At 56.8% G+C, this 52690-nt stretch overlaps 3 protein-coding genes across 3 annotated transcripts; 1 reads left to right on the forward strand and 2 right to left on the reverse strand.

Moving 5' to 3' along the window:
- Window positions 1–5548: 5548 nt before the first annotated feature.
- Window positions 5549–10474, reverse strand: MED20 (mediator complex subunit 20). The gene is made up of 4 exons (XM_084301781.1): window positions 10376–10474; window positions 9770–9924; window positions 7961–8214; window positions 5549–6231 (listed from the first exon to the last, which is right to left on the reverse strand). The coding sequence occupies exons 1-4, from the start codon at window positions 10387–10389 to the stop codon at window positions 6016–6018; spliced, it is 639 nt and encodes a 212-aa protein (XP_084157907.1). The 5' UTR covers window positions 10390–10474; the 3' UTR covers window positions 5549–6015.
- BYSL (bystin like) lies at window positions 10467–13673 on the forward strand. Its single transcript, XM_084301780.1, has 7 exons — window positions 10467–10864; window positions 10961–11123; window positions 11405–11543; window positions 11748–11881; window positions 12121–12281; window positions 12773–12875; window positions 13091–13673. The coding sequence occupies exons 1-7, from the start codon at window positions 10591–10593 to the stop codon at window positions 13437–13439; spliced, it is 1323 nt and encodes a 440-aa protein (XP_084157906.1). The 5' UTR covers window positions 10467–10590; the 3' UTR covers window positions 13440–13673.
- Window positions 13674–14811: 1138 nt separating this feature from the next.
- CCND3 (cyclin D3) lies at window positions 14812–28519 on the reverse strand (the record flags this gene model as incomplete). The annotated part of the gene is made up of 5 exons (XM_084302064.1): window positions 14812–16913; window positions 19302–19444; window positions 19903–20062; window positions 26450–26665; window positions 28322–28519. The coding sequence occupies 5 exons, from the start codon at window positions 28517–28519 to the stop codon at window positions 16752–16754; spliced, it is 879 nt and encodes a 292-aa protein (XP_084158190.1). The 3' UTR covers window positions 14812–16751.
- Window positions 28520–52690: the final 24171 nt, after the last annotated feature.

Raw genomic sequence — 52690 nt, forward strand, 5'->3', positions numbered from 1 at the left:
ACCAAATGCTTTTGTTTCCCCCAGCCATCCCCAACCCGTGCTCATCCCTCTCCAGCCACCCCTGTGGCCGCTTTGCCTCCGTTCCTCCAGGAGCCCCTCGGGGCTCGCAGCCGCCACCAGCCCCTTTCCCCCTCCACACACCCCCTTTTAGGGCCCAGCCTCACCCCTTTTAATCCCATCACCCCTTTTTTTAATCCCGTCACCCCTTTTTTTTAATCCCATCCCTATTTTTTCGGCTCGGCCCGAGAGCGGCTGCCACTACCTGGGGTGCAGTCAGGGCTCCACGAGCGTCTCCTCCGTAAAAAAGAAGCAAATCCCGCAAGATTTGACACCAAAAAAGAGCCCGCAGGAGCGCTCGTTGCAAATCCGAGCCCTGAAGGAATTTTTCGGCTCGTCCCAAAATAATGGGGCGCCCTCCTGGGGTCTCTCCCCCCACCCGAGGTGTAGCCGGGGATGTTCACCCTCGGGTGGGCTCGTCCCGGGCACCCCACAGCTCCTCTACTTAAGGGGGGGGGTCTGCGGCTGCCCCCCGGCCCCAAACCGCATGAAATGGCCCCAAATCGCGTGAAATAGCCCCAAACCGTGATAAAATGGGGCTCTGGGAGCTGTGGGGTCACAGCAGGGGATCGCTCTTACCTCTGCTCTTTCTCCCTGTGGGGGGGCACGAGCAGGGTCTGAGTGAGGGGGGGGGGGGGGGGCACAGAAAATCGCAGTTTTTCAGCTAAACACCCATTCTTGCCCATTTTCCCTATTCCCCCCCGACTCCTGGCTTCCCAAGGGACTCTTCAAGCCCCCCCCAGCCCCTTTTTTCTCCTCCCTGTCCCCAAACTTCTCTCAACCCGCAGACAAAGACGGCGGCGCTGCCCCCCCCAGAAGGATGGGGGACCCCCCCCCAAAATATTCGGGTGTCCCCATGCGGGGGGGGGGGGGCACAGGCACCCCCTCACCCCCTTCTCCACACATTTCCCCCCCCAGCTCCCCCCACAACACCCCCAGGACCCCCCCCCCACGTTGCCCCCTCCATTTCAAGACCCCCCCCACTGAAAGAGGGGGGGGCCAGGAGCCCCTCACAGCTGCTCCCCCTAAAAAAGACCCTCCCCAAAAAGCCCCCCCAACCAAAAAAAGCCCCCCCCATACGCCCCCTCCCCTCCAACACCCCCCCCCATCAGAAGGGGAGGGGTCCACGAGCCCCCCTCACCCCCCTCCCCTCACAGCTCCCCCCCCCACCCCAAAATCCCCCCCAAAACCCCCTTAAAATGCCCCCAAACCCCCCCAAAATCCCCCCACCCCCCTTTCAAGACCCCCCCATTACAAAGGGGGGGCTCAGGACCCCCTCTACTCCCCCCCCACCCCTCCCTGGACCCGGCCCAAGCCCCCCAGGGGGGGACCTTTCCCCCTCCCACCCCCCCAAAAAGGGGGGGTCTCGCCCCCCCCCCCTTTATTTACCGCCATCATCAGCACGCGCGAGCTGTCACCCAGCGCGAGACACCCCGACCGCCGCAGGCCACGCCCCCTCCCCGCCCATTGGCCGCCCGCCCCGCCCGCCCCGCCCCGCCCCGCGCCGCCATTGGCCGGCGGGCACGCCACACAGCGCGCTCTGCCTCTCTCTCCCTCCTCCCTCCTTCCCTTCCCTATTCACCACCGCCGCGTACGCCGCTTCCGTAAGAACCTTAGCGCCGTGGGGAGGGCTAACGGCGCGGCCGGACGCTGTTTGCGTAGCCCGCGCGGGGTGTTGTGGCGGAGCTTACGCGGTTTGCGTAGCCGCTAGGGAGAGCCCTTCAATGGCTTACGGCGGCGTAGCGGGAGGGCAGCGTTAGGGGGCGGGGAGCGCCTAGGCCCGGCCCCGGGCGGTGACGTAGCGGGCTTTGTGAATCGCGGGCTGCAGTTTGGTTGAGGCGCGCGAGGGTAAATAAGGATGTGCCGCAGACAAAGGGGCTCTTAAAGGGGCAGCGCGGTGTGTGTGTGTGGGGGGGTGCTTGGGGTAATAACCCTGAGGTGATTTGGGGGGGACAAGCGGGTGTCCCCTGACGAGCTCCAGGGGTTGCCATGGCTCCTGAGGTGATTGGGGGGGCACAAGGGGGTGCCCCCCAGTGGGGTCCAGGGGCTGACAGAGCCCTGAGGTGATGGGGGGCTCTGGGGGGTCTTCCCCCTCAGGGCCAGGGAGTGAGGCAGCACAGAAGGACCCCAGAAAGCACTGTTGTCACCCAGAAAGCACTGTTGTCACACTAAAGCACTGTTGTCACACACACTTGTCCCACAGACCCCGTTGTCCCACATGTTGTCCCAACAAGCCACGCTGGCCCTACCCTGAGGTCACCCAGAGGTCCCAAAAACGCGCACTCTGTCCCCAAAGGAACGGTGACCTGGTTTATCAGGGCCACCAGCACTGAAGCCAGGAGCACAAACTGTCCCCAGCAGGAGACGGCCACACTTTGGTGTCACCCACGGGCACAACTCACTTTTTTTTGCAGCCTGCAGGAGGTCACCCCAAGGGTCTGAGGGCAGCACGGAGCTGGGGCAAGGCTGCAGGCGAGGGGTAGTGAAGGTGGCCCTGAGGGTAGGAACCCGCAGGTCAGCGGTGTCACAGTGCCCACCATTGTCCCAGGGAACGCCTGAGGCATGTCACAAGAAATGCGTGCAGCAGCTGCTGCAACAGGCTTTTGGCTGCAAGAACACCTAACCCCTGCCAAGGCATGGCAACAGGAGGACGCTGCTTCTTCTTGTGTGCTAAGATCAGGATGACAGTCCAGAAAAAAATGAAACGCAATTAATTCCTTTGCACGGAGACAAAGCGTTCTCCCCAAACCCAGTCCAATCCCAGTTGGTGTTGAGGCAAAGCACTGCAATTTACGGCGACAGGTGGGAGCCTGCTGGCTTCTGCCGTGGCACAAGGACGCTCCACAGCCTCCTCGTGAGCTCCTTCACCAGGCAGCCTTCCCACAAGTTCCACTTCCTCAGAGCTTTGTCATCCTTCCTCAACACCTTCCCTTTCTGAGCAGTGCCTGCTCTGCTTTGAGCCGTACCTGCGAAGAAATCCACAGTCACGCACTTCTGAGCAACGGCTCTCCGCTGGAACGAGCCCTTATTCTGCAATGCCTGCTAAGAATTAAAACTGAAGATTAATGAGGCCTTTATGTCCTCGCTCCCTTTGTAAAGCCTAGCAGGGTGCAGCTGCTATGGAAGTACTTCCTCGTAAAAAATGCCACAGCATGAAACAAAGCAAAACCCTACATACCCCCAGTGCAGCACTGCGGCTTGGGCTCTGCCTCTACCACTGGAGCGCCAGTGACCCCAGGAACATCACTGAGCTCACTGAGCTTTCCCCCTCCTGGCAAAGCAGAGGCTGTGTGGACGCAAGGGTGAGACCCACATCCCCAGGATCCCTGATCCCCTCCAGGTCAGGCTTCAATTGACTAAAAGCAACAGCACTGGCTGTGATTTCGAGAGGTGCAGAAGCAGAAAAAAAAAAAAAAAAGGATCCACGAGGCTACGGGAATAGAGCTTGGCAGCCTCTCCCTCCAGATTTTACATTCACTGAGAAAACACTGGGGAGCAGCAGGAAAACAACCTTCCAGACCATGCCTTGACAGGCAAAATTAGGGTGGTTTTCAATTACACTGGCTCAATCCATTAATGTAACACAATTGAAAGCCCCCTGAAGACTTGTTAAGATGCAGACTAGCGTGTTCGAAGCCACGTTAACCTGCCATATTGATGCAGGGGGGGCAGAACGAGGAGGATTACTGCAGCTAATAAGATTGAGGGGGGGGGGGAAACACAGTTATTTTGTCCGTCGAGAAAGTAAAAAGCCCCAGAGTAAAGGCAGCCCCTCGTGTGGGGCAGCTGATCCCCTTGTTTAGAGAATGCAGCTCCAGCAACGGGCGTTTTTGCTAAGCCATAACGGGCTAAATCCTCGCCGTCCTCACACGCGTGGAAACCTGCTGACGTCAATGGCTGTAATGGTGTAATTGAAGGCAGAATGTAGCTCAAGGGGTCCGGTTTTATTACCCTAGGAACAGTACAATGTATTAATAAGAGCAGAAGTCCCCAGAGATTCCAGCACACGTTTTATATTTTTAAGACCATCTTTTGGGAATTAGGAAAGCATTAGCAATGTTCAGCGTGACTAATCCGGTCATTAAAAGGAATTTTTTTTTTTAACCTTAAGATTTAAAAAGGGACAGAGGACTGAAATAACTATCTGTAAAAAAAAAAAAAAAATACCATTTTGTTTTCCCAACTGCACTTAGCTACATGGAACGACAGCAGGGCAGGTTCTGTAACCATCCCTTGAAAATTAATAAATTAACAGTCCCGCTGAAGTCAGCGCACAAGTCAGGAACCTGAGCAAACACTCAGAACATTCAGCACCTTGGAATTTCTCGGGTGCTGATGGTGCTTTGTGCCATTTATTTCGGCTTATCAGCCAGATCTTTCTGAACCCAGGGCTGATTAAATTTATTAAACGCCTACAGCACTCTAAGAGTTAATTAGGTTTACAGGTATAAGCGATAATCAAAAAGAAGCCATTTCTAAATAATTAGTTCTCCACCAGCCAGCAAATCAAGTAACGAAACAGCTTCTTTATTGCCTACTGCTTCAGAAGGGAAAAATCTATTTAGGACAAATCTGTTTCCGTTTTACTTGCTCTTCAGGCCCACGTATTGGCAAGAAACCAACAAATATTTTTTTGAGCGAAAGATGCCCGCTGCTTCTTCACCAGGAACCTCCTGTCCCCCTTCTAACACAATCCTTGTACCTTCCCTACACCTTCTCTTCCTACCCAGGACGTGGGCTGCAGAGCTGGAACCCCGCTAAGCACAGCCTTACCCAGGAACCACGAAGGAAGTTCAGCACAAAGGTTGGTTGCTGAATGAGGGTGTTTCTGCTGATTCTGGGACCGAGCAGGGGGGAGAGAGGGAAAAATTACCGCTACAAGCCAGACAGATGCTGAATATGTAAAACCAGGGGGACAGATAGCTCAAAAGGGATCTAATTTCTCTGGTTTTCCTGCTGTAAAAATAAATCACCACTGAAAAATATTCAAGTGATATCGTGTAGTTAAGCCTCACAATAAATTTTTGGCTCTTATTCCCCAAATCCTTCCTTACTCCAGTAAATCTGCTGAAGTCACCAGGATTTCTCAAGTGAGAAATGGTGTGCAGGGACGGGACATTCATTACAGAGCTTTCAAACAATGAGATAAAGCAGTTGGTATTCTTCTTCAGTGCGTGAGAGGGTTCCTGCCAGACTTATTTATTTATTTAGCACCAGGCTTCATTGGTAGCATCGGAGAGGTGGAAGATTTTAATACTCCCATCAGATATAAAAGATGAAGGCGAGCTAAGAACATACCCGTAATAGGAAGGCAAGAATTCCTGTAGATTTTGCCACAGGGAAATTAGTTTGCTTCAGGGGTATAAAGCTCTCAAACCAAATCAAAGATAAAACTCTGCTAAAGAATAGTCTCCATGCAACGGAAAATTTCAAAAGCTGTAAATAAACAACACAAAGCAGCACAGCGCTTGCTGGGCAGACAGACTCCATCTCCTCACAAAAATACAGCTTTTTATTTTGAAGAAAAAAGCATGACACTTTCATGTGGATATCTTAAGAAAATAGTAATAAAGAAAACATCCTCTCTCTCATGTAGCCGCTTGCATTCAAGGAAATTCTGCCCTTGCATGCATTTGGCTGGAATTTCTCCTTTCCCTCCCTCTGCGGACAATCTGTAATCCCCTGCATGAAACACGGTGCTGAGAACCATCGCAGCCATAGGCCTGAGCACACACACTCCCCCCAAAAATACAAAGGCCAACAAGAAATACGCACAGCATTCAAAACCTTTGCCGTGAAACGGGGCAAAGAGATTTAGAAGGAAAAAAAAAAAAAAAAACAAAAAACCTTGGGTTGGCTCCAGTGCCGCTTTTTGGAGGGCCTCCTGATCCACATGGCAGGCAGGAAAGAGGATGCGGTCGCTCTGCACAGAGCCCCAGGGAGTCCTTTCATGTCCTTTCATCTGATTCCTGCTACAGGCACCTGCTGCTGCTTGCGGATCTTGTTGAACAGCTCCATGTACTGCACCACGGTGTCCGCCGGGCTGTAGATGCTGTCGTGCTTGGTGCCAAAGACGGACGGGACGCCAGGAGTGTGGTTCCCCATGAAGCTCTGCATGAACTCCATCAGCAGGTTCCAGCAGTCGTTGGCTATCACACAGGGGCAGTACTCCACCTGCCAACACAAACCACAGCCCTGAAGCGCACAGCAGGGGCAAAAACCACACAGGAGACAGCACAAATTCCTCTCTGCCTCCCTGTAGTGAGTTTTGAGACATATCTAGTCAAGGGTTTGAAGTCAGAGACCAGCTTCTCAGTGCTGTGGCTGCAGAGGGATACACACCAATTTCTTTTCCTCTAAGAAGAGAACATTTAGCAAATCCAAGCAGGATGGACAAACATAAACGAACAGGATACGCCAGGAACACGCAAACAATCCCTTCAAAAGGGAAGAAAAGGAAAAATACACCCTGCAAGTTCATTGCTCTTACTAAATCCCCAGTGGTGGAAGTCTTGGGACGTTGGTTCACATGTTGCATTAACTTCACCCCATCCAAAAGCAAACTTCCTTCCCACGAGCTGCTAAGCCGACAGCTCGTTTGGCTGTGACATCTCTCAGGTGTGCACTGACAAAGCACTGGGATTTAAGGGCTTGCAGTCCCAGATCAGGGGTATGTCCTAATGCAAACCCTGAGAAGAAACTGCTAAACCAAAACAGAAGCAACCGGGCCAGCTGGCAAATCTGGTCCTGAACTCAAGTTTCGGGTAGAACAAGCTTCTGTTTAACCCCAGGTCAACAGCAGTGCTGGTGCCACTGCAACATCTGTGTTTATTCCAGCAGAGAAGAACCGAGTCATTTCTCAATCCCATCCCTGCTGGCTAGGAACACCTGCCTGGGTAGATGCGGTGTGATTATTAATTATATGGCAGATAACAGCACGTGTGTGTTTAGAAAAACAACAGCTCGGATTCTGAAAGACCTTTAAACATCTCGTTCTCAGCCGTCTCAAAGACTGCCAGGCACCAACGTACGCAGATGTCTGGGCTCTGACCTCCTCCGCTTTGCCCTTCCCCTGCCTGAGATGTTTTAAAGCCCAGCTGAGGCTTGTCCACAGCCTGTGAGCCTTTGACTCACACCTCCACTCAGCCAAACACCTCCCCGAATGCCTTCCTAGATCCTCCCGCGACCTGCAGCAGCTCCCTTTCGATTTCCAGGCTCGCTGCAGCCCAGCTCCCACCCGCCGGCAGCTGGCACGCTGCTCGGATGCTCTCGAGCCTCATCAGCAGCCCCAGCGCTGCACGGAGGGAGCGGAAGCCGTTTGATGCCAGCCTCTGAGCCCTCGTAGCGCCCCGCGGTGCAGCAATCCAGGTCAGCACCCCACGGGGCAGGACTGTTTCAACACCGAGCTCGATGCTGAGAAGGGAGCAGCCTCGCACCGCGGAGCAGAACCCAGAGCCCTGCTCGCCCCCAGGGCTGCTTGGCCCAGCCGCTGTCTGCTTGGGATCGGGAAAGGAAGCCAAACCCAAATCAGCATGAAATGAGCAGCTGAAGAGGCTGCTTTCCACACCCCGGTGTGTTTGTCAACCTGAAGTGCTCTGCCCGCGTCAGGTCTTTAAGCAGCGTTTTAGTTTGATGGCATCCCTTCAGGGTTGTGTTTATCGACACTTCAATGACAGGCTTTACCGTAGGCACAGCTGAGCCCTAAAGTACCTGCCTGAATTAAACCTCGTTGTGAACAGGAGATAAATGCTCTGCCTGCCACACACACGAACACATCGACTACAAACTAGGAGCACAACTGATGCACACAAGCAACGGGGACTCAGGATTTCTAGCCAAGTCTCCAGCGTGAGATTTCCCTACCCAAAGCTGTATTTTGTACCCTTCAGAGAGGATTTCTTACCTCCACGGATATCCCACGGGCGCTGGGACCCATCGTAACCGTGCCCACCTTCACCAGGAAGTCACAGTACTGGTAGCGGGTGCCCCGGCTCTCTATCTTGTTCGCCTTGGCATTTTGGAAAAAACCTTTCAGCTTCACCATCAGGGTGTCAAAGTAGGTATCCGCGATGAGGCAGGGGCCGTTTTCAAAGAGGGCGAAGCAGCTGAGGGGGTATTCGGAGTTGTGCATCACGTACATCAGCTTGCCTGTCTGCCCTGAAAGAAGAGCGCCGGTGTTTGGGCTGTGAAACCAGCAGCCCCGTGCTTGTATGGGGTTTAAAGCAAGAAACATCTGGTTTCCCTTTGTCCTCCTTGCTGCCTTAATTCCAAATGTGTCTTCACACACACTTTACATCGTCCAGCGGCTCAATGAAAAGATTGTGTTTGCTTTTTAAGATTCAAGTGGGAAAAAACAACCTTCTGCAGCCACCCCTTGGCCAAGGGGAGCACAGCACAACTCAAAGACCGGCGGGTGACCTGGATCCCCAGAGGACGGGGGTTCAGCAAAGAGCACCCCCTGATCCCGAGCAGAGGGCTGGGCACCCAGACCTCAGCCCCGCAGTAACCGAGGGCTGGGCCCTGGCTCACTCTGGAATGTGGGGAAAAAAAGGACTTGCCTGACTCGTACTGTGCTGTAAAAGTGGGAGCTGATTCTCGTTTATCTGCCTGGGTTAAAAAAAAACTTTCCAGACGTGGCTGTGCAAGCTCTGGCTGCAGGGAAAGCGACAAAAAGCCGCTCTCGTGGCTGCAAATGGATCTGGGTGCAGGCACGCTGCGAGAGGCTGCCAGGGCTCAGTGCTGACCTCTGCAGCTGCAGAGCCACCGGAGAGACGCTCCCGAAGCGTTTTTAAAACTCAGGTGAAAACCCAAGCGTGCAGGAGGGACAGAGGGGGACACAACGGTCCCGAGGCGAGCAGGCCAGGCTTTGCTTGGAGCTGCCATTTCAGGGCCTGCCATGTCAAGAGGGAACGGGGGGTCTTCTGAGCACAGCCCTGGACGCAAGCGGGTCACATCATGCCTCCTGTTCCCCTACAGCTGCTCCCCACTGCCCTGGGAGCTCTGCCCCACATCCTGCAGCTTGCAGACCCTCAGAAGAAGGGCACAGCAGCGGGCAGATGCTGCCAGCACCCTCCGCAGCACAAAAGGCAGCCAGCAGAACTACGCAGCTGGAAGCAGCACCTTAAGGAGCTTTGGGGAAAAACCACGCTGACAGCAACGAGACCTGGCTGGGGTGCAAACGTTCGAGCGGGGAGCCTGAGGACAGGGCTCACCGCTCAGCGCAGCCACCCCTGGGAATGGAGGCAACGTGAAAGGGATAGAGCAGAGGTGAGAGGGCAGAGCAGCACCTTCAAACTGGCACACGGCACCCGCACGACCTGCAGGGATGTCTCAGCTCCCCGGGGAGGCTGCATGCGAGGGCGCACGGAACCGCAGCACGCGTTTTCCACGTAGAAAAAATCTCTTTTAGAGAAAATCTCTTGCAGGCAGCGAGCGAGCCAGCTGCTCCTTCCCCACGAGAGCTCAGCGTAACGAGTAAAACAATCGTGGCTGGCAGAAAAAGCTGCCGCTGCGTCCAAAACCTGCAGCAGAGCTCCAGATGCAGCCAGGATTTCAGCAGCACACCGCGTGCGAGCTTCAAGGGAAGACCACGGAGCGCTGCGGGGAGAAGCGAAGCCTCCGAGGTGCCGCTGGATGCCCAGAAAAGCCCCCTGCCCTTTTGGGGTGACCCAGCTGGGGGCTCCCAGCCCCTCCCGGTGCCCCCCCCGTGCACCTTGGTTGCTCATGGTGGAGGCGGCGGTGTGGTAGGTCTCGCAGTCGACGCAGAAGGTGCCCTGCTTCTCGGCCCCCAGCAGCTCCAGCTTCCGCGTCAGCATCTCCACCGTCTGCTGCACGCTCTTGCCCTCGGCCACGGGCACCTGCGTCACGCTGGGTGCGTGGGGGGGGGGGGGGATAAAAAAAGGCTTAGAGACCCTCACAGCGTCTGGGTGGTGGGGACACAGGTGGGCTAAGGAGGGGGGGACACGGGTGGGAGCAAGGAGGGGACACCCGTGGGTGCAAGAGGGGCTGAGCATGGGGGCGGGGGGGACGCGGGTGGGCTCAAGGGGGGACATGGATGGGTTCAAGGGGGTCATGCATGGCCTCAAGGGGGGAAAACAGGGGTGGGTTCAAGGGGGTGACACGCGTGGGTTCACACACACACGGGGGCTCCCCCAGACTGTGCTGGATGCGCAGCGCACCCCCAGCACCCCCCAGCTCCGGAGCCCCCCCGCAGCCCTCTCCACGACCCCCCCCCGACACCTCCCCCGCGTGACGGCCCCACGGGGTCGGGAAGGAGCAGGGGGGAGGCTGAGGACCCCCCAGGACCCCCTCCCCTCACCAGGTGACCCCCATCCCTCCCGGTCCTCCGCGGCGCAGGAGGAAGCGGCGGCGGCGGAAGGGGCCGGGCGCGGCGGAAGGGGCCGGGCGCGGAGCCGCTTGGAGAGGGCGGGGGGGGGACCTCGCGTGGGGCTGTCTCGCGTGGAGCACGCGGGGCCGAGGGGTCCGGGACCGATCTCAGCGGCAACACCGAAGTCCCCCGGAGCTTCCCCCACCATGCCCAAAGTGCGGCGGTCCCGGGGTTCGGCGGCCGGAGCCGATCGCGCGGTGCCGCTGCCCGAGCAGCTCCTGCAGGACGCGGCCCCCCGGGTACGGGCACGGCGCGGCCGGGCCGAGGAGGAGGAGGAGGAGGATGAAGGCTGCCGAGGCTACGTGGATGCCCGGCTCTCCCGGCGCATCCTGCAGCAAGCGAGGAGGCAGCAGGAGGAGCTGGAGGCAGAGCACGGCCCCGGAGCGCCCGCAGCCCCCCGGCACAGGAGCAGGGCGCTGGGTGAGACCCCCCCCACCTCCGTGCCCCCCCTCTGTATCCCCCCCGGGATCCGAGCTCGGGGATCTGGGCTCACAGCAAAGGGTTTGGTCCCCGCAGGTCCGGCGCTGAGCGGCTCTGGGTCCGAGGAGGAAGAGGAGGAGGAGGAGGATGAAGAGTGGCCCTCGCTGCAGCAGGCGGCGGCGCGGGGCGGGGAGGTGGTGGTGGACCCCGAGGATGAGAAGGCCATCGAGATGTTCATGAACAAGAACCCGCCGCTGAGGTGGGACGGGGGCCGAGGGGATGGGGATGGAGGAGCCAAAGGGGACGGGGCTGGAGGAGCCAAGGGGATGGGGATCAAGGAGCTGGGGATGGAGGGGCCAAGGGGACAAGGACTGAGGAGCCACGGGGGACGGGGATGGAGGGGCCAAGGGGACAGGGATGGAGGGACCAAGTGGATGGGGATGGCAAGGATGGGGATGGAGGGCTCACGGGGCTCCAGGCAGTGCCCGCTGTTCCCCAGCACCGTGCCCCCTGCCCATTCCCCCCCTGCTCTCGCCCCAGGCGCACGCTGGCCGACATCATCATGGAGAAGATCACGGAGAAGCAGACGGAGGTGGAGACGGCGCTCTCGGAGATATCGGGCTGCCCCATGCCCCAGCTCGACCCCCGCGTCCTGGAGGTCTACAAGGGTGTCAGAGAGGTAAAGGCCAAAGAGCTCTGCCCCGTGGCTGCCACGCCAGCAGGCAGCATTGAGCAGGGACCCAGGACAGTCCTTTCCTAGTGAAGACGTGAAGGGAAGGGGTGGCTTTCTTATGCTCATAAGACAAATCCTACCAAGTCCCACGCCGTGCTGTCAGTGCCTGTATGTCGCTGCCACGGCTGCATCCATTTCTTTTTTTTTAAGGTGCTGTCCAAGTACAGGAGTGGGAAACTCCCCAAGGCATTTAAAATCATTCCTGCCTTGTCCAACTGGGAGCAGATCCTCTACATTACAGATCCAGAGACGTGGACAGCGGCTGCCATGTACCAAGCCACCAGGTAAGATCGTCTCTGGGAGCTGCTGACCTTGGTTTTTTGCTTTGTAAGTGGAACAAGACACACAAAATACCAACCTGTGTCCTGCTCTTGCCTCCCTCCTCCTGTGGAGTGGAGGGAGTTGCAGGGGATCCCAGTGCCCCGTCTGAGATGTCCTATAAGAGTTTCCTGCAGTCACCTGCTCCCAGGACCTGGTTCCCGAGCCTCAGCTCACCCCTCGCCTTGTGCTTTGCGTTTCCCAGGATATTTTCATCCAACCTAAAAGAGAGGATGGCCCAGAGGTTCTACAACCTGGTGCTGTTGCCACGGGTCAGGGATGACATCGTCGAGTACAAGCGCCTCAACTTTCACCTCTACATGGCTTTGAAGAAGGCTCTGTTCAAGCCGGGAGCCTGGTTCAAAGGTAGGGACTCCCTGCAGGGCTGCACTTCGTATGAGGGAGCCTTTTGGTGTCTGCAGCAGCTGGGAAGCTCAGCAGGGCCCCGTGTTGCACACCACTGCCTTTACAGATTGCTCCTGTCATGGCTGTGGGGGCTCAGTGGGAAGGTAGAGGGTGGAGAAGACATCAGGGAGATGCAGGGAGCCCCTTTGGGGGGCAAGGCAGCTTCCAAACCCCCCTGGGGCGCTGTAGGGCTGCACAGATCCTGCCAGATACGTGGGATCTGTGAGGCTGTGAGCTGTCTCAGGCCTGCTCTCTGCCTTGTCCAGCAACCTGCGGGTGTTTGGAGCTGGGTGCATGGCAGAGAGATGCCGCAGCCCCTGTAACAGCTGGTGGAGGAGCTGTTATTCTGTAGGGTCAGGTGTGCTGGGAGACAGAAGGGGCTGAACCTCGTGTCCATCAGCTGCCCTTGCTGTGGTTAGGGCCGGCGGTGCCTCACTTTTCCCTCTCTGCAGGCATCCTCATCCCCCTGTGCGAGTCGGGGACCTGCACGCTGCGCGAGGCCATCATCATCGGCAGCATCCTCACCAAGTGCTCCATCCCCGTCCTGCACTCCAGGTAACGCAGCGGGGCCGGGCTGGTGGGGTGGGGAACAGTTCCCCTTTGGGGACAGCACCGCGGCGCCACGGATCCATCCCTCAGCACCTCAACCTTGAGGGGCTTTCCTCAGCTTTGTCCGGGGTTGAGATTCAAGGGCTGCAGCGCGGGGTCTGTCCCTTTAGTGTCTGGCTCGTGCTGGGCCCGTCCTCACCCCTGTGCTTCTCCCCCTGCAGTGCGGCCATGCTGAAGCTCGCCGAGATGCAGTACAGCGGCGCCAACAGCATCTTCCTCCGGCTGCTGATCGACAAGAAGTACGCGCTGCCCTTCCGCGTGGTGGACGCCCTCGTCTTCCACTTCTTGGCCTTCCGCACCGACCAGCGGGTCCTGCCCGTGCTGTGGCACCAGTGCTTCCTGGCCTTCGCCCAGCGCTACAAGGAGGACCTGGCCTCGGAGCAGAAGGAGGCATTGCTGGAGCTGCTCAAGTTCCACAGCCACCCGCAGATCTCGCCCGAGATCCGCAGGGAGCTGGTGAACTCCAAGACGCGGGACGTGGAGGGGCAGCCGCCCGCAGCCATGGAGTGAGCTGGGGGAAAAAAAAAAAACAGGGAACAGCCGCAGCCCGACCTGCTGGGAGCCCTCCGAGATGGAAGCCCCCCAGGAGGCGTGCAGGACCCTCCTTCCCCGGGATCCTGCTGCTCCAAACGCAGCCTGGGTGCTCCCTACGCTGCTCACCGCGGGGCAGGGCAGCCCCGTGCCACCAGCAGCCGGGAGGGCAGTTGGGTTTCTCCTCTCCCTGTAGCAGAAAATAAAGCCGAAGCCAGGTCCTTCAGTCCCAGGGTGGTTCTGCTCCCCCCCAGTCGCACCTCTGCTTGCTCCATCCTCCTGCCCTGTCCCCTCCTGGCCCTGCCTTGTCCCCAGCAGGTGGCAGAGCAAAGCCACCAGCCTCAGGCTCCTCGCAGAGCTGCGGATCTGAGCCTGCACTGCAGGAGAGTGGGGCTGCTGAGCAGTCCCTGCACTGCTGGGTAAAGGTTGGGGTGTGAGCGGCTCCCTCCTGCAGTGGGAAGGGTGGGGGCACAGGGCTGAGCACCCCCAGACTGTTCCCAGAGCCTAAAAGTGCTCTAAGGAAGAAGAAGAAGAAGAAGTGAGAAAAAGTGCTCCTGGTGGTGCTTGAGAGCTTCCTGAGCTCGGCTGTCACCAGGCAGAGGCAGGGGACAGCACCCAACTACCCCAGGGACCCTGTGCAGGGCCAGAGCAGCCCAGCAGAGGGGAAAACCTCCAGTAAGAGCCCTACAAGGCGCGTACCTCACACATGTCCAGCCTTATCCCTGAAAGCAGCACCATGTCTGGCACAGCCCGGGGAGAAAAGCCCCTCCTGCTGTGCCCAGCTCAGCCCCCTGCCACCTTGGCTTTGCCCAGAGCTGGCACCGGCCCCGGTGACGCAGCGGTGGCAGCAGCAGAAGCCACCCGAAGAGGAGCAGCACGCAACGCCCCGGCCGGCTGCACACCGCAGCACGTTTTCCTTGGCTTCCTGATTTTTATCTCCTTTAAAAAAGCCAGAAGCTGATGAGGGAGGGCGATACCCGGGCTCACCCCACGCACCCTCCGTGCTCGCTGCAGCGCAGCCCGAGCTGCTGCAGCACCGACCTGCAAGAGGGGAGGCTTCCAAGGTGCCCTCCAAGGCTGTGAAGTCGCTGCCTCCCCTCCAGCTGCTGCAAAACTGCTCGGTGCACGGGCATCGTGCCCACAGGAAGGCTGCAGCGCTCTCCCACAGCATCTTGGCCACGTTCATCCAGCCCTGAGCCACCCCAGGGTGCTGCTCCCCAGCCCTCAGCTGTGCAAAGCGTGGGGCAGGCACTGTGGCATCCACCTCCCTGCAGGGTTGGTGCTGACGGTGCCCTACCTGCCCCTTTCCCTTTCATCCTGCTCAGGAAACGCGGAGCTGGAGGTTTTCAGGGGCAGCCCCTGCGCTGGGGGATCCTCCCCCCGAGCCCAATTTGGGGCAGAGGCACAGCTCGGCGAGGGGACAGGTGGCAAAGGGAAAACCCTGGACACGGTCACTCTGGTTTAAAATACTTTATTGGAACATCATAGGATCCTCTGATTTTCCCAGCAGCGGGACTCTCGCGTGTGAACACCAAACCAGTTTACTCTTAAATTAAAAACTCATTTATATATAAAAAAAATTTCTTCTCGTACAGACAGGCTCTGCGCGCCCCCCGCCCGCCCTGCTAGCAGGAGTCAGTGGCAGATGGCTCCTCGCGCCGATTTGGGCTGGGGGGGGGGGAAGAGCAGCAGCCCCATCTTTTTCCACCTGATAAGACTTTTGTTTCTAGCGGCACCATAAACGGAAGATTTCCACATCCTTCCCCACATCCCCCCCCCAGGAGGACAGCAGCCACAGATCCACATGGCCGGCGGTCACCGAGCAGCAGCATCCTGCCTCCCATCCCTGCAGAGTCTCTCTGGCTTCTCCTAGTTAATACAATTCTACACTGTAATAGTTCTCTTAGAAAAGCAGCATTATTTTTTTCTTTTTAAAACACTTTTTTTTTTTTTTTATATATATATAAAAACTAACAGACAGGATCAACAACAACAACGAAACAAAAATGCAATCACTTCTCAAATCAAGTGCGCAGCGAATGTTCCACCCTGTGAGGACACAACGCGGACCCCCGTGAATGTATCTGTTGAAAACGGCCCCCCCTGAACGGCACCCGAGATCCCTGCCTTGGAGGAGTGAAGATGCATTTCAGACTATAGCAGCACATTCATATGGATTTCGTAAAATCTAGTCTGACGTCTGAGCTTCCTAAAAACCACCCAGCTTCCAAAGTGAGAGAGTCTCCCAGTGCTCAGGGAGCGAAGGAAGGGGACGAAGGGATAAAGGCACTTTAAGAAGGAGAGGAGACCAGCACCCAGGCCCCACAGCAAGGGACAGCAGGTCTTATTCCCTCCCCTTTTTTTTTTTTTTTGAGCAGTTAACAATAAATTAAGCAGCCTCGGTGGGGCAGCAGAAAGCCAAGGTGATTTGCCAAGGTCTGCGTTTGGGCAGCGCCGTCCCCGCTCCGCACGTCGCGCCCAAACCTCGCCCGAGGGGTCGCTCCCCGGGGACGAGGACTTGTGGTGTCCACGCGGAAAAGCAGCGCTTCCCCCAAAGCAAGCCCCAAACCCGCAAATCCCAAATCTAATGGCAACAAGAATCAAAGCCACACGCACATCTCCAAGCAGAAGCAGCCACGCCAGCCCCCCAGGAGCCACAACTAACCCAGCACGAAGCGATCAGGACCCAGGGATCCACGAGCACCCTTCTCTCCTCCTGGATGCTTGCTCCTCGCGAGCCCAGCGGGCCGGCGGTGCCCCGGCCTGGGGAAGGAGGTGGGGGGCTACCAAAATTTTGGTCACGTAGGCCCGGGTATGAGGCTGGCTGTGCACCATCGATGGCCCACGCGGGGGCTGGAAGTCATCAGGGTCAACGTACCCGAGGAGAGAGCAGACAGCGGCACCCGGGCTGGGAGGAACAGGAGCTAGGGAACGTTTTACAACTTCATTCTGGATCCTGCTCCCCTCCCCGGCTACTCCTGCTACCCCACCACCACGAGGAGGGTCGCTTTGCCCCTGCCTCCTGCAGAAGCCAGCGAGCGGAGTCCAAGCAGCGGTGAGCCCCGCCAGCCCCCGTGGCCATCGTCGGAGCCCCCAGACGCCTTCCTCCTGCCCCCCTCCGGCGCTCGAGGAGGGGAGATGGGCGAGCGCGGAGCCCTCGGCGAGCAGCCAGCAAGCGGAGCAGATCCTCGGCGTGCTCTGGGTGGGGAGGAGGGATGCAGCCACATTTGGGTGTCCGGGGCCAGGTCCTGTTGTCACGGGGCTGGGCGGCTCTTGGGAAGGGGAGGCTGGTCACAGGTTGATGTCCGTGACGTCTGTGGGCGTGCTGGTGGGCTGGCTGGCCGGGTAGGCAGCAGTCTTGGCGGTGCTGTACTCCTGCTGGCTTTGGGAAGCTTGCTTCAGGCTCTCGGCTAAGGCTGCCTCGATCTGCTCCTGACAGGCTTTCAGGCAGTCCTGCGGGAGAGGGAATGGGAAGAGAGGCCTCAGTTCTCTGCTGTTCACAGGTGAGAGCCCTTAGGATAGCTCTGAGCAGCTGCTGGACCATCTCCCTGCCCCCTGGAGCATCCAAGCACACAGCAGCAGTTTTTTTCCTCCAGGTATCTCCAGCTTGGCTACGCTTCATGCCCTGCCCAGGAGAAGCCCCACGCTCTGTTGCCATCTCCCCACTCGACCACGTTCTCACGGAGGAGACCCCATTACCCACAAGGGCCACGCAGAGCTCCAGCAGCAGAGCTCCAGCACACAATTTCGGCTCTCCCCCTCCATCAGTAACTGGAGGGGCAGAGCCCAACATCACTGGGCTGGCTGGGACCCACCTGATGACCCAATTCCCAGGTCCATACACAGGAAAAGGTGCACACGGAGACCTCAGAGACCCTCCTGCCCCCCCTAGGCCCTGCATGTGGGGTCTCTTGGAGCTCCCGCTGGGAGCCTCCTGACGCAGCCCCACACTCAGATCTCCGTGCAGCCAGACCTGACATCGATGCTATGTTACAGGAGTGATGCTGTGGCTACACAGCTTCTCCCAGGGCTCTCCCCATCCTGTTTCTCCCTCGGGAGCCTCCCCAGGGAGCCCAGTGCCGGGGACCCGCCAGCCCCACGAACAGGAAGGCGCAGGGGACGGCGAGCAGCGGCGTATCGCTGCTTACAGCAAGGGCAAACCCCTTTCTTCTCCTCCAGAAGCTGTGACCAGCCGAGGAAACCCCTCTCCCTCGAAACCGGAGCGCTGTGACACCCTGAGGCACCCCCCCAGCTCCCGGGGCACGAGGTGACATTTCGCACCTCCAGGCCGGCGCCGAGCTGCCCGCCGCGGGGCCGCGCAGGCTGGTGGGATATTGTCACACATCGAAATCTCTTACCAGGAATCCACCGCCGGTTCTTAGAAACTGACAGAGGATGTGGCGAGCAAAAAATAGCAACGCCCACCTCCCCTTCCCCACTGCTGCTTCCAGTAAGCGCGGCCTCCGGCCTGCCCGCAGCCCGGCCGGCTCCCATCACGCTGTGTGGGGCAGGGGGGGATCGGGGGTCCCTGAGGGGTTTCACGGGAGCTGCCCCCACTTTATGAGTAGGGATGGAGGCTGAGGAGCATCTCAGGAGCCGCAGCTGGGCTCTCTGTAGGTAATTTTGGCAGATTTTTGTGGCTCAGCTGTGTGCAGCCCGGCTCCTTCACCTGCAAGCGAAGCCCAGGAGGCGGCTGGGCTCAGCCCGACCCCGTAGGGCAGCCGAGTTGTGGGGCTGCTCCAGCTTGGGGGCACGTTGGGAAGCCAACGGGGCCTCATCCTGCTCTGCACGGGCAGCTCCGAGGCACAAGCGAAGCTCCAAAGCTGACGGGGAAACCGAGTCACAGCCCAGGGATGCTGCGAGGCCGGGAGCATCCCCGGGGAGCCCGGACGTGCTGCAGCCACGTCCCAGGAGCCGGGCAGGGGCTGCTGGAGGGCAGCAGAGCCATCCCCGGCCCTTTCAGCTCCCCTCGCTCCGTGGTGCTCTCCCTGCTTCCCACCTGTTCCCTGCAGCAGCCCTGCCCCGGAGCGGGTTTCAGCTCCTGCCCCATTCACCGCAGCAGCTTGCGAGCAGCTGGCTGCACTGATTGAGCCTTCAAAACAGGCTCCCGCAAACAAAAAAAAATTAAAAAAAAAAAAAATAATAAAACAAACCAAAACAAAACCACACCAAGAAAGCAAGACGTCCTCCTGCCCCGTCCCTTGTGCCCACACAAAGCCCGGCTGCAGCCTCCCGCCCTCTCCCAAGCCGCGGCGCTGCCGTCAGGGGACTGAAACCAACCCGGCCCGGCTGAAGAAAAGGATCAAAAGGGGCCCTGGCAGAATAAAGGCTCCCGATTGCTTCGCTGCAGCAGGAGCAACCTGGACACGGGGAGCCCAACGGGTGCCCCTTCCTCATCCAAATCACAGCAGAGGGGCAGGTGGGTGCCCCCCAGCACCCCCAGCGCAGCACCCCAAAAGGCCCCGTGCCCCCAGCCCCCTTCTCACCCCGAGCTGGGCACCTGCAACCAGACACCGTGGAGGTGAGCAGATGCCGAGCCCGGCTCCTCTCCCCCTGCCCCATCCCACCCCGTCAACCCGATCCTGCCGACACCTGTCCGCACGAGGAACAGACGCTGCCCTTTGTGCCGCTCATCAAAGGCTCCCCAGCTCCGCACAGATGGCGTTGGGGGCCAGGAGCCGACCACAACCGTGGCCCTGACCAAGGGCACGGCGTTCGGAGATGCTCCCCAACCTCTCGGTGCTCTTTGAACCACGGTCAGCATCGCTACGGCCAGCTTATTTCCCCCTTCAGGAGGGAGCTGGAGAAATAGGAAGGGTTTCCACCCCGGCGAACACTCACCACCTCCGTGCCGGTGATGCTGGCCAGCAGCTCGGTGACGGCCTCGCCGCTGAAGTCGTTGACAGAGAGCGTCAGCCCGTGCACGGCCGCGCCGATGCTGCCCGTGGCGATCATGGAGGGCGGGTACATGACGAAAGTGTAGTCTGGAGGCAGGACGGGGACAAAAAGGAGCTGTTAGCAAGGCTGTGTGCGAGCTGTAGGTTCCTGGGACAGTGATTTCCCTGGAAAACCAGCGGGGGCCAGGCAGGGGGGTGTCTCCAGGTGAGCGGGGAGAAATAGGATCGGAGCAATGGCACACAGGTGGAGCATCGCAGCAGCAGGATTCCTGAAGCTATTTCTTAGTCCTGTCTCACCAAAAGAGGTCCTGAAGATGACACTGATCTAAGGACTTCTAAGGGCTGATGGAGGCTCGTACTGAACCCTGCCTTCACCCTAGGCACGGTGCTAACAGCCCCCAGGACCATTACCCTGCTTCCTCAGGGACAGAAAACACATCACCGAGCAGCAAAGTGCTCCGATCCCAGTGCAGGTGGGCATCCAGCACCCCAGGGACCACTGCCCACCCCCCCAGTGTATGACCCCAGCGGGAGCAGGCACCCACCTGTGGCACACAGGGCAATGAAGGTCTGCGCGTGTTTCTTCACCAGCTCCATCTTGTCCTTAGGAAGCGGGAGGTGGTGGAGGATGTGAGCCAGGAAATCGTTTGCTATCACCGAGACCAGGTCCCACTTTAGCTTCTCCAGGACTAGGACCTCCCAGTCCTGCGGAGAGACAGAGAGCACGGCACTCAGCGGGGTGTGGAGAAGCTCCCACCTGAACCACGGGCAGATAAATGGCCAGAGCTCGGGGAAGGGCAGTTAAACAGCACAACCCATCAGACGGGGAAGGGAAGAGGGAACAGCCCTGCTCTGCCACCATGGCACAATTCCAGCCCTGAGCTGTTGCAGAGCCTGGAGCAAAGATCAGAAGAGGAAGCGCCAAGTCTTGCTTTCTTCTTCTTCCCCAGGTGCAGTCGGATCAGCCTTCTGCTCTGCAGGCACTCCTCCGGGCGCTCCCGTGCTCTGCGAGGCTGCTGCAGCAGCACAAGCAATAAAAAGAGCAAGGGGCAGGAGGCACAGTGCTCCCCGCACCCCCTGAGCCTCCCGCAGCTCTGGGTGCCCGTCCCAGCACCAACAAGGACGCACGGAGCAGCCCAGGGTGAGCACGTGGCAGTCAGCACCCAGCAGGTCACAGAAGCGTGGGACCAAAGCTCTCACCTGGCCAGGTGTAAACCAGGAGAGGTCCACGCCCAGAGCATTTGGGACCCCTACGTTCAGTTCCCTGCTCTGCCATCGCTTCTGTTCCAGCCTCGGTGGCTCCGTGAGTCACATCAATGCAGCTTAGCTGGGGCAGGAGCTCACCAAACTCACACAGAGGCCGTGCAAGTCCTGGGCTCACTACGCTGGGCAGCTCCGAGGTTGTCTGGCCATGACCATGCCCCTGGCAGCAGTCTCAGGAGAAGCAGCAGCACCTCCCCAGATCATTTCCCTTCCCACCCGTGCAGGAATGTCTCTGGCAGCCTGCACCCACCCACCCTGAGCCCCTCCAACAGTCCCAACTCCCCCACGAGACGTGATGGAAGCCTCTGCATCCCATGCACTCGGCCTCCCACTTCTCTCTGCCCTCATCCTCTGGGTCAGCAGCAGACCTGGGTCTGGCCAAAAGGCTCCAGGGACGCCAGAAAGGGTGCAGAAGATGCTCCCGTGTCCCTCCTCCCCGATCGCAGTGGGGAAGGACAGCCCTACAAGCCTGCAGGGGAAGGAAACGCCGCAGGAGCCAAGCATGGCTCTGGGTTTGGAAGGCCAGAGCTGAGCTGGGATTGGGATCAGGTGTCTCCATTTCAGGGTGAGTCCCACCCCGCACAGCCTCTATTCTTTCCCAAGCGCTCTAAGATTACGAGGTCAGCGCTGCCCACAGGAGCACCAGAACAGATGGATTTGAAGAAGTGAGATTTTTTTTTTTTCATAAAGGCCGATCTCCGCTTTCTTTTCTTTTTTTTTTTAAACCCACTCTTCCCCTTACACAACAATACCAGTTCTGGGTTGCTTAAATGAGCAGCGTTGCTCAACCTGCTCCGAGTCCCAAACGTGCCATTTGCCGCTTCGCAGCCCGTGCTTCTCCAACCAGAAAGCGGTGCCTCGCTGGAACACACTCACTGGTCTCCCATATGGATGGCCAGCCTGCCAGGCTTTCTGCATTTTTAAGCCAAATCCGCGGCATAAAAGCAAGAAGCAACCTAGCGAGAAGCTCCAGAGCCTCAGGACCGCAGCACAAGGCTTTTAGGGTGCCTGGTTCAAGGAGAGGATGGAAGTAGAGGGGGAGAGACCAGGCTTAATGGAAGAAGAGAGTGCTGGCCATGTGTTAAATCGCAGCCACACAGCCAGGTGACACCAGAAAAGAGCTGTGAGAGATGGAGCATCGCATTGGCCCTGCTGTCACTCAGCTGGAAGCCACCAAGGGCCAGCAGCCTCGCTAGGAAAGCCAACTGCTTGCCTGAGCATCAGCCCAGCCTCCTGGGGAGCTGGGACACCGGCGGCACCTCCAGGGGTTCCTGCCACGAGGGCGAGAGCTGAGCAGCCCCATCCCGACCTCTGCACAAGGGGGGAGCACGGCCCCCGTGCAGACCCAGGGCTGAGGTCACCAAAAGGAACCGGAGATCGCGGCGCACGGAGCCAGCCCCCAGTGGATGAGGGGAGCCCAGCACCCCCCAGACCCTTGTTCCTTCTCCTCCCAGAGCCGTATGCCAGCTCCTGGCAGGGGCACGTGGCATTCACACTGGTGTGGCAGAAGGCACAGCCCTGCTGGGACACATTTCATCTCCAGGAGCAGATTCAGGGCGCAGATCAGCAGCGAGAGCTCACCTGGGGGGGCACCGCGCTGGCTCCTGCCGCACTGGGGCTGCTCCAGCACACCATCTGCACAAAAGCAGCTCTCTAACAGCTAATAAAAAGGTTTTCCAGCTTCTTGAAAACCTCGTTGGTACAAGGGGTCTGATCCCAAGGCTCAGCTGGCACTCAAGATGCTGGCCGAAGGTGACAGGAGCCGAGGATTGTCACCGGCTCATGGGATTTAGGTAGAGGAAGCCACTCTCCAGCCAAAACCCCCTGCTCCTTGCTCCTCTCCTGCTAGCCCCTGGGATTTCCCACTCGGAGCAGCACAGCAGAATCTCTGAATCACTTCATCTGTGGAAGAAGCAAAACAAAAGGCTGCAAGAGATAGGCAAGCAGCTTTGCGACGGCAGCGCCACTCCGCACAGCAAACATCCTTTTCCTGGCATTTTGTTTTGCACCTAATTGAATCAGCCTCTGCCTGGCTAATGAAAGAGAGGAAGAAAGTGGAAAAAGTTCCTTTGTTTCTCCGCTCCAACCTCCCTGTGGAAGGGCTGCAGGCTGCCAACGCTGCCCACCGAGCATCCCATCACCGGGACTGCGCCCAGCGCCTTCCTGCAAGAGCTCCCCAGGCTCAGCCAGCGCCTGTGGGGCTGGGAAGTGCCACTGCAGGCTTTGCACCCTTTATCTCTCCTGGCTGCATCCCCCAAAAGAAAAAGAGAGAGAAGGAAGGAAAGCAGCCAGCATTGCCCATCACCTCCCCTGCTCTGACAAGATTTCGCAGTCCTGTTGCGGCGACACAGCCTCAAGCTCCTGGCTGCTGCCTCTGCACCCTCACGGAGCAGGATCCGAGACACAAGCAGAGAGTTTTCCTCGTTTGCAGCTCTGCAAACTCTGTCTGGGATGTGCCAGCCGCGCCACCTCTCCCGTTATGTAGTGAGAGCCACCCCACGGAGCAGGCTCTGCCCTCACCACCACCCACAGGCGCCTGCGAGGAGTCTGCGTAAACGCTGCTGGGCAGGGAGCAGAGCCCAGCTCCTTCTGTGCAGCAGCCCTGCCTGCAGGAGAAAAGAAGCTGATTTTGCCACTCGAGTTGAGAAGCTGCCATTTCTCATTATCACTGCCTCGGGGAGCCGCCAGCTCTGATGTGCTCGCGGGCTGACTCAAAAGGAGGGTGGAAAGAGCTGTCGCTGTTGGCCACCCACCCTCCCCGACAGCTACAGAAATGAGAAGCCACGAAAGTCCAGCTGCAGATAGGAAACGTGGGGCCAACGTTTGTTTCCATCCCCCGGAGCACACCTCAGGGCTGGATGTTGAAGGTAAAGGTGCCGAATTCAGGTGCAGGAGCTGTCGCATCCACCCCACCCGTGCGACAAGGAGGAGGCGAACCACGAGCCTGTGCCCTGGAAGGTCGATGCTTATCACGAGTGACCAACCCTTCCTACTCAGCTGTGACCCCTTTCTCCTGTTTTCACTCCTCATCATCTGCTGTCACTGCTGCTTCCTTCATCGTCTGCCCGCTGGCTTGGCCCTGCCTGGGGTCTTTGCTAGGAAACACCTGAAATTGGAAGAATTGACCTCAGATCAAAGGTCTCAGGGGGAAATCAACAGAGCAGGGGCAAACCAGGCAGACGCCCTCAAGCCAAGGGTGAAGGTGACCCACAAGTGCTCTCCCCGACCCTCAAGCAGCTGAGTGCTCACTTGCACAGGCCAGAAAAGTCTTTAAGAAATAAAAAAAAGCCAAGCAAGGTAGGTTAGATAACGCCCTCGACGGAAATCCAACTTCCTCCAAATGGACAAGTCCCTTGTTGCATCATTTCCTTCTCCCTAGAATAACTTCATCAAGATTTTTGCTTCAGATGTGTCCTTGCTAAACCGCTGAGCTGGTGCCAAGCATCCCTGCAAGAGAAGGAAGCAAACCTAGTGGGAAAGGGAGCCAGCTTCCTCCGAGGGCCCTGGGAGGACGGGAGGGAAGCCGAAATGGCACGGCTCCACGAGAGGAGGCCAGGATGCGCCATTGTCCAGACCCTGATGAAGAAGCTCCCCTTCCCCTCCCCACCCTCTTCCACCCCAAGATTGTGAAAGAGAGGCGACATCGCCACGATTAGCACAGAGGAGGAAAAGAGCAGCTCACCCTGGTTTTGTAATCAGGGCATTAACTCTTGGCAGGTCTCGGGGCGACGCCAAACCTCTCACGGAGCCGCAGCCCTTGCCTCAGCTCCGTCTTTACAGAGAGCAAAGGGAAACCCGAGCGGGTTCTGCTCCAGGCAAGGAGCATCTAGGCAAAAGCAAGCCTGGTGAAGCCCCTTGTGTCCATCCCAAGTGCATTTTGATGCTGGAGCACCCTGCGGAAAGATCCAGGCTGGGTGTTCAGCTGCGCCGAGCGTCCCAGTGTTTTAGTGGGGGAAAGCACAAAAAAAGAGCTGCGGTACAGAGCCCTGCACAATCAGAAGGGAGCAGCAGGCAGCAGACGGGGTTTTACTCCTCCATCTCCACCCCAACACCGGCTGGAGGAGGGAAGATGAATATTGTGGCCCTGCTTAGCCACAGCTTCCTGCTGACAAACCTCTGGGGGAAGGAGAAAAGGCTCCAAGGGGGGAGGCAGCGCTGCAGCAGGGCGAAGGAAAACCTGCAGGCTGGTGCTTTCTGCGTGTCAGCACCTCCTCTGCCCACCTGTTCTCCGGAGGTTCTGCTAGAAACAAAGCTTAAATTTGACTGAAAGAAGCAAACCTTCACCAAGAAGAAATCAAAGAGGAAGGCACGTCTGGGATCCGTGGCAGCCGTGCACAAGGTGCCTACCAAGTCCAGCTCCTTGTGGCCCACGATCCGGGCTGCAGAAATGGCTAAAAGCTCTGTGCTGATGTCCCTTAACCTGCAGGGCTGATGGCAGCAGGACTGCCCTCAAGGTCTGCATCGGAGAGGAAGACAGAGGTGAAGCACGCGAGCAAGTCGTTACCCCAGGGCCACGAGGAACCCTTCTGTTCCAGGCTGGGATCAGCTTCACGTGACGAACCCAGTCCTGGGTACACTGATAGGTGAGAAGCTGCTCCCGAGGGTGAAATGTCACTGACAGCTGGACAAAACCTTTGCTCACAGTTTTTGGGGCAGCCCCAGCAGCAAGGTGCTACGGCACGACCACAGCTCAGCACCTAGAGAAGCAACCAGCACCTGCATCTCCTCTGCGTTCCCATCCCTCACCGTTACTCACACGTGCTTTTTCCACGAGGGCTGCGTATGGCAGCAGCCACCCACAAAAACCTACAGGGAGAGGCATGGAGGTGAGGGGATTTTCCCCAACTTTCACCAGCACTTGGAAAAACCACGCTCAGAGCCGAGCTCCCGTTACCAGAACTGCCTTCATCTCACACCTGAAAGTTTCGTGGGCTCGCTCCCCACCCTGGGGACACGCTCAGAGCGTCTCACCCACCCCCAGCCCAGAAAAAAAAAAACAAAACAGACATTTAATAAGGCGATGACTAACCCCGAGAAATTCTCATAGGCAAACCGTCTCCAGGGATGTTTGTCACTCGAGCCGAGGTGGCCGTTTCCTCCCGAGAGCTCAGAACCGACAGCACAGGAGGCCCCCGAGAAAAGGGGTTCTCCAGCGTCCTTCCCCTGCTGGCAACGCTGAGCTCAGAGGTTTGGATCTCTGCTTTGAGCAGCTTCTATCAGACAAAAAGCTCTGCCTTCAGAGCCCACGCAGCTGCCACCTAAATGTCTGATGGGACAGGCAGAGCAGCCCTGCTTTAACTCGAAGCAAGCTCCCAGCTTTTCCATCAGCCCTTCACCTGGCAGCATCGTCAGCCTGGAAGGCACAACCCAGGTCCACCCGTTTTGCTGGAAGCTCCCCACTTAACGCTTCCCCTCCTCCTGCTCTGCACTGTTCAGATGCCTTTTTTTTCCCCAGAGCTGCCACTCGAAAGCAAAGCAGCCCCAGGAGCAGGCTCAGCGTGGCAGCTCCGTGCTGCCAGCGAGCACTTCAGGCTCAGGGGACGTTCTCTGGGGCGTGGAGGTGACAGCGGAGGTGACAATCCTGCCCTGCACAGCAGGGAGCGAGGCTCTGCCACGATGGGAAGGGCTCCACCAACAGACCCAAATCCACCGTGGCAAGGGGGTGAGGAGGTTGGTTTGGGGAACACGGAGGAAGGTGGAGAAACAGGGGGGAAAAAAAAACAAGAGGAGGAGGAGCCCCAGGGGCAGGTACGGTGCCAAGCAGCAGCGTGCGGGAGATAAGGGCTGGGGAGGGGCTGGAGGGCTCTTTGAGATAGGGGGAGTGATTACCAGGAGCTGCTGAGGCGTGATGGAGTTGTCTGTGTAAATGCAGAGCTTCTCCACCGTCAGGGGCATGGTTTCTCGCAGCTTGGAAGCCAGCAGCATGCAGACCGCCCCCAGGAGCTGCAAGTGGTTTTTCCGCACGGGGACCGAGGACAGGTAGCGATCCACGTAGTTCATGGCCAAGGGGAAGACCTCCTCTTCGCATTTCTGCTCCTCGCACACCTGACAAAACCCGATCAAACAAAACAAAACAAAACAAAACAAAAAAAAAAAAGAAAAAAAAAGGAAGTTTTAATCAGCACCGGCCTCTCCAGACCCTGCCTGCACTGCAGCTTCAAAGCTTCTGGTGGTGGTGGTGGTGCTGCACGGTTATCTGCAGTGCTCTGACAGCTCCACGGGGCTAAGGAGTAAGTCAGCTACAGGTGTGAAGCCTACGGCTGCAGCGAGGTTACGCCAGCAACAAATGCTGCACGGCTCCATTCATCTTCCTGCGGAAAGCAGAAGAGCTTGAGCGTAGTTACAAAGAGCCCACAGAGACTTTAACACCCCGATTCTTTTATTTGCAACCCCTCCACCCCCTCCCTGCCTTTTCCACTGCTCTCAGGGATGCCCGCAGCCGGCTGCCCGTTTTCTGCTCTGGGAGGACTCAGGACCTCAGGGAAAAGCAGCAATTCCAGCAGCCTCCAGCTGGAGACTGACTGGTGCAGGATCCACAGCCACTCCTGGCAATTCCACCCTCAGCAGCCCAGGGGCAGGGGAAGGCTCGATGGCAGAGCCGTGCTTGGCTCCAGGAGTCTTCCTCCTTCCCCCCCAGCCACAGCCACGAGCAGAACCCCAGAGCTCCGAATTTGAGCCCTCCGCTGCAATCTTGCAGCAACCCCGTGCCAACCCCGAAGTGTCACCCACTTTTTGACCGTCCTCACAGCTCCGCAGCAACAGGCTCCAGAGCTGCATTTATCTAAGGAGCCTCCTCAGACAGAGGCTTGCAGCGACAGAACAATGCGAACAGGAAAAAGAAAAAAAAAGAAGAAAAAAAAAACTTTTTAAAAGCAAAGCGCTCTCTCATTTCTTTTGACAGAAGCAGACAGCTTCTTGCAAGGGTGGCTGCGGTGGCGAGCAGGCAGGCTGGATCCCAATGTCACTTATGTCTTGCTGTTTCTTTCTCTGCTGAGACCGCTCGCTCTGACCATCCCATAAGGAGGCCCGTGAGGTCTCCCCACTAAGCTGCATCCCGCAGAGAGCCTCGTTCATTTTAATTTAGGGAAGTAAATGGTCGCAATGTTATTTTCTCCCTTCAACGAGGCATTCTCAGCCCCGTGCGGGGTGTGCGAGCCTCTGGGCTGCAGGCTGCAGAGGGGGAGGATTTGGGGCCAGGATTTTGGGGAGCAGGGAATGAATGGGGCCCAAGAGCAGCATGGCAGGATACTACCGGGGGGGAACTGGGGGCACACGCTGGGATCTCGGGGGGGCTGCTCCTGCTGCATGGGGCCAGCGCTTCTCCCAGCTCAGCCACCACTCGCCCAGGCTCTGCCCCGCCGCAAACCGCCTTGCCCACCCGCCTCCCCCTTCCTCCCTCCGGGCACAGCCTCCTCCATGCCGGGGACCGCAGCTGCGGCTCGCACGGAGCCCGGAGCCTTCCCCGTGCCCCCGGCAGGCAGCAGGAGGGAGCCGGGCGGGTGCACGGGGGGCGGCCGCTGCCTTCCCCGTTTGCCGCCAGCTGCCTCCCGGGGCGCGCACGCTTTGCATGCACGGAGGGCGGGCGAGAAAAAAAGCAAAAAATAAAATAAAATAAAATAAAATTGGGTGTCCGGGCAAGGAGCTGGAGGAGGAGAAGAGGAGAAGGAGGAGGGTGAGGAGCGGGAGGATTTGCGGCCGTACCTCCAGCATCCAAAACGCCAGCATTTTCCGCATGTACGGCTTGATCTCCTGCTGCACGCACTGGAAGTAGGAGACGCGGGGGCTGTAGCGCTCCTCCTGGCTCAGCAGGTTCTGCAGCACCCGCCGGTCCCCCAGCAGCTGCGGGTCCCGCCCGGCTCGGGGGGCTCGGGGCACGGCTTCCACGCACAGCAGCTCCATGGGCGCTGGGCGGGCAGCGCCGGCTCCGCTGCGGCGGCCGCGGGACGCGGGTGGCGCGCCGGGAGGCGGGGCCTCGGCGGGCGAAGAGGAGGGGCCGGAGGGCTCTCGGCCAATCGGAAGCGCCGCTGCCGCCGCGGCGCGCCGAAACCCGCCGGTGGGCACGCCCCCAAGGGGCGGGGCTTGCGGCGCGCCGGCGGGCTGGCAGCACGTGGGGCGGCCGCGGGAGCCGCTGCCATGTTGGGGGGAGGTCGGCAGCGGGAGCGCCCGGTCCTGGGGGTGGTCGGGGGCTGGGAGCCGTGGGAGGAGGGGGGGTTGTTGGAGGGGTCGGGGTCCCGCGGGGATGCAGGGGGCACGCCGAGCTGCCCCCGCGGCCGGGCAGGCTGCAAAGGAGCAGTCCCGGAGCCCCCCCGGGAATGCTCGTCAAGCCCAGCTGTGCAATTCCTACAGTGCACTTTGAGCATTCAGTCCTAGTCCTTGTCTTTCCCTCCCTTTTCATTATTTCCCTTCCTTTTTTTTTTTTTTTTCCTTTTCGTTTTTTCCCTCCCTTTTTGTTTATTCCCTCTCTTTTTGTTTATTCCCTCTCTTTTTGTTTATTCCCTCCTTTTTGTTTTTCCCTCCCTTTTTGTTTATTCCCTCCCTTTTTGTTTTTTCCCTCCATTTTTGTGGCCAGAGCCCTTCAAAGCTACAAATATAATCAGCTGTGTGCATACTCGGGGCCAGCCCGCGCTCAGCATGCTGTCTTCCAAAAGTTATCCCCATATTACCACTGGTGCAGCTCCATGGCAGATAGCAACCCCAGTGTCTGCAGAGATAAGGGCTTGTCAGGCTTTGCTGGTTTTTTGTTCTGTTTTCAGAACAATTCACAATGCTTTGGAAATACCTTTGCAAATTGTACCCCGAGCAGATAGTTCAGGAATTTTCAGGGAAACAAAAGCCTTCCAAGCAAGTTTGCACCGTGCCTCCTGCAGCCTAGGGTTTGCTCTGCAGTGGTACCTCGCTCTGCTTGCAGTTGACCCAGCAGTAATTGCTTTGTGGCATGGGAAGCTGAAGGCAACGGGATACAATTTTGGCCACATCGCTCCCTAATGTTTGTCACTGTCTACAAAAACTGAGATGTCTCGACTTCGCTGCTGCCAATTGGAAGTGCCAGGAAACTGCCTATAAAATGTACAACAGATTCTGTAGCTGGAATACCAAGGGAACGGACTGCCTTTGAGCTTGAAAATTAAAAGCTCCTCACTGAGTTGAGAGAATTCAGCTCAGGAGGTCCATTTCTATGAAACTTTCCCATACTGGCTGTGAAGGGAACGTGCCCGAAGGGGATGGCCTGCTCGTATAACCCTTTTCACGACCGGGATGGTGCTGCAATGTGTCATTGCTGCCACAGTTGCAACCAAATGATTAATTACAATCACAAATGTTGGAGGTGGGAAGCACATTCCTGAGCACCAGTGTATCTCACTCTGCTAGACCGCTTTATTCCCTGCCGTTGCTGACTGCCTTTCCTTCTGGAACGAAGCACCTCGGTGGTACACACTCCTGCAACACACCTCAGGGCCGTATAATTCAATTTTACATTGCAGCACTGCTGGGCTGAAGGCATTCTGGCTGTACTGAGGAATGACAGATGGAAGAGGAGGGAAATAAGCCCAAATTCAACCCACAGCAGGAATCTGTATCCGTGATCCTGGGAAGATAGCTGCTTGTGCTCAGGAGGGAACAGAGCAATGGAATTCATAGAAATCAAGGATTTGGGGCTGTGGTGTCGTATAAAGAGAACTCAGCTGGAACATCTCTGGCCAGTTCAGCTGGAGTTATTCTTTAGCATATACACTTGCATGCATTTTTAGGATAAGGAACAAAGAACTAAAGGGCTTAGCAGCAGAGTGATCTGCCACAATAGCTACTCCCCCCAGCGAGTCACTTCTGTGTGCCGTTTTGACACATTTAGTACTTTTTTTTTTTTGTATTTTCAGTCATCTAAAAAGAGTCTCTTAATGAAGAACAAACAGACAAAGTTAATAAGTGTAAGTAAAACAAGACTCTGCTCTCTCTGCTCAGGATTTTTTTTTTTTTTTTTAATGTTGAAAATGAGAAACATCTTTTTGATCAGAGGTTTAGAGGTTGCCAGTGCTCCTCATGACAGTGAACACAGAGGTCCCGTGCATAACACACGCAATACATTTCACACGCTGGAATCCCATTTCTGCACTTGGACAGATGGCTTTCATTTTCTGCAAGGTATCCGATACATTGCAAGCCCTTAATGATGCTATCAGCGTTGATTTGTTGCGACGCAAGCCCTCAGAATACCACATAGCACGGCGAGATGGAACTGGAGGGAAGAAAGAAAGAGCGGGGAGACTCAGATCGATCCCATCCCTGCCTTAAAATGGGAACGAGGAATTTTTGTAGGTGCGATGAGATTCCCGAATCCCTCTCCCAGCTAAATTTCTTTTACCTTACGAATAAATCTCCTAGCGGTGTGGGCAAGAAATATTTCAAGAATCTACGGGAGAGATTTCTGTGGACCAGTCAGCTGGTTTTAATCCGGGACGACCCCCCTGCTCCACTCCCCCCCTCTTGCATTGTGAGCAGCATCCCCCAGTTGTGCAGGGGAAGAGAAGGGCCCCACGTCCCACATTTTTAGTAAAAATAGACAGCAGCTATTTTCTTTAGTCAGGCAAAGGGAAACCACAGCATTGGGTTCTTGGTCCTTCTGGTTTCTGGGCTGTGCCTTTTGAAATTGAAAGTTTCGGGCCCTTTCCCAGACTTTATGGTCTTTCTCCTGGTTCCCAGCGTCTGCGGGGCGGTTCTGACGCAGCCCCTAAGGCTGGAGCCGGGCTCGGTGGCAACCGTGGGCCATCGGACACGGAGGGGGAGAACGAAGCCCGTTGCATAAGCAAGTGTTCCTTCCAGATGATGACTTGGCAAAACTGATGCCTCCGCGAGCCACATTATCAGGCTAGAAAGGCAAATTACAGGCTGCAGGCGTCCTAAAAAGCCTATTGTGTGGGTGTGCGGAGGGAAAAGAGAAAATTCCAGGAAAACCAAATTTTGGTCACTGTTGTCCATAGATAGTCAGCTTCCTGGCTTTGGCAAGAGAGCCCAGCAATATGAAGAAAAGGAAATTCCTTCAGAGTAAAAATTAAAAAACTGATGGCCTCCAGACTTCCAGGATCTCGAACCAGCAATGTTATTCTTCGCTGAATCATAAAGGAGGCTCATTTTTCTGGTATGCTGGTGATGAACGAAGAAGGCTGACCAGCAGCTGGGGCTGTGAAAGGAGCGATGAGGATGGAAGCCCGATTCCGAGGGGCAGCCGGTGCCACAACGTGGCCTCAGATCAAGGCTAAAGCAGTTTTTTGGGGGATGGAAATTCAAATGGCCATTTCTGAAAGCTCTTCCCTGCAGAAAGCCTTCAGCTACCTGACTCTGCATCAGCAGCGGGCCCGGCCCCCCGGGCTGTCCATGCACACGATATTTCTTTTCCCCACTGCTTTCTGCCTCGCATTTCCCAGCTGCCTCCTTCCGATTTTGAGCTACCAGGAGCTGTGCCATCTTCATCCTCGGGCACACCGCAATTACGGTGTCCTCGGGGGACATCAAACTGAAACTGCTTAACATACCGAAGGGCTTGAAAACCAAATCCAATGAGCAAATAACTATATCATTTGCTATAGGAAATCCCCCGAATAAAATGAAAAGCAGGTACCATTTTGTACGCGTAAGAGGAAGAGCGAAGACAGCGTTTCACTTTTTCTGGTTGGAGGCTTTCAAAGCACTTCAAACACCCTCATCTATGGTATTTCCCACCCAGATTTCCCTAAAGCAGCGAGATATTGCAAGCATTCCCAGGAAAGAACAAGGCCTAGCAACACGAGGGCTAGCAAATCGCGCTGTGACGGTTTGGCGTCACAGTCCCTGCTGCTTCAGCAGGAGCCAGCCCAGCCTACAGCCCATCATTTGTGCTTGATAACTGCTGATAAAATGGACCGGGAGCAGCGGGACAGGCTGCGGGGTGCCCAGCTCCACCTGCAGACACGGCAGCGGGGTCAGAGCGCGGCAGGGACGCGGCACGTCGGCTGCTGCCCTGGTGCAGACAGCTGGGAGCCCGCAGGCACCGGGACCGAGGCATCTTCCCAGCTCCTTCAGCCGTTCCCTGGCTCAGCGGAGGATTTCCTGGTCTCGGTCCCGTGCTCAAACACAAGACAACCGTCTCCCCCCGTAGCTGGCTCTCTCTCCTTTCTCGTATCTCATTCATTCTTAACTTCAGAGCAATGCTTTCACTGAATCGAAGGGAAGCGTGCTCGACTACGAGCTTAACGTTGCAGGATTTGGCCCGCGGGACGTGTTTCCTAATATCTTTCCCATTACTGGCAACCACAGCATTCCCTTTCCTCTGACTTGGTCAGGCTTTTGAGTACAGCTAATTAGCTCGGAGTGATATCATCTGAACACTGAATCTCGGCGGCGCTTCGATGCATCATCCAGTTACGATGCACACCAGCCTTCCGAAGAAAGCCTGATGCTTCTAAGGTCAAAACACAACTTTCTGTCAACTTAAACCCCCTTTTTAGAGTGGCCGTTGCTACAGCTTGGACCAAATCTCTATTTAAACAGAAATAAAACTGTGCTCGTGGGTACTGTTTGGGTTTATGCCGTGTCCATCGCTTCTATACCTGCGCCTGCCTGTTGCTGGGATCTGTCTCAGTTTCATGACGTTATTTTCTTAACCAAGATCATTCAAGGTGAGAAGCAGTTGGACCCGAACCCCTTTGCTTAAGTGGCTTCCAGAACAGGGCAAAAAAGGGACTGGAAGGAGTCGCAAACAGATGAAGAGACGTGTTTATACCCAAGCACTCCGCAAGCGTCCACTACATCTTTTGGCAACTCCTTTAGGAGAGCATTTCCAGAAGTGGCTTTGGAGCATCTCCCTTTGTGAGCAGCTGGGCTAGATTTTTCACCTGACTTTTTATGAAAAGCATCAGAACGGGTTGGTCTTCATCTGTCACTGCAGCAGCTGTTTTCTGCCTTAGTTCCCTTTTCCTAACGAAATCTAAAATTAAGTCGCATTTTCATTGACTCAAACTCGTACCATAGTAAGCCATCCCCAGGTGAATGTTTAGTTTTGCTCCCAAATCAGGCATTTCAGAAACCAGCCAAACTCAGCTGGTAAAGATAGAAAGAAAGAGCGTAGAAAAAAAAAAAAAAAAAGCAAAGCTGAAACCAATCAATTTCAGAAAGCAAGCTGGGCTTGGAAAGCCCCCAGTTGTGATATATTTAGTTCATTTCAGGGGATTATCTGTGGTAGCCAATTATGCAAATTGTTAAAAAATACTACCCCGAAATTTTACATATAAAATAGATCTTTTTTACAACACCCTTCCTTTGTCCATCCTTCCTGCCCTTTCCTGCCCTGCCCTGATCTTGTTGTCGGTGCCTCGCGTGCCCCGTTCGGCAGATTAGATGCGTTTGGGTTTTTCTAAGAATTTTTGGTTGCATGATATTTTTCATTTGATGTGGCAAGCCCGGTGCCTAGCGCCTCTTTGCCAACGCAAACTGCCAGGCAGAAGCAGAGGCAGCTCAAAGCTTCTCAGCGCTGCGGGCAGAAGGGGAATTTGCCCCAGCAAAGAGAGGGGGCTGTGCTGGGAAAAGGGGCAGTCCTGGATGGTGGAGGGATGAGGAGAGGGGACTGGTGCAGCTGGAGCAGAGCAGGGAGAAGGGAAAAGTCCTCGAAAGCTGGGCTCGGGGCTGCTGCAGGGAGCTGGGGCTGCTGTGGGGTGTTTGTAGCACCTCGAGCCTGTGTCCCAGCCATTCCCTGCGTGGTAGCACCCTGCTGAGTTTTGCAGGACCCCGGCACAGCAGAGGCAGGGCAGCAGGGCTGGAGGCAGGCAGATCTCATGGGCAGGGCAGTGCAATGCACTGAGCAGTCTGGCAGGCAGGATTTTAACCTTGGTTTGGCTGGGAGAAAAACAAGAACTGAGAGTGGTGCACAAGAGCAGGGCAGGAGGGTGTACCCTGTTCCCTGTTAGAGGAGCAGAGAGGATCCCACGCAGGGAAGGTGGGCTCGCAGGGGGTCCCCCACTGCTGGTGCTGCACTGGAGACGTGGATGTGCCCACATTGGGGCAGGGATGTCAGGTCAGCAGGTCTGAGCTAGAGCTGGTTCCCTGGAGGGAGGACAATGCCGTGTGGATGTGCCCACAAGTGGTTTTGGGGGAAGAAAGGAAAGGATTGGTGCCCCCTGACTTCCCTGCTCGGGGTGCACCTGCCTTGCTGCTCCCTTCCAGCACGGGCCGAGCGTGCTACAGGAGCTTTGAGCTGGACCTTGCAGCCCAGAAACCCTCCCCACGGGCGTGCTGGGCACACTCAGCTCACCCTCGGGGTAACTGGAAGGAAACGTCCTGCACCTACACTGCCTCAGCCCAAAATGCCTTCAGAGCCAGCAGGCACCGAGATGAGCCGCCCTCCTGCCCAGCACCGCAGCTGTATCTGTGCATGGCAGCCCCCTGCACCCAAAAAAGCCCCAAAGCCCCCCAGCTTTGCTGCCGACCTGCCTCGCCACGCTGAGCCAAGGTGTGCAAAGGGTTCCTGTGTTCCCCACCCCGGCAGGAAGGAGCACGCTCATCCTTCCAGGTCCAGCTGCAGTCAAAGGAGGAAAATTTTGAGGACTTCACAAGGCACGGTGATTAATTTCAGGCAAAGGCAAACGTCCCCTCCCTGTGTTAATTAATGGAAATGAAGCGATCCACGCAGCAGCAGCGTTCAGAAGACAACCTGCAGCCTTGTAGGCAAGGCTCCTTCTCTGGGGGTCACACCGTGCTCCCTGAACACCCCTCCCAGAGGCACAGATGTCACCGAACTTCTTGTGACAGCCGGGTACCCCTGCACATTGTGACAGCTCTAAAACTGAGAGGCTGATACCCCTAAAAACAGGCAGGTGCATTTCTCCCAGCGCTCCTGGTAGCTGTGCGTTATCTACGTATGCTCCTGCGCTCACAGCACCAATAATTACTGACATTAACAACACGCTAATGAGACACGCTCTGTGAGTGCATGCACATCACCGAGCAAGCAGCATTCCCGCTGCACTCGGGCAGATCCCTGGTGGAGGGATTCCAGCAGCAGCCCCGACACATTAACCATTTCTTCCACCACTAACCTGCTATTTTTGCTCTGAGCCCTGCAGCTCCTGCCCTCTCCTAGCAGGGAAAAAGACGTTTTTGCTTCCTGAGCTACCTAGGCTGAAATCTGTGGTGGTTTCTATGGCTGTGCTGAGCTGGAAAAATTGGTATGGTGTCCTGTTCAGCTAGTCCTACAGCCTCCTAACTGGCCTAAAATAAGTCAGTGACTTGCAGCCATGCCCTCACAGCCCGTGTGAGCAGAGCTAGAGGCACTCCCGGGTCAGTCCAAGAGCCGGAGCAGAAGGGAATCGGATGTACCGCAGCGCAGCACCGGCCCCAGGCTCCTACCAGGATCCTGTCTGCAGCAATTAAAAGATGCACTTCCTTCCCACCGCAAACTGACAAACAAATCGGTTCCTGCAATCAGGCATGAGCGCTTCTGAGGTTATTTCTGTAGCCCTCCAGCGTTATTTAGAAGGCGAGCTGGCAGAGCATGGCCCCAAAACGAGCGCTAACGCCTGGCCGGAGAGCTGCCGGGTGCTGGGCTGGAGCTCCCCAAGGAGCAGAGGAGCTGGAGGCAGCCTGGGCACGACAGCTCAGAGCTCTCCCCAGCGCCATCAGATCGCTCCAAGCACACCACCAGCCCCTTGTTCTGCTCAGACACATTCCTGCGTGCTGGGTGTGGGGGACACAGCCCTCTTCCCCCGGGCGCTGATCCCTGTGGCACTCCTTTGCACGGATTTTCCCCTGCTCTGTGATGCGATCGAGGGCTGCAAACTCCTCTCTGGGTGATTTCCCAGAGCCCAGCAAACGAGGGGACCTCGCAGCTGCTCTTGGCTCCCTCTTCACCTTTTGGTGGGTGAGACTCCCTGCCCCAGGGCTGCCGTGCCAGCCCTGCTCCAGGCTCAGAGCACCGATAAGTGCAGAAGCGCTGCCCGGCCCCATCCTCAGAGCCACCCCCTGGTTATCTGCACAGCTTGGGACAGGCAGCAAGGAGTGCAGGGCTCGCCGGGCCTACCAGGAACTGTCAGTACCATAAAAACGTCTCCTTCCTCGTGTACTTGAGCCAAAGCTCGCTGGAAGCAGCAGAAAGATGCTGGAGATGCTGGTTTGGGGCCGGGAGGTGTTGCAGGGCCGGGTAAGTGGCTGTCACGGGGCTGCAGGGGTGATGGAGCAGCGCCAGGGGATGGCACCGCTCCGGGAAGCAACGCTCCGCCTGCTAAAAACCTGGGAGAGAGTCAGAGGAGCACGCAGCCTGCACAAATACATGAGGAACACGGGGATGAGGACACGCGGGTCGTCACAGCCCGGCGGGTGCAGCGGCGTGCGAGCTTTGCTGGTCCCTGACCCCGAACGGCTCTGCCTTTGTTCTGCAAGCGTGACTTCGGAACGGCCACCTCTGGAGTCTCTCATCTGGCTTCTCCTCCCTCGGTTTGGAGCAGCCTGCTCCCCCGGCCAAGCTGAACTTGTTAACGTGACCCTAAGGAGAAGAAAAGGGGAGACACCTCGCTGCCACCCCGCACAGCAGCGCAGGCAGGAGGGAAGCGAGCGGCTCGCGAGCAGCAGGTGGGAGAAGCACGAGGAGAAGGGGGCGAAGCAAAGCAGATGAACAGCATCGCTCTGCTTCTCCTGAGACAAACGTGTGAGGCTCAGCTGGCAAGGGGACAGGAGGAAACGGCCCCAGCAGACACAGCCAAGGAGCTTTCGTTTCCCAGGCCGGGTTCCGAGTGGCACGCGGGGTGGGAAGCAGCGACTCGCTTCTCCTCCCACCTGAGCTCCAGGGGTTTCTGGCATCCAGAACAGGCAAACGTCAAACTGGCACGAGACGGGGACTCCTCGGCAGAGACAGGAGCTGGGAAGATGCATGCACGCTAGGAGAGCCAGAAAGGGGAAGAAAAGGGAGGACAAGGAGAGAAAAATAAAAGCTAGATCAAGGGCTGAGTTTTCAAAGGCGCTCAGCAGCCAGCGAGTCTTTTTGTTCTCAAAGGCAGTGGTGGAAGAACAGGGTCTGGATTATTCTTGGAGACAGCTGAGCTTTATTAGAAACCTGCCCCCTCCCATCCCACATCTGAGCTGAAGATTTCACAGAGACGAGAGCCGTTTGATTTAAAGGTGTGATCCCGTGGCCATTGCTGCAGTGAGCAGCGCCGGCTGTCTGAGCAGACGCTTGGAGAGAATCGCTGCCGCCCTTAAAAGCAGCCATCTGGGGATGCGTGCCAGCCCCAGAGCGCTCTGAAATCATTTGGCCAAGGCTTTCTGCAGGCTCCAGCCTCTCGGTTGCGTGTTGTGGTGGTCCAGTTACCTGCTGCAGTGCTCCAGTTTCGTGCTGGTCTTGCCCAGTTCGGCGGCTGACAGCCCTCGTAGTGCAGAATGGAAGGAGAAAGACAAGCGGCGCGGCCGAGCCAACCTTCCCCCAGTGGTCTGAAAATTCAGGAGAAAGTCAGGCACAGCTCAGCAGCCCATCCCTGGGTGGTGACTGATGGGTTCAGCTCCCGTCCTGACCCCAGCGGGAGCGCAGTCGGCCTGCAGCTGCCCCTGAGAGTTCCCAAAAGAGAGCCCAGGTCAGCTGGGAACTGGATGAACTCTTAATTGCTACAGGGGAGGAAAGAACAGGAGGCCCCGGAGGAATGAAAGCAGTTGGAAGTGGTGGGAGATGACAGAGAGACCTCACTGCTACTTACATCTCTCCCATACCCTGTAATTCGAGGGCTTTGGCCAAGGAACTGGAGCGGCTCCAGGTCCTTTGAGTCCCTTGGAGAAAACAGCTCCAAAAAAAATGAGAGGATTCACCTCCCTGCCTGATGCTGGGAGCAGCTGGGGTTGCTCCTTGGGGCACGAGGGAAGGGCAAACATCTCATCGGCCCGGCAAGCACCCAAGCAGCAGGGAGGCACCAGGAGCCCCCCCAAGCCCCTGCTGCCACCGAGGCCGAAGGCTCCCCCCGAAATCCTTTGGCTCGCCCGCTGAAGGGCCCCAGAGCATCGCCTGCAATTTGGGACGGAGCCCTTTTCCTGTGGTCACGCTCCGGGGCAGAAGGGCCACGCGCACGTCCGCGGTCACCGCCCGGCTCCCGGCGCAGCTGCGGGGTCACCCGGGGGAATCGGGGGAACCCCAGGAGGGCAGGCAGGGTTCGGCGGGCAGCTCCCCCCTGCCCACGCAGGGATCAGCCCGTGTGGCAGTGCAGAAAGCCCAGCTGAATACGGAAGGGCTTAAATTTGGAACAAAAACTGTGACCGGCTCCGGCGGAGCCAGGAGCAGATTCTACTCGAAGAAAAAAAAAAAAAAAAAGAAAAAAACCACCCTTTTTGCTGGCAAGTGTAGTGAAAGAAATGAGATCTGGGTCTTCTCAGCGAGCTGCTGGGTCTGGGAGTGCTTGAAAGGTTTCCTAGAGACAACAGCGCAGCGCACGGAAATGTTTTCCATTTGCACCAGCACTCCTACCTCGTTCCTCTCAGCGCCACAACCTAAGCGTGACCTTTTGGGGCTTGACAGCTAACAACCAGTCCTGGCTCCTGCCACTTCCTTTGGAGCCCACAGTGCCAGCTCCTGGCGATTCCTGAGCAAGATTACAAGCAAGAAAGGGCTCGGATACTCCCTGGATATGAGGACTATCTTGTGTTATAAAAAGAACGACAGGAGATGCTGAGCCACACGCTTCAGAGTCCACACCAGTAACAGCTCTAGCAAATTGTCCCTACTCCTTTTATAGGGGATCTTCTGTCTTGCTCTGAGTCATTTCTATTTTCTAGTATCTCAGTTTTCCCAGAGAGAACAGGGAACATCATCCCTCTCACCGAGTCGATACGATCTCAAATGGAAATGTAATAAATGCTCACGGTAAGGAGAAAAATATTGGAAAAAACTGGGAAGCGTCAGGGCTTTGGGGTTATTTTCCCAGCTCTTTCCTGCCTTGCTCGTTAGCGTGGACGGATCATTTAGTTCCTTCATGCCTCAGTTTCCCTTTGCCCAAACGAGACAGCGGAGGGCCAGCACTCCCCACTGGATTCAGAGGAGCTGCTGCCAGCTGCTCCAAAGCACACGTGTCAAAGCAGAGCTCGGGCAAACGCATTTATTCTGCTTTTACCTGGCACTAAGCCTACTCCATTCATATTTAGGTGATTAATCATTAATGATGTTCATTCATTAACGGCGCTAAAGGCCTTCGAGGCGGAAAAAAAAAATAGAAAATTCCCAGGCTGAAGATGCCACAGGACTGCGTCTTCAAAGCAGCTCCATAAACATTTAAGCAAAGGGTTTAATTCTCCCTGAAAATGACATCGTGCGATGGGATGACTCGTATCAGGCTCTTGGAAAGGGACCTAGTAATTAACTTGGTGTAAATTAATCAGCTTCAGTCAGGATTTAGAGACTTTAATTGCCGAGCGCTAGCTTTTGTAGTGACAGCTCCCAGAAAGCCCTTTGAAGTGGCCTGCCTGCTCCAAGTGCTGCGAGCGCCCGGATTTGGGAACCAGCAGCTCTTATTTGCCTTACAATGGTACAAAAGCCCCCCTGCCCCCAGACCCCAGCCTTTCCGCGCCCAGAGAGCTCAAGGAGACACTGAGGAGGTGCCAACCCGGCGAGATAAGGCAGAGAAAGGAGTCCCACGAGAAACTGGCTGCCTGGGGGGGGAGCGAGGACAATTTGGGGTCTGGTTTCCTGGGTGAAGCCCAGCTGAGCTCCCCTTCCTGCTGCCAGTCTGCGTCCCTTCCTCGAGCCCAGCCGTTGTGCTGCCTGCTCTGCTCCCACGGGTGATTTCCGACAGATTTCCGACAGATCAGGGACGGGATCCCTGCTCCCAGGGAAGATTTCCAACAGATCAGGGACAGGATCCGGCTGCCTGCAGAGCGCCCTCGCCGTCGGTGCCCCCCCTAAGGGAGCAGGAGAACATGAATGGGATAAGCCACGCAGGGATGGACTTTATCAGCTTCATCTCAGAGCCAAGAGGACTTCCCCCTTCCCTCCACCCGGAGAAAAGCTTCACTCGTTTCACCATGCAAAGAAAATTACGGTGGCCGAACCATTTAACTCGATGTAAATTCGCCCACGGGTAAAACCGTGTTGATGTAAAGCCCCTCGTGTCGGTGCGACCACATTTAAGGGCTTCTGCTGCTCGAAGGGTGCTGGCAGATAAAGGTCTCGGGACCTATTTATGACGAAGCAGGGAGCAGGGCTGCACCTTCTGAGCCCCAGCGGCAGGCAGAGCCGTGGAAGTGACAGCAGCGACAAAGGAAACGCTCGTTACTGCGCCAAACACAGAAACCAAGGCTGCTGCGATTAATTAAAAAAGGAAATCAGAGCTGGGTCACTGGAGCCTAAACACACAAGAAGGTGGGGGGGGGGGAGAGAAAAAACAAGCTGAGGAAAAAGAAAATAATATTCTCAAGGCCCCAGGAAGATAAGTATCACGGGCTACACCCCAGCTGGCCCCAGGCACCCCGGTGTGGGGCTACTGAAAGCGCAACTCCTCGCGGCAGGGTGGGGCCGTGGGGATGCAGGATGGGAACGGCTCTGAGAGGCCTCAGCAAAACAAGAGGCTTCAGAGGATGTTGTTCTGCAGCGAGGCTAGGAAGGGGGTTGATTTCCTACCTGAAAATAAATATACGTGCGTGGATTCTGCGCTTTCTGCCCGGTTATTCCCTTTTCCGCCTTGCTCACCTCGTGCTGTCCTTCGCGGGGTGGAAGAGGCAGGCTTTGGCTGCGATGGCAGAAAGGGGAATTTTTCCTGAGGTTGCTGGACATAAACACCCCCTGTGGTCCTGTCTGTCTGTCCAGGCAGCCCAGGCTCACCGCACTGGGTCTCCCTGCACTGCGGCACGGACCGGAGCTGGGCAGGGAACATTTTTCCCATCCCACAAAAATCTTCCTGTCCTGCAGCAGGATGAACCCGAGCCCTCGCCAAGCTTCTGGTCTTGTTTTCTACAGAAACGGGCCGTATGCAATCCTGCTGTGCGCGTCTGTCCTTCCTTTCCCATAAATTCTTAATCCAGCTGAGTCGGACAGAGGTGGCCCAGTGAAGGTACCAACGCGGCTACGTTCCCACAAGCAGGCAGCTCAGGAGAAACGAGACCCAAAACACGCTTCTGGCAAGAAAAAGCACTCCTTAGCAGACACCAGAAAACGCTCTGGTTCTGCTGGAAAGCAGCTCTCAGACACCAGCAGCTCCAGTTCTGCCTTTGCTGCTCACAGGAGCGGTGTCTGGAGGGCTCTCAGGCACCGTGACGTGAGCTGGGACGTGGAGCACAAAGCCCAAATCCAGGACTTGCTTCCTCCAAGCCCCAGTTCTTGACCTGTGCCCAAAGCTACGGACCCCAGCAGGGTCACCCCTTCTCCTGCCCTCATCTACTTCCACTTAGGTAAAAAGAAAACGCTGATTTTTCATGGGGAAATGTTTGCACTGGGCAGTGCAAACCACGGGCAGGGCACGCGGGGTTCTGTGCACAGCAGGGCATGGGCTGGGGGAGGCTCTTCCCCCAAATCCAGCTCACTGAAACCCTCATCAGCAAGAAACTCAAAGGCCACAACCTCTCCCCTGGCCCTTTTGCAAAGCCCCTGCTGCTCCCCTGGCAGTGGCACGGCCCCCCCAGTCCCACATCCCTCCACCCCTGGCCTCTCACCACCCCTTTGCAGACAGGACTTTTGTATTTCCCCCTTCGCAGCCACCCCACAGGTCTTTACCAGACCTTTGCAGATGGCATCTCAGGGCCTCAATCCCTAATCACGCATCCCAGCTTTCGCGTTATCTGGGCCCTGGAGGCACATCCCTGCCAGAAAGGTCAGAGATAAGCAAAAGGTCCCTTTGTGCTCCCTCTCTGGGTTTCTTAGAAGCTCGCTGCCCTCAAAAGAACAACGAAAACCAACTGCACATGAGCCCTTGGCACTCTGCTAATGCCCAGGTGAGAGGGAGAGGTTGCCCTAAAGTGTTAGGGGGTTGAAATTCCTACCCACAGGGAAAGCTGAGGGCAGCAAGGCGGCAGAAGAGCTGTCTGCACCCTCAAGCTTTGCCCAAGGAGGGACTCCAAGCACCCAGCTAGTGTCTAGACTGAGGCACGGAGAAAAACCCATCACTAATTATCACCCCCGAGCTTAGGAGGGGCAGTTATTGGGGTCACAGCACCGGAGGGAGACAGTGACCCGGTTACTGACCTGGCTGCAAGCAGCCTGCTTTTACTCAGCCACAAATTCGAAGGTTACCTTGATGACAGCACACGGAGAAGTACGATCATACGTCCTGAATCACATCTCCCTGGGCCCATGCACTTCACAGCGTACTCGACTTTATTTCCATCGCAGCTGCCGCAGCTTAGGCTGAGAATGACAGCCCTGGAAAATCCCATCATCGCCGTTTGACACCGACGAGTTGGTTAACACCTGAAATTGCTCCGACAACGCACACTTGTCCAGCAGGCAGCACAAGCACTGTGCCGCTTCTGGGCGAAAAAAAAAAAGAAAAAAAAAACACCCATGGAATATATATTTAGCTGAGAAGTGGAACAAAACGTGGGTGTCCCTGCCCGTCGGACTGCCTGACCTCTTCCTCCCTCACCCAGAGGGGAGGTGAGGAGCGGGGCTGGCCACGAGCAGCTGCATCGGTTTGAGTTCAGAGCTCCAGGACGGAGCAAACACACGCACACCTTCCCTGCACGCCCTCAGCAAACAGACCCCATGCCCCATGCCTCAGTTTCCCCTTCAGAGCTGGTTTGAGGCTGATGGAAAGAGACTTGCACGGAACCCAGCATTTTTATAACTGATGTATTTTCTTGTTTTGTTGCTTTTTTTTCCCTCAATTATTGATTGGGCTTATAAATTCCGGCCACCCAAGGCTATAGCACAGTCGAAGGTGTGTGTCATTGATTTATGAGGCCTCCATTCAGTTCGGCTTGCCTCCCCCTGTAGTTCCCATGGGAAAAGTTGCTCCTCACTTCCTATCCAAAATCTCCTGCACGGTACGGCTGGGAGCTCTCAGACAACCTCCTCTTTCTGCCCTTGCTACGATTTTCTCAGCAGCATGAGCTGAATACGCCGCCTCGCCCTTCTGCTGCGCCGAATTTGGCGAAGGAGGAAAGGTGCCAGGTTAGGAGGAAACGCAGACACTGCTTGTACTCGAGGTGCTGAGCAGGCCAAAAACCTCGCTTATCCAAAATAACGCACAGTGAAGAGGAGGAAATCTGCACTTTTTTCAGCCTCTGAAAAACACCGGTGGAAAACATCCTACCTGCCACTGTAGATACACGACTTACACCACCTACAGAAACCAGAAACCGAGATACCCAGTGCCCTTCTGCTCCCAGGGAAAGGGCTGGTGCCAAAGCCAAAGGTGGGACTCAGAAGAGCCCATTCCATCCCAAAAGCCTGTGTAAATTGACAAATCTCTGCCTCACTCTTTTTGCTTTAAAGCGGACGTGATGCTTTTCACTTTGGCTCCCCACATGCCCCCAGCAAATGCATTCTGCCTTATAACCTGGACGTTCAGGCCTTTGGAGAACCACGCTGGTGGGGCCTGTGGCTGCTGCACCGAGTAAGCCACTTGCAGTACACTCCAATATTAACATTCACAGGGTTTTGTTTCCACGGGGTAAAATTGTGGGATTTTTTTTTTCTCCGGAGACTCCTCAGCCTCCTGCCAGGGCAGCTCCCTTCAGCTCCAGCCACGCTCTCCTCTCCTCTGCCTCACCATCCCTCACTACCGGGTTGTCACGCAGCGATGCCAAGTGCCTGCATGAGCTGTTTGAGGCCAGAGATTATGATGCATCTGAAAGAGGAGAGACACATTCATCTCAGTGTCAGCTGTTACTGCAAACAACCGACCAGGGACACCAGAAACTAACTGCGTGCCCTGGAAACTCCTCCTTGGCTCAGGAGACTTACCCTGCTCCGGATACCGACGTGATGCCCACGGAAGCTGGGGATCTTTCACTCTCAAGCACATACTACATGAGGTTGCAGTTGGTCCTAATTAGCTAATAAATGGTAAACTAGGGACTCTGCTTTTCTACTTGGGAGCCTGGCAGGGCTCTGGGCTTCGGAGACACTGCCGAACACAGACCCGACTCCTGTCTTTGCAGTTATAACCATCAAACCCTGGATGATTCCTTCGCTGATGTGGGCAAGCCCAGTCCCCTGCATGTCCAAGAGCAGAAAGATCAGCCCGTGACTAACACAAGCAGAGCTGCAGGGCACCGCTGTGTGTGCCAGCAGCTGAGATGATGAGATACAAAGGGCTTGGACAAGGCTGACGCTTGCCATCAGTTTTACACCCTTGAGACCCCACCGATTTCAACGGGCTCCCACGTGCAGACCCGAGCCCATTCAGCCCCCACGGTATGCAAAGTCATTTTTTTTAACCACCATTTAGCTGACAAATACGTTAGAAGCCTGCCCGAGTGTTTATTTACTTCCTGCACGCCGTAAGCTGAGGAGAAAATAGATGCTCAGCAACGATCTCTGCTCACCTGCAGAGGTTGATGCTTGGATGCACAGCTCAGAGCCGCCCCGGTGCCCCGAGGGCCGGCCACTTCCCAGTCCCCGCGGGTCTCCTGCCACTTCTTGCAGCTGCAAATCTGCCTCGACCAAACCCCTGCAGGCCCAGGAGGTGCTGAGGGAAGATGAGGCTGGGTGTGCACGTGGACGCTTCGCCGAGCTCGCCCTGCAACGCGGCGCTCAGGAGGCGCTCCGCTGAAAGCAGCGCTTTGGCAGCAGAGGTGGTGCTGGCAGCCCTCAGCCATCAAAGCAGCCTGCTGTGCTCGGGCTCACTGCGTGGCCTGCCCTTAACCCTTCAGCTGCGCAGGCTGACAGTTTCAAAGAGCTCTGACAGTTGCATCGCAGTCAAAAAAAAAAAAAAAACAAAAAACAAAACACAAACAAACCAAAAAAAAATGCACAAAAAAAAACAGATGCAAGGGAGGCAGAAAACAAATGTGGCACAGGAGCTTTGAAGGCAAACAGCAGCACCTACGCTCCACAAAGTACCTCAGCAGTTATTTCCTTGCCTGCCCTGTCACAACCCCGAGCACCTAAAACCTTCACCTAAAACCTTCCCAGTTGTGCTGCTGGCTTTACTGGTCCCACACACCAGGATGGGCGCTGGTAGCACCAAGACACTGGGCAGAACTGGGACTCCCTTCTGCAGAGCTCCACGCTCCGATGGCATTCGAGATTTCGGGCACCATAAACCCTCAAGTCATTTTTTTATTTAATCATAAATTAGGGTTGCATCCTTCCCTGTCCTGATCAAGCCACGCAATGCAGAGCGAGTGACCTGGCTGTGCCCGCACCCTACCAGGAGAGGTGGCCCCCGCTGGCTGGCTCTGAGCAAGATGACAGAAAAACGCTGAGATGGTTTTTGGCTAAAGATGAGAAGCGTCATGCCCCCCAGCTGAAGAATTTGGGGAAATCTCTGCAAAATCTGAGACTTTTTGGGGTATTTCCAATGGAGAGGCTGACCCAGGCTCTGGCTGTTAATGAAATTAAATACATCAGGCAAAGAGAGACAGCCTCCCATCTTTATTTATTTCTTTCTCTTCTGGCTCAGGCCAGAAATTTAAACAGGGCTGGTTTGGAAGGTACTTTCCATAGGCCTGGAGTCCATCTGTGCTCGCCCAGGCCCAGCTCCTCCGTACAACACGTGCATAGAGAAACCGAGCCCTCCCAAAGACAGCAAATCCCCAAAATCTTCAGCTTCGGCCCGACCCTTCTCAAGTGGAAAGTCCTCGCAAGAAAAAGCCCCAGCTGCATATGCAAAGGGACGCCGAGAAGCAGCTTTGTGCAAATGACTCCTGGGTTAGAGCGAGTGGATTTGGGTACATCTGCATGGGTGGGGGACCTGCTGTGCCAAAACGCCCCTCAGGGACAACCCTGAGGTGGCTGCAAAGAGGGGGGGCAGGATGGAGCCCCGTGCACCTCGCCTCCCATGGGGGGTGGTGGGCTCCAAGCCCACGAAGCTGACTTTCTGCTGGCTGATTTTGGAGCTTTGGGGCACCGGGGAGGTCTCAGCATTTGGGCTTCCACCCGTGGCAGGCAGAGGGGCACGAAGCTTTTTGCTGCTCCGTGCGGGGAGCTTCGAAGCGAGAGCCATGGACCGACGGGGTTGGCATATAGGTGAGGTGAGCCTGGGCTCTGATATAGGAACCTAACGGGGTGCCCACCGAGCTTGTAGGGCTGCTCCCTGTCCTTCATCCCCCGTAGCACCCCAGCTGCCCACACCGAGGGCAGGAGGCAGCGAGCCAGCACTCCTGCAGCAGCCTTCCTGCGCCAGCTCTGACTTCTGCTCTCGGATAGGAAGTTGATCAAAACCTCGCCAGGTTGCAGAAAGAAAAAATCAGATTTCAAAACCCCTGGCAGAAGGCCTCCCAAGCCTGGCAGCGGGCCTGGCGTTAACCCTTTGCAGAGGGCAGGCCCCTTCCCAGCTGCACCTGGAGCTGACACCAGATACCCGGGCTGCGCCTTGCCAGCTCTTTGGGGGCTTGCTTTTTTTTTCCCCCCCCCTCCCGAGCTGTCGCTCACATTCTCTCGTAACGTTGCTTTTATCTGGGGATCTATCGCGTGTCAGATCTCCTTTCATCGATAACCAGGCTGGGGGGTGGAGCGGAGGGAAGAAAGGGGGGAGGTTAGGGAAAAAAACTGCTGTCTCAGTCAACGTGCAAACAGAGAGGAGGGGGAAGAAACCCAGCGCTAGGTTGGATGGCGAAGCCTCCCCCGTAGCCAAAGCCTTGGCTCCCAGCTCCTCGGTGATCACAAAGCCTTTCCCAGCTCTGGTGTCCTGCTCCAAAATCCCAATTCCGAGGGATTTCTCATAGAAGAGCTGAGTTTTACCTTGTGTTTTCCACCCAGGAGGCCGGTTCCCACTTCCACAGCTAGGAATAAAACACCGCCCAGCAGGGGAACCCACCGGTCCGTGCTCAGGATACCACCAATACCCAGAGCATCCCAGAGAGCCGCTCGTGTGTGCTCAGCGGATCAGCACCGCCGTGGCTTTCTGTAGACTGTACAAAGTAGATTTGGTCTGGGCTTGGGTTTGGGAAAGCAGTTCTTCCTGCTGGGTACGGAACATGACACTGGAAGAAATGTTTCAGCTCTTTTCTCCCCCTCATCTCCTGCCCTGGCGTTGAAAGTTGTGCTTGCCCTGACCCTGGGGGTACAGCAAAGCAGCCTGCGTGCAGCAGCGGGGACACGGCAGGTCCGTGGGGTGCCATTCCCTGTGTCCTGCTGAATCCTTAATGCACCCTTTGGGAACAACCTGCTCCCAGGGAGAGGGGAGTTCTCCTTTCCTGGGAGTCCTCAGATTTGTCTCACCTCTACATCACGCCGCTGCAAAGCCGCTCTGGAAGTGATTCATCCTCCCAAGCCTGTCCCCTTTGCAATGTCCCTGTCCTGCTTCCACCCTGCCCCTGCTGGAGCTTGCCAAAAACCTTTGCAAAAGGTCCCGAGCACTTCTCACCCTTCACTTTCCCCTGCACACTCACCACGGGCCGTGCATTTCCCGACCCTCCCGCACACAGGGCACGGGGCGAGCAGGTGCTGGGTGCTTCTCATCCCTCTCCCCTCCTTCCTCTCGGTGCCCTATATCAGCCCACGATTAAATCAAGCCTGTTTAACCGCCGCAGCCAGATGCGGGGACCCCATTCACTTGTTACAGAAGAATAAAAAAGAAAAGAAGAAAAAAATCACACGTGGTGACAGCTGTCTGCACGTGAAACACGGCCTGCAGCCCTCCGTCTGCTCCGAAGCCACAGGACCTTTGCTCGAGGTGTGGGAACTCGATTCACCATGCCCTCAAAGACTCAGTCTTCAGTATTTACCCCAAAAGAGACCCTGCTGTAGGTGAGGCTGAGGAAACGCGTGCTCTGAGGCTGTGCAGAGGGGGTGCAGGTCTCAGCACCCCAACCCAACTCAACTCTTGCTGCCCCCAGCCTCACAGCTGCCCATCCCTCCAGCCGAACTTCCACAGCCACACAAACCTTGTTCCACATCTCCCCAGAGCAGTGCTCCTTGCTCCTTGACCCCCTGAGCTCCTTCAAGTACCCTCCCCATCACGCACCCATGGGTGCCCTGCTGCCAGTTGTTGTCCAGGGTCACCAATTTTAAATGTTTTCTTCACTATTTTTCCCCCTTTTTTGTCCCAGGACATGGAAATCCAAACACTCTGGGATTTCCCAGCCCACCATCGCTAAGCCAGGACCCCCGAGGTGACCAGAGGGTCCTGAGGGATGTGCACAGCCACGGGTCACAAGTTAACCGGGGTTACGGAGACAGCTTCAGGCTCGGAGAGGAAGAGACGGAGACTGGAGGGAGGAAGGGAGGGAGGAGGAAGGAAGGGAGATGCTATCCGTGCCCGGAGCAGGGAGGTGAGCAGCCAGGAGGAGCAGCGGAGCCTATCGTGGCCTGCCAGCTGGTGCCGATCCCCCAAAGCAGTCAGGGGGTCACAGCCCGCTGGGGACGGGGCCGTCAGCGGTACGAGGCTTTATCAGCGGCCGTCTCTTCTTTCTTTGTCTCTCTCCAAGCTCTCGATTTCCAAAAAGGGTGGGAGATGTCCCGGAATCAGCAACGCATCCTGAACAGCTGCCGCCACCCCCTATCTCTGCCTCACCCCTTGTCTTTGCTGCTTCTGGAGCCCCAGAGGAACAAGCTGCTGTGCCCGGCTAACGGAGGGGCTGAGCGTGGTGTCACACCGCGAGCCGAGGGGGCTGCAGATGTCTGCAGGGGGTCAGCTTGGGGTTGCCAGCAGGGCTGACTGCTGCAGGACTTCAGCAGATTAACGGCCTTTGGATCAGGCTCCTGTGGAAAGAGTTAAAAAAGGAAGTTTCCCCAGCTTAGGCTTACTCCAGGACGCGATCTGGAGAACCTCGTATCAGCTTGGTGCCTGATAATGGTCATTCTTATTTCATCTGAAAAATGGGGACGGGGAGCTGGACTTGATCTGACAAGGATGAGCCCAAACCCAAGCTCTTGAGCCTGCTGAGAAGGTCCGACACGCACGCAGCAGCTCCTACACTTCACCCATTGCTACTGCTCCTGTACTGCCAGGATCCCCCTGGGAATAAAAGAGCAACTCTCATCAGACTCCAAGCTCAAATTTACAGATGCAGACATTTCCTTCAAGTGCTTTGCTAAGGACTGCCAGTAGTCCTAAAACAAGACTTAACGGGCATTTAAGGTGACAGAAATCCCTCTCGACCCCGTGAACGTCACCCACTCGAACAGCACGCGGCTGCCCCCCAGCTTTGCGACTCTTCCAGCCAAATCCCTGATGGCTTTTCAGCTATTTTTCCTCCATTTTAAAGAAACACAGAAAGGGAAGTGCTTTGGTGGACAGAACGAGACCGACAGCACAGCCAGACCAGGGCACACAACACCGGGTCACCCAACCCTGGGGGAGGCAACTCCAAAAGTCAGCAACGCCTCGGTCCAACCCAGAACAGTTTCAGCAGCCTCCACACCCGAGACCTCACTGAGGCACGTGGGCTTTTGAGAACCCATCCAGACAGTTTCTCTGTCCTGCTGCAGAAATACAGGGCTCAAAAGACGGACCCCGAGCCCAGCAGGGACAAATTCACGCAACCCCAAGAGAAATTTCCAAACTTTCGCCTTCCTCCTGCTCTGACACAGCCAGCTCAGCCCACAACCTGCTGCAGGATTTACTCCTGCTGGCCCTGCATGCTCCCTGCCCGGGGAGGGGGGCACGGGCAGCTTCACCCCACTCAGCTGGAGGAGACCCCCAGAGCCCCCCGGGGAGAGCAGGGGCATCCCAGCACCCGGCTGGATCCCTGCACCTCATCGGGGGGGAGCAGGATTCCTTCCCCCACACCCCTGCCCTGAAAGGGCAACACCCACCGTGTGGTTTCCTGACCCGACAAGAGATATTTGTCAAAGGCAGCGGTAATAAACCCGGCTGTGGTAAGCGGCCTCTTCGGAGCCGAGCTGCAGGGTAAGGCTGTCACCCCGCGGGGCCGGCAGCAGCACCTCGCTCGCTGCAAAAAATTAAAAAAAAAATAAAAAAAAGAATCAAAAAGGCACACGAAATGCAGCTCTGGCTCGGAGCAGAGATGGCTTCCTCTGGCAAGCTGTTAGCCACAGAGGGAAGCATGCAAAAAAAAAAAAAAAAAAAAAGAAAAAAACACGCAGGAGATGTTGTCCTGGCCTTGCTTCAGTGCTGACATCTGCTCTGTCGGTGCCCACCCTGCTGCACCATCCTTCCCCGGCAGCCCAAAAGCCTGCTCCTCGGGAGAGGACAGGGCCAAGTCAGGCAGGTACCAAGGTGGGGAGCAAGCTGAAGCCCCGAGGTGAGCAGTGGCTCTATCAAACATGCCCCAGGTGCTGATTTACAGCACCCCCGATGCCTCCGTGCTCGCTGCAGCCAGCACCAGGCACGTCCAAGGCAGGCAGCTCGCCCGGAGCAGGGATGGGGAGGCAGAACCACCACATGCAGCCAGGGCTGGGCACAGAACTCATCCCCCCGAGCAGGACCAGCTGTGGAGGCTGTGAGAATCTGGGCTGGAGAACATCACCCGGAGCTGGCTCCGTTCCTCCACCCGTTCTCAGCACACCCTGAGCTCCGTCATCCCTCGGAAGCCAGCTCAGCCCCGCTCCTCATCACCTCTGGACCCTAAAACAGGCAGGAGGAATACAACGGAGAGCTCCTGAGTCACCGAGGAGACAGGACAAGCTGCCCACAGATCTGCAATCGTTCTTGGCAGCAGAAGCTCCGGCCAGCCCGGAGGTGTGGGCTGACATGCCTGGTGGATTAGACGCGGCCCTGACTCAAGCACGGCTACGAGCTGCTCGGAAGGGAAGGAACAGTTTTTACATCAGCTGAGCAGTGTTGAAATAGAAGGCCCTGCGAACACCAGCCACCCCAGCCCCACTTGAACCAGTAACGCTGCTCCGATGTCCCAGTCTGGCCAAACGGAGCTGCTGGGACCTCCTCGCTGGGGAGGACTCATCCTTACGGAGGGCAGGATGGAGAAGGAGACCTGGGACACCTTGCATCTGCAGTCCCAATGGTGAGAGTGGGGTGGCAGGGGAGGAGAGCCAGGGACCCTGCAGGGACAGCAGCACCTCGCCTGCTGAGGAGCTGGCTGTAAAAACAAAACAAACAAACAAAAAAAAACTCATTTCTGTGTCTAGCTCAGCAGCCTGGCGCAGCACACCCTGGAGAAGCCTGCCTGCCTCCTCCTGCAGGGAGACATCCTCATTTCCTGCCCTAACGCCTCTGACCTGCGCTTCCAGCACCTGGATCGTGTTATGAGTCTGCGAGATCAAAGAGCCCTCCACCAGCAGCCACCTTCTCCCCTGGTGGCTATTTATAGGGCTGACTAAACGAGCTTCGCCCCAAGACACCCCGTGGCTGTCTTAACGCGCGGCGAGATGTTGTTTTGCATTCTGGAAACTCTTCTCCACCTCCTGTGCAAGCAGCAGCTTTTTGCAAGGTAAATTCCAGGTGTGACCCTACAGAGGGCTCATCCCTCCCCCACACCACGAAGCTGGCAGGAAACCTGCAGGGGCATTGCCCCAAGCTGCTGCAATTAACACCCGAGCGCGCTGCCAACACCAACGCCACCGCTGGTTTAGGGAGGAGGGTGGTGACACCAGCGAGCAGGTAATATTTGTCAGAGGAGTAAACAGCAAAATAACAAAACCCAGCAGCAAAGCTCTCTGCATTTCGGGCTATTTCTGCAAGGCACAAGCCAAAAACTGTGTTTTATCCCTTCCCAGCCCAACAGCAGCTTCTTCGGTGTCCCAAGTGTTTGCCACTGTCACACCACTGCACAAAAACCCTCAGATAGCATCAGTCAAGGAGTCGGGGGCTTTTCAGCAGGGAAGATTTTGGTGGCGCAGCCACGAGCTGTCAGTACAAGAGCCTAAATGAGCTGAGCGCTGGCAATTTGGGGCTCTGAAACGAGCCCCTGGGGACCAAGGGCAGGCTGGTGGCGCCGTGCCCTCTGGTGGCAGCGGTGCCGGGGCAGGGCTGGGGCACAGCAGCACCGTGCAGGGAGGCAAGGTGCAAGTTTTGGAGGCCTCGAACATCTCCAGGCACCAGCAGTGCTGCAGAAGCC

This window comes from Netta rufina, assembly GCF_964035555.1.
Source record: "Netta rufina genome assembly, chromosome: 26".
NCBI lineage: Eukaryota > Metazoa > Chordata > Aves > Anseriformes > Anatidae > Netta > Netta rufina.

Coding starts and splice junctions, on each gene's coding strand:
- MED20 (XM_084301781.1), bottom strand. Junction 8,215..9,769: donor CTCCACCATGAGCAACCAAG/GTGCACGGGGGG, acceptor CTCTTCTTTCAG/GGCAGACAGGCAAGCTGATG. Junction 6,232..7,960: donor CCCGTGGGATATCCGTGGAG/GTAAGAAATCCT, acceptor TTGTGTTGGCAG/GTGGAGTACTGCCCCTGTGT.
- BYSL (XM_084301780.1), top strand. CDS start 10,591: ATGCCCAAAGTGCGGCGGTCCCGGGGTTCGGCGGCCGGAGCCGATCGC. Junction 11,544..11,747: donor TCTACAAGGGTGTCAGAGAG/GTAAAGGCCAAA, acceptor TTTTTTTTTAAG/GTGCTGTCCAAGTACAGGAG. Junction 11,882..12,120: donor GCCATGTACCAAGCCACCAG/GTAAGATCGTCT, acceptor TGCGTTTCCCAG/GATATTTTCATCCAACCTAA.